Source organism: Callithrix jacchus, chromosome 4, assembly GCF_049354715.1.
Source record: "Callithrix jacchus isolate 240 chromosome 4, calJac240_pri, whole genome shotgun sequence".
NCBI classification, from domain to species: domain Eukaryota; kingdom Metazoa; phylum Chordata; class Mammalia; order Primates; family Cebidae; genus Callithrix; species Callithrix jacchus.
The window spans coordinates 28,603,220-28,674,895 of NC_133505.1; the positions used below are offsets into that span (position 1 = coordinate 28,603,220).

The window sequence follows — 71,676 nt, forward strand, 5'->3', positions numbered from 1 at the left end:
GCCCCTTTCCCTAACTAACAATTCTTTGTTTTTTCTTTCTTTTTTTCTTTTTTAATCTTCCCATTTAGAATGGGAAAAAACTGAGGTATCGAGGCATCAGAGGATTTGTCCAGTGGCTTACAGGCGGGTAATAAGGTGCTGTGGCAGTACACAAGCTCTTGGATTCCAGGGGAGAATGTGGGAGTCTGGAAGAAATCTTTGTTTTCTGCTCTCCATGCTGGGGTGGACAGAACTCTAAGCAGGTCATTTTGTCTCCATGACATTCTCTTCTCTGAGATAAGAATCAGTAACACCCTTCTAATCTGGAGATGGTAAAATATAGACAAAAAGATTTCATTGTCAAAGAAGGATTTTTCCAGGACAATGGCAGAGAGAGTTGACAATGGTACATATTGTTACCCCACGAAGAGGGTCTCTGAAACCCACTTGGGAACACGGGATAGAAATGGATGCAGAGCAAAGAAGCTGCAAGCCTGAGTTTGACTAAAAGCCTCAGTGCACAGGCCTGCATCCCAAATACGTTTTAATACAGGTAATTTCTTTCTTTCTTTCTTTTTTTCTAGAAAGAAAGAGAAAGAGAAGAGGGGGAGAGAGAACAGGAGTCTTGCTCTATTGCCCAGGCTGGAATGCAATCTAGAAATAGGTATTAAAAACCTCCTTTATGCTAATAATTGTGCTTAACAACGGAGACAGGAAGGAATAAGGAAAGAAAATAACAAACAGCCAACCATTATTTCATTTAAATCTGTGAAACGCTGTGCAAATGCTGAAAAGTGATTTGCTTCCATTTATGTGGTCACTTTCAAAATAGGTGTAATGTCATACTGAGAAAAATGTATGTTCTGTGGACCTGGGGTGAAGAATTCTATAAATATTCATTGAGTTTACTTGTTCCAGATCTGAGTTCAAATCATAAATGTCCCTGTTAATTTTCTATCTCGTTGATCTGTCGAATATTAATAATGTGGTGTCAAAGTCTCCCGCTATTATTGTGTGGGAGTCCAGGTCTCTTTATAAGTCATTGAAAACTTGTCTTATGTATCTGGGTGCCCCCATATTGGGTGCATATATATTTATGATCATTGACTCCTATTGTTGCATTGATCCTTTTATCATTATGTAATGGCCTTCTTTGTTTCTTTTAGTCTTTGTTATTACTGTAGTCTATTTTGTCAGAGACAACAGTTACAACTCCTGTTGTTTCTGTTTTGTTTTGTTTTTTCCTCCATTTGATTGGTGAGTCTTCCTCCAACCTTTTGTTTTGAGTCTTTGTGTGTCCTTGCTTATGAGATGGATCTGGATACAGAGTGCTGATGTGTTTTGACTTTTTATTCAGCTTGCGTGTCTATGTCTTTGATTGGGGCATTTAATCCATTTAAATTTAGGATTAATATTGATATTTGTGAGTTTAATATTGCCGTTTAATGCTAGCTGACTATTTTGCCCACTAGTTGATATAGATTCTTCATTATGGAGATACTCTTTACCTTTTGGTCAGTTTTTGGGATGATTGATACTGGTTGTTCCTTTCTGTGTGTAGTGCTTCTTTCAGAAGCTCTTGTAAAGCAGGCCTGGTGGTGATGAAATCTCTGACTGCTTGCTTGTTCGCAAAAAATTTTATTTTTCCTTCATTTATAAAGCTTAGTTTGGCTGGATATCAGATTCTGGGATGAAAATTCTTTTCTTTGAGGATATTCAATATTGACCCCCACTCTCTTCTAGTTTGTAGGGTTTCTGCTGAGAGATCTGCTGTGAGTCTGCTAGGCTTCCCTTTATGGGTAACCTGACCTTTCTCTCTAGCTGCCCTTAGAATTTTCTCCTTTTTTTCAACCCTGGTGAATCTAACAATTATGTGTCTTGGGGTTGCTCTACTTGAGGAATATCTTTGTGGTGTTCTCTATATTGCCTGGAGTTGAATATTGTCCCGCCTTACTAGGTTAGAAAAGTTTTCCTGAATAATATCCTGAAGAATATTTTCCAGCTTGGATTCATTCTCTTCATGACATTCAGGTACACCTAACAAATGTAAATTGGGTCTTTTTACATAGTCCCATATTTCTTGGAGACGTTGCTCATTCCTTTTTACTTTTTCTTCTCTAATCTTGTCTTCTCGTTTTATTTCATTAAGTTGGTCTTCGACCTCTGATATCCTTTCTTCTGCTTGATCAATTTGAGTCTTAAAACCTGTGCATACTTCGCGGAGTTCTCATATTTTTCAGTTCCATTAATTCATTTATATTCCTCTCTAAATTGTCTATTCTCATTAGGATTTTGTCAAACCTTTTTTCAAAGTTCTTAGTTTCTTTATATTGGGCTAGAACATGTTCTTTTAACTCGCAGAAGTTTCTTATTATCCACCTTCTGAAGCCTAATTCTGTTAATGGAATGCACTCATTCTCCATCAGGCCTTGTTCCCTTGTTGATGAGGAACTGTGATCCTCTGTAGAGGGAGAGGCATTCTGATTTTGAGTATTCTCAGCCTTTTTACACTGGTTTCTTCCCATTGTTGTAAACTTATCCACCTGTCGTCTTTGTAATTACCAACTTTCAAATTAGGTCTCTGAGTGGACATCCAACTTGTTAATTCCCAGCGCTGAAATCTGAGCAACCCACTGTGTTGGCTAAAACAGCGGTGTCAAGATTCTTTGTGCTTTTCTGTCTGGGAGTCTCTGGTCTGGCTTCCATCCTGAATCCCTTCTTCAGTCAGCTCCAAACATTGACCAAAAGGGGACCCAGTCCTATTTATTCTGCACCGAGAACGGCTGTGCGGGGGAACCGGCAAAACCGCCGCACTGGCTGCAAGAGTCACGCTGGTGACCCTTGGGGCTCCTCTGCTGGGAATCTTCTGGTCCTTGAGCAACAAAAAATCGTCTGAAAGTGTGGCGTCCTCTCATTCTCTGCGCTTTCACTGGGAGCTACAAGCCAGAGCTGCTAGTGATCGTCCATCTTGGATCTCTCTCCTTTTTTTTCTTTTTTAAAGACGGGGTTTCACCATGTTGGTCAGGCTGATCTTGAACTCCCGACCTCAGGTGATCCGCCTGCCTTGGCCTCCAAAGTGCTTGGATTACAGGTGTGAGCCACCATGCCCGGCCAACAATTCTTTATATTAATTCTCTTCTGTTCACATAACTGATGTGGCTCTGTCTCCTGAGTAGACGCTGACAGGTGTAACTCTAGTGGGAGCTCACAGGACAAAGTAAAGGCCTAACAAACCCCCTCCTGTAGCTGTTACTAACAATACTTCATTGAAAATGAAAAGCCTGTGACAAAGGTTAACCCAGGCAGGACACCAAGGCAACAGGTATAACTGAGACTGTCCCAGACAAACCAAGTTGTATGGTCATCCTACTGATATGCCGTATTTCAAAAGGAGATGAGGATTGCATTTCCTGTTTAATTTTCCTGTCTCATTGCATCCAGTCAAATCACCCGAAAAAAAAATGGATACATTTAGAAGACAAACAGGGCTCCCTTACTGCTACCCAACCCCTTGTCATTTAATACTTTCAGGTAACACCCCTGGAATTAATGGGGTTTCTCATTTTATCAACAAGGCACTAAGGAGGCACTAGAGGCAGCTTCCAGGTGGGATCCTCAGAGACACTTGTTTCTCTCACAAGTCCTTTCAAACAGAAAAATCGGACTAATTAATGTGACACTTTTCAAATTGAGATTCACTGGGTTCTGCACATTTCTCTTTAATAGCCTGCTGTCATTTGCTAATGATCTTTAAAAAGAGGGTTGGTCAGGCTGGGCACAGTGGCTCAAGCCAGTAATCCCAGCATTTTGGGAGGCCCAGGATGGCGGATTATCTGAGGTCAGGAGTTCAGGACCAGCCTGGCCAACATGGTGAAACCCCATCGCTACTAAAAATACAAAAAATTAGCTGACTGTGGTAGCACGTGCCTGTAATCCCAGCTACTCAGGAGACTGAGGCAGGAGAATCTCTTGAGCCCAGGAGGCAGAGGTTGCAATGAGCCAAAATCGCGCCATTGCATTCCAGCCTGGGCAACAAGAGCAAAACTGCGTCTAAAAAAAAAAAAAAAAGAAAGAAAAAGAAAGAAAGAAATTTGGTTAATTTAATATTTACATTTTTTCTCTTTTTGCATAGCAAGAGTTTCAAACTTAATGACTTGTTCTTAATACATGGTTGTTAGTAGAATACCTAGCAAATATTTTTGAAAAAGTATAATCAATTGACCTTGTAAGTAAAGATGCATCTTATCATGAATAAAAAAGAGTGTCGAGTGATCATTTTAAAACACCCATTTGGAAGTTTCTCTTTCCCTTGTTAAATGATGTTATTGATACAAAATTATGTTAAAACTCATATACTCATTTTTAACACTTGGAAATGTAGTTTTATAACGTTTAAAAAAACTCTTCCAAAAAGAAGAGGTTTGGTTGGTTTCATATAATTAAAAATATAAACACATAATGTCTTAAATATTACAATTAGCATGTAGATTGACAATCAAACATTAAGGCTTGGTAAGTTTTTTCAATGATTTTATCTTATTTAAAGCAACCTACATAATTCCAGTACTGTGGGAGGCTGAGGTGGGAGGATTGCCTGGGTCCAGAAGTTTGAGCTCGAAGGGAGCTATTGGTAGGGAATCAGGAGCCCAGGAGAGCCAGAGTAACGCCGTTTTAAGTTCAACTTCATCTTGAGACTAACAAGGCACATTCTGTTTTAGTCACCACTGATAATCATAAGATATTTACATGATATTTACACTTAAGAAACAGCTTAAAGATACCTGCAGGAACACAGTGTTACAACAGAAAGTCAAGATGTCCCAATGCCCATAGCAATATATGCTTTCAAGATGATTATATCTATGCTTTAATGTAGGCACACACTAAAAAAAAAAAAAAAAAAAACAAGGATAGTTTCTTTTAATCAGCAGAATAATTAATTCTGTCATGCTGTCAGCCTACCCACACATAGACACGGCTTAGCTTATCTTTTACATAGACAAGACCTGCTATATAAGAAAAACGTAAAAGATGAGTTTCTCCTCTTACTTTCTGAGGACGCTGTACTCTGTATCTGAGTAGCTTTCAATAAACAATGTCTTCTCACTGCACTCTGAGACTTGCCTTGAATTCTTCCTGCGTGAGGTCCAGGAACCCTCTCCTGGGACCTGAATCAGGACCTATGATCGTGCCACACTGTACTCCAGACTGGACCACAGATCCTACTCTTGGGGGTTTGTGTGTAATTGCGTGTTGTGTATGTGTCCAAGCAAGTGGCTTTCTTTCTTCTTCTTCTTCTTTTTTGAGATGGAGTCTCACTTTGTGGCCCAGGCTGGAGTGCAGTGGTGCCATCTTGGCTCACTGCAACCTCCACCTCTCAGGTTCAAGCAATTCTCCTGCCTCAGCCTCCCGAGTAGCTGGGACTACAGGTATGTACCACATGTAGTGGTGTATTTTTCTGTATTTTTAGTAGAGACAGGGTTTTGCCATGTTGGCTAGGCTGGTCTTGAATTCCTGACCTTAAGTGATCCACCTGCCTCGGCCTCCCAAAGTGCTGAGATTACAGGCATGAGCCATCGTGCCCAGCCAACTGAATGTCTTTTGTGGGTACCAGACAGTGGGACTGGCTCCTCTCAAGTGAGAAATTCCAAAGGAATTTTTGTTTGCAGATTGATCAGGCCCAACCCATGGAGACAGGAAGCGCCTCACTGCCTCAGTTTGGACACTTGGGCTTGCTTCCTGCTGCACCAGTTAGATTGTGTTTTGGTGATCGTTTGTGTGTGTGTCGATACAGTCATGGGAAGTTTGAATTTGATAAACTGATATTCTTTTGTAATACTGTCTGGCCCCAGTATTCTTTGGAATCTGAAGTTTGCTGTTGAATGAGAAAGTGGGATGGAGTTCCCTTGTATCCAGGCTTTTACATTGCTCTTCAAAGCAGGGTTGGGCCTGGTTAGTAGGTTTCAGGCGATACTCTTCTGTGGTGCTGTTTGGCCTCTAGCGTTCTTTGAAGTCTAAGGAGGTTTTGGCCTTTAAAAAAATCAAAGTGTCAGGCCAGGCGCAGTGGCTCACGCCTATAATCCCAGCACTTTGGGAGGCCGAGGTGGGCAAATCACGAGGTCAAGAGATGGAGACCATCTTGGTCAACATGGTGAAGCCCCGTCTCTACTAAAAATACAAAAATTAGCTGGGCGTGGTGGTGCGTGCCTGTAGTCCCAGCTACTCGGGAGGCTGAGGCAGGAGAATCACTTGAACCCAGGTGGCGGAGGTTGCAGTGAGCCGAGATGGTACCACTGCATACCAGCCTGGTGACAGCATGAGACTCTCTCTCTCAAAAAAAAAAAGAAAAGAAAAATCAAACTGTCATGAAAATTGCTTTACTCAAAATTTTGGTCCAGAGTCTTTATTGGATCCAGGAAAAAAAAGTGTCGCCATGGAAACCAGTGAGTTTGTGTTGTTATCTCTTGACTAGTGTTCTGAGGTAAAAGCTATTGGATTTTTGTTTATGTGTGTGAATACATGTCTAGATGTGTTTATGTATGTCCATTTATTATGTTATACATTGTGTCTACCAAATTGGCTTACAAATAAAAGAGCGCTCATAAATTAAATAAATCCAAAGTATTTTTCAAGTTTATGTGACTTAAAAACTTACTTTCTAAACAAGCCGGCTTTAAAATGTCTTCAGAATTGTCAGCATACATTTCTGCCTGGGTTTTATATTTGTCTCTGCTAGATATTTGGAGGTGTCACAGTTTGACATAGAAGGTGATTAAACCATAAACTCAGCCAAAATGAACTGATCTTGGTTTGTGTGCCTTTTTAGACAAATATGACTAATTTAATGTTGATAGCTAAATCTTCTGACTTATTGGCAAAATTGTTTAGAAATTTAACTGTAAGTTTCTTCTGTGAGCACCTGATACCCACTGGCTATTTAAAAAAATTCTTTACAAGGAAATAACAAACTTTAAATGATGAGTAGCTGTGTCTAATATCTCTGTTTTCAAAAGGAATCTAGATAAACTCTTTAAAATGAAAGAACTGAGTACAGGTATACAGGATAAATGTTGTAAGGGACTTTTTATTGAATTTGAAATATCAAAATTATTTTTTATCCTCATTGCATGTCTGGGACATTTTCAATTAAGAAAATGTTATGGGGAAACATGTTTCTAAAAATAGTGAAATATAAAATGCTAATATCTGATAGGTAGCTAGGAATTTCTTGCTCCTAGGTTTTCACTAAAATGAAAGGTTGCTGAGGATAAGAATTATAGTTAATTTATAATTCTGTGTATAAAATGTGCCAAAGAAGATGTGTTGTTGGTGAGATAAAGAATAATTTTGTTTAATTTAGAAGTTATCTAAAGGTTAATTCTAATTATGGTCTGGAAAAGGAACCAGTAGGTAGGGCAGAGAGATGGGAAGAAAGTTCTGTATATGAACATGTATTTTTGTTTCTGTTAACTCTGAAGATTGTGCCATTGGATTAGAGAGAACATTTCCAGGGTACTAATTCAAAGGCTTGGCCGGGTGTGGTGGCTCACGCCTGTAATCCAAGCACTTTGGAGGCCAATGTGGGTGGATCACCTGAGGTCGAGAGTTCAAGACCAGCCTGACCAACATGGTGAAACCCTGTCTTAAAAAAAAAAAAAAATAGGCTGGGCGTGGTGGCTCAAGCCTGTAATCCCAGCACTTTGGGAGGCCGAGGCGGGTGGATCATGCGGTCAAGAGATCGAAACCATTCTGGTCAACATGGTGAAACCCCGTCTCTACTAAAAATACAAAAAATTAGCTGGGTACGGTGGCGTGTGCCTGTAATCCTAGCTACTCAGGAGGCTGAGGCAGGAGAATTGCCTGAACCCAGGAGGCGGAGGTTGCAGTGAGCCGAGATCGCGCCATTGCACTCCAGCCTGGCCAACAAAAGCGAAACTCCGTCTCAAAAAAGAAAAAAAAAAATAGAAAGGGTGATGTGCTCATAAAGATTGTTAACCCAATATGAAGCAGAGCAGGAGTTGATTGCATGGACTGAACTAATGGAGGACTGAAACAATTTCTTATGGTCTGGAGAATATTTTTCCTTTTGAGCTATTTATAGCCTTTAACAATTGAGTAGATGATACTTCTGTAAACAGAAATTAAGGCGTATTTTGCTCTCTGCCCAGTTTCTCCAGAATTTGTAGTTCATTGATGAATATTCTTAATTCATGAGAATGTGTTTGTTTGCACAACTTCAATATGAATCTGTTTTCTTGTATACTGGGACATAGTGGAGGAACTGGCTCTTTTCCCAGGCTTTGACTGAAATGGCCTTGTGAGAGGTTCCCGCCAGCCCAATCTAGGCGAACCTGTGTGGATAAGGATTCCTGCTGCACTTTGTGTGGGTAACGAGGCTACCCATGTGGGTCTGAAGGGTCTTTTGCAGGTAGGTTGGTCCTGCTGTTACTTGTCTTTGGTGGAAGTGAGGCCTGGAGAGAGAAAAATTGTGTTTTGGAAGAAAACTCTGCATTAAAGTAACCTTTGATTCCTGGCTGGTCATGTGGTCACCCCTGGTATGTAGCTGCCCATGATGCCTCTCCTCAGCGTGAAGGAGCCAGAAAGATTGACAACCAAATTCCCCAGGATTGAGGAATTAATAAATAGAAAAATGGGCCAGGCACGGTGGCTCACGCCTGTAATCCTAGCACTTTCGGAGGCTGAGGTGGGTGGATCACCTGAGGAGAGGAGTTCAAGACCAGCCTGGCCATCACGGTGAAACCCCAACCAAAAAAAAAGAATAGAAAAATGGGACTGAAACCAAGTTCCCGTTTTGCATACATAATATATTTTTCCCTCCTATATAAACCCTTAATTTTAGTCGAGGAGATGGATTTGAGATGGATCTCCTTGGCTCCAGGAGTTGATTAAAGTTTTATTTCTTATCAATACTTGTCTCAGTTACTGGCTTTCTGTGCAGCGAACAGCAGGAGCTAGACCCAACCCCTGGTGTTTCAGTAGCAGTAGTGATGGTACTGGTGGTGGCAGGAACCTCCCAAGTGCTGGAGTCTTGAAAGTGTGGGCCCCATGGATGAGCTAGGACTCTAAGTGAGCTTTGGGAAAGCAATGGGACTAAGGCCTGAGGCAGGCACAGGGGAGGGGACGGAGAGCTGCAAGTGGCAGGGTCACAGGGAGAAACTGCCAGAGGGGAGGAGCTGTGGGTAGGGAGGAGCCTTGGGTGGGAGGAGCCACTAGTGTGGAGTTGCTGTGGGTGTGGCGGCTGGAGAGTGGCCATAGCAGTGGGGACAGCACCCTGCAGGGTTCGCCAGCTGGAAAGTGGGTGGAGAGGATGGGGCCATTGCTCAGACTTGACATGCAGGTCCCAGGTAGCAGGGGCAGTGGGTCTTGTTTCTCTGGGCTGGTGCGGGCCAAGGAGTCACCAGATAGGAAAAGGGAAAGTGTTGATGTGCTCACTGCCTGCAGTCTGCAGCAGCTATCGTGTTTGTAGATTAAAAGCACAATTCTAAGCTTCCCAACCATCTGAATGGCAAGGACATTCCAAAGTTTACCTGAAAAACTAGTTTGGGCCATGATGAGAAGGGAGAGGAGGATGTGCCTCATTATACCCTCCTCTCTTTTGGAATTACTGATAGAACAGATTCTTTAAATCTGATAAGAAACATTTACTTGGCCAGACATGATGGCTCACACCTGTAATCCCAGTACTTTGGGAGGCCAACATACATGGATCATTTGAGGTCAGGAGCTCAAGACCAGCCTGGCCAACATGGTGAAACCCCATCTCTACTTAAGAAACAAAAATACAAAAAGTCGCTGGGCATGGAGGCAGGTGCCTGTAATCTCTGTTACTTAGGAGGATGAGGCAGGAGAATCGCTTGAACCCAGGAGATGGAGCTTGCAGTGACAAGATCGTATCACGGCATTCCAGCCTGGGCAACAAAGCGAAACTCCATCTCAAAAACAAACAAAAATAGGTAAATAGGATAAAAAATATTTACAGTCTATTCTTTCTGAAGCCCACTACCTGGAGGCTTCACCTAGATGATAAAACCTTGGTCTCCACAAGCCCTTATCATAACCCAGACACTCCTTTCTATTGATTCAGAAAGCCTCTGGATCTGCTTATGACCTGAAAGCCTCCACTTTGAATCATCCCACCTTTCTGAACCAAATTAGTATACATTTTACATGTATTGATTGATGTCTTATATCTCCCTAAAATGTATAAAATCAAGCTGTGCCTTGACCACCGTGGGCACATGTTCTCAGGATCTCCTGAGGGCTGTGTCGCGGGCCATGGTCACTCATATCAGAATAAATCTCTTCAAATATTTTACAGAGGTTGACTCTTTTTGCTGACATATTGCTACTGCTTTTTTTTCTTTTCTTTTTTTTTTTAAACGGAGTCTCGCTCTGTTGCCTAGGTTGGAGTGCAATGGCACGATCTCAGCTCACTGCAATCTCTGCCTCCGGGTTCAAGCCATTCTTCCTCAGTCACCTGAGTAGCTGGGATTACAGGCCTGCGCCACCAAGCCCGGCTACTTTTTGTATTTTTAGTAGAGACGGGGTTTCACCATGTTGGCCAGACTTGTCTCAAACTCCCGACCTCAGGCGATCTGCCCACCTTGGTCTCCCAAAGTGCTGGGATTACAGGCATGAGCCACTGCACTTGGCCTGGTACTGCTTTTTCCGTTGTTTTTTAAAAAACATCTCCCATCATCCTTCATTGACAGCTCCCCTCAGCTGGAAACACGCCTTCTTCCCTGCTGCCCTCACATGGCAGCCAGAAAGCCCTTCCAACCATATCTCTCTTCGCCAGGGACTTTCCTGCCCTCCCCCAGCCTTCCCTCTGGGGCTCCCACACACTCTCTCAGGAACCCAGTCAACTTCAAATGTTAAACATTCCCTTGAATTGGGTGAATTTTTTCTCATGGGGCTCCACTATAATCTCCAACTAATTTCCTCCTCTTACATAGAACTTCCTGGCACAGGGATGCAGATGGCATCCAAGGTCTCTCTCTAGAACTGCCACTCATCCTGAGACCCTACTGTTCCGGGAAAGGGATCCTGACTCAAACTCTAACAGAAGGTTCTTGGATCTTGTACAAGTAACAACTCAGGGTGAGTCCGTAAAGTGAAAGCATGTTTATTAAGAAAGTAAAGGAATAAAGAATGGTTACTCCATAGACAGAGCAGCTGCCAGGGTTGCTGGTTGGCTATTTTTATGATTATTTCTTGATCATATACTAAACAAGGGGTGGATTATTCATAGGTTTCTGGGAAAGGGGCAGGGATTTCCTGGAACTGAGGGTTCCTCTTCCTTTTAGACCACATAGGGTAACTTCCTGACATGGGTAAGTTCTTGCCACAGCATTGGTGTGCCATGGCATGGGTGGGAGTGTCTTTTATCATGCAAATGTATTATAATTCGCATATGAGGAGCAGTGAGGAGGACCAGAAATCATGTTGTCACCATCTTGGATTTGGTGGGTTTTGGCCAGCTTCTTTATTGCATCCTGTTTTTATTTTATGTATTTATTTTTGAAACAGGGTCTCACTCTGTTGCTCAGGCTAGGGTGCAGTGGCACAATCATGGCTTATTGCAGCTTCAACCTTCTGGGCTCAAGTGATCTTCCCACCTTGGCCTCATGAGTGGCTGGGACTATAGGCATGTGCCACCACGCCTGGTTAACTTTTTAATTTTGTTTTTTTGTATAGACGGGGTTTTGCTATGTTGCTCAGGCTGGTCTCGAACTCCTGGGCTCGAGGGATCCACCCACCTTGGTGTCCCAAAGTGCTGGGATTACAGGTGTGAGCCATTGCACTGGGCCCTGCATCCTGTTTAATCAGTGGGTCTTGGTGACCTGTATCCTATGCTGGCCTTCTGAGAAGGCCTGAATTCCTGGAAATGTAGCCCAGTAGGTCTCAGCCTCATTTTATCCAGCACTTGGAGCAAATCAGATGGAGTTGCTCTGGTCCCAACTCCTCTGACACCACCTATATTTCTATTTGAATATCCTGGGCTGCCTTTGCTTACAGGTGCAGTTGAGATGTCCTATGTGCCTCCAGTGGAACGCCCCCACTCCCACTGGGCCGCCCTCAGTGTAAATGTAGCTGGAGCCTCAGAGCAGTCCTTGCCTCCACCCTTCCCCTGCTAGTCATGGCCACAGCTCATGTCCTAAATCTCCAGTTGCATCGCGGCAGCTGCAGATCTATGGCTGTGACCTGCTCACAGGCTCCCTAGCTGCTTTCCACACCAGACCGTCGTCCACATGATTTTCCTAAAACTCCAAAGTAATTGCATCCAACATTTGATTAAAAGCACTCATGACTTTCCAGATGGCAGATGGTGTTCAGATGCCCTAAACTGCCTGCCATGCCAGGAGGGTTCCTGGGCAGTTTGGGGCTTCCTGTGGGTCTCACCACGGCCCCTCCGACAGGAAACAGCAGACCTTGCCTCCCCAAAGCTGGCTTTTCCTGCTGTTGGTGAACATGTGGCTGGCCTGCCACAGCAAATTCCTGTATGCCCCCTCCTGTCCGGTGTGAGTTTCAGATCATTTTCTTCCCCGAAAAAACATGTAAGGGCAGGTCTGCATCAATGGTGTTGGAGTAAACCCATCAGCAAGAGTGTGTGTGGGGAGAGGGGAGTGCAGCCACCTTGTTTGCTTATGTGTAAAATGGAAACTGTTTGATTCTAATGCATGTATGTATTTATTTTTTAGAGAAGGGGGTCACGTTATACTGCTCAGACTGGCCTTGAACTCCTGGTCTCAAGTGCTCTTCCTGTCTCAGCCTCCAGAGTAGCCGAGACTACAGGCTTGCCCTACTGCACCCAGGGAATTCATTTCAGTGGCTGGAAATGAACCCTTTTCCTATTGCAATGTATTGATGGTGCTATAGTGTCATGGCGTAGGCACCCCCCAGTATTGTTGTGTATGCTATTGGAATGAATGCCTTCTAGATTTGTTAGGAGAGGTCCGTACATGTCCAAAGTTCCAACTCTCTTACAATCTTTCATCTGCAAATGGGAGTGGAGTACCAAGAAGAACCTGAGTGGGGCAGAGAGTCATCCTGTTGTCTCTTCCAGTGTCAGCCTAACCATCAGTGTGAGCTGGGACACACCCCCAAGGCACACTTGTGTGTGAATGTGTGCATGTGTATGTCATTGCTATGGGCTAGATAATGACCAGTACCTACAGGCTGGAAAGGAAGGAGGTAGAGAAGTGAGAGGAAGGGAGAGGGAAGACAGGAGAGGCCATAAGTACATCATTGTAAGGAATTAAGAGCAGTTTAAATGCAAAGTCAACATTGATGGGTACTCCAGTTCATTCCTTTGCCTGTTCAGACAGGTTGATTACACACACACACACACACACACACACACACCAGCCTAAGTTTATGCCTGCCTCACCTGGATGAGTCAAATTCAAAGATCCACTTGCAGGTAGAGTCAAATTCAATTGTTATTTGGGTCTCTGTCATCTCTGCTTTATCTACTTCTCTTCCTCATTGAGTCTCTTTTGCTAACACCATCCCTGGTGGGCTAGTGCCTCCGGTGTGAGTGTCCCTTCCTGGCTTCCTAGTGTTTTACTTACTTCAGCTATAAGGCAAAGCAGCCTGGACCAGACCCTGCTGTGCTGGGGACATGACTGATCCCAACCTTCTAGCAGCTGCTGCCCTGGATGTCTCCCAAGAGGCTCCATGACTTAAGGACAATGGATACACTTTAACATTTTGTTCTAGAATCAGTGACCTATTATGTGTCAGGTTTTGTTGTGCAAATATCAGTACCACGGCATTTTCTTAGTTGATATTTTCACTCAATGAAACGTAAAAGAATTCACACAGATTGGGCTGTTGTTCTATATTTAGACAGTGTCCTTCACACTGGTTTGAAGTGAGAGGCACTCCGTTTTAAAAAAGAATTTTAGCAGGAAGTGAAAACAAACATCTAACAGTGGAGGTGCACTCTTTGAAACAATCATTCCCTGTCTTCCAACCCAGCCCACTCAGCTCCTTTTTCCTTCCACTGTGCCCCTGAGAGAAGACGCAGAAGACCCCTGCTAAGGCTTAAGGGAGTACAGCTTCACAGATGCAGTTCGAGGCACTGTGCAGTCCACTGGGAATCTGGAAGAAGAAAGATCAGGGATGATACACGTGTTTATAAAAGTCAGCACATGCATGACGATTCCTATCTCTGCCTGGAGTTTTCAGTAATTCCTTCTTCACATATTTTCTAATTTTCCAAATGGAAACATGTATTTCTTACATTGCTTAAAAAATGTGAGCAACAGTGTCACGGAAAGTCATAATATAGTTGAGAAAATATTTTTTTTAAATGTGAGCAAAGGCCAGGCGCTGTGGCTCATGCCTGTCATCCCAGCACTTTGGGAGGCTGAGGCAGGTGGATCATGAGGTCAAGAGATTGAGGCCATCCTGGCCAACATGGTGAAACCCCATCTCTACTGAAAATACAAAAATTAGGTGAGCATGGTGGTGCATGCATGTAATCTCAGCTTCTTGGGAGTCTGATGCAGGAGAATTGCTTGAACTGGGAGGTGGAGGTTGCAGTGAGCCGAGATCATGCCATTGTACCTCAGCCTGGTGACAGAGTGAGACTCTGTCTCAAAAAAAAAAGAGAAAAGAAAAAAGAAAAAAAAAATGTGAGTGAAATAGGCCAGGCATGGTGGCTCACGGCTGTAATCCCAACACTTTGGGAGGCTGCGGTGGGCAGATCATGAGGTCAAGATATTGAGACCATCCTGGCCAAAATGGTGAAATCTGGTCTCTACTAAAAATATAAAAATTAATCGGGCATGGTGGCATATGTCTGTAGTTCCAGCTACTCAGGAGGCTATGGCAGGAGAATTGCCTGAACCTGGGAGGCAGCAGTTGCAGTGAGCCGAGATTGTGCCACTAAACTCCAGCCTGGTGACAGAGCAAGACTCCGTCTCAAAAACAAAATGTGGGGGGAACAAAATATACATGCATATGAATAAAAGAGGGGATAACATAATAGAGAAAAATTGCTTGCAGGGTTATTGAATTATGGATAATTAGCCTCTTCATTTCCTAAAATGCCCTCAATAATAACAGCCAAGAGACTTTGAGAAATGAGGTATATGACTGATTTTTAATATTTTGAGTAGTGGCCCAGCCAAAGAGAATCCTATTCTACTATTATTAGGTAAGGCTTAATAGAAAGAAATAATTAGGCCAGGTCCGGTGGCTCATGCCTAAAATCCCAGCACTTTGGGAGGCCAAGGCAGGTGGGTTACCTGAGGTCAGGAGTTCAAAACTAGCATGGACAACATGTTGAAACCCTGTCTCTACTAAAAATACAAAAATTAGCCGGGCCTGATGGTGCATGCCTGTAATCCCAGCTACTTGAGAGGCCGAGGCAGGAGAATCACTTGAACCTGGAAGGCTGAGGTTGTAGTAAGCTGAAATCACACCACTGTACTCCAGCCTGGGTGACAGAGTAAGACTGCCTCCAAAAATAAAAAAAAAAAAAGAAAGAAAAGAAAGAAAAGAAACGTAGTTTTTATTTACAGAGAATTACTTTTTTTATTCACAGAACAGTGCTTATAAATTATATTAATGACACCAAATTGAAAAGGAGCTAGCAGCAATCAGGGGATTTTATGGAATGACCAAGGCTGTAGGCTCTGGAATAAAACCACAGGTTCCAACCCTGACTACATTGACAGCAGCCACCTAGGAGATCTGGAACTCAGTCTCCTCATCTCGGTGGGTACTTACTACAGGGTCACAGTGTGTGGTGGTGAGGGTTAGCTGAGATGCATGTGAAGAACTTAGGGCAGTGCCTGGTTGCACTGGGGGTAAGTGCAGCCAGCAGGTCTCTGAGGGTGTCTGTGAGCCCTGCAGTGGTCCAGTTGCTGAGGCCCAGTATTGGCTATCATGTGACTAAACCAGTGTATTCGTTTCTTATTGCTGCAGTCACAAATTACCTGCAACCTCAAATGGCTGAAAACTACCCAACTTTACACCTTACAGCTCTGGAGGTCAGAACTCCAAAATGGGCCAACCAGGTTGGATCCCCCTCCGCCCCACCCAGGATCCAGGGGAGAATCCACTTACTTGACTTTTCCAGCTCCTAGAGGCCACCTGTGTTCCGTGGCTTATGGCTCCACATTGCTCTGACCTCGGCCTCTGTCCTCACGTCTCCTCTGGCCGTGACCCTCCTCCCTCTCTGATGAGGATCTGTGATCACACTGAGCCCACCAAGATGATATATAATAATGATTTGTGATCCTAATGTCTAAAAATGGAGTCACTTGTGTTAAGTGTGTTAAATAAAAATAAAGTTCTAAGCCCTTGGTCATCTGAATGAACCCCTCCTCTTGGAAAAGACATTCCAAAGCTAACCTGAAAAATGAGTTCAGGCCATGATGGGAAGGGGAGCCAAACATGTCTCATTATATGATCTTCCCTTTTGGAATTACTAATAGAGTAATTAGACTTATCTTTAAGTCTGATAAACATTTACAGTTTATTACCTCTGACACCTGCTGCCTGGAGGCTTCACTTGCATGATAAAACCTTGGGGTCCACAACTCCTTGTTGTAATCCAGACATTCCTTTCTATTAATACAGAAAATCTCTGGATTTGCCTATGACCTGGAAGCCATTGCTTCCAGTTGTCCTGACTTTCCAAACCAAAGCAATGTAAATCTTACACATAGTGATTGATGTCTCATGTCCCCCTAAAATGTATAAATCAAGCTGTGTCCTTACCTTGGGTACCTGTTGTCAGGATCTCCTGAGGTTGTGTCATTTTTCCTTTAGCCTTGGCAAAATAAACTCCTAAATTGATTGAGACTTGCGTCAGATACTTTTTGGTTTTCAAGAGGCATGAAGCCCATAGTGAAGTTGTTTATTCCTTAAAGTGATAAGAATATGTGTACTAGACTGAGCACTGAGCTCATAGTAAAGTTGTCTTTCTTTAAAGCGATAAACATATGTATAACAGATGATATAACATTTGCTGTGGCATGTACCACCTGAGACCCAAAAGGAACTGATAGAAAATGGAGTCAAAAGGTGGCTGAGATGATGATGATGGACACACCCTGGGAAAACCATAAAAACAGCAAGGAACTGACACTGTCAGAGAAACCTTGAGAATTTCTGCCCATAGGAAGGTAGATGTCTCCTCCCAATGAGACAGCAGCTGCCCAGAGGCTCTGAGTGAGCTGACATCTGCTGTGCTGTTCTTCTGAGCCACTGTAGGAGTTTCCATTCCCCTCATTACTGCCTTTAGTAGATGTATTGTGTTGTTCCTGTCACTCACAAGAAAAGAAAAAATGAAAAACAAAATTGTATTGTGAATGTTTGCTTGATTGATTGGGTATGTGTGAATCTCTGGCAAAAAATCATATTTAAGCATTGCAAATTGGCTACTGGGCCACTGTGAAACATTCTGGCTTTGGTCTAAGTTAGCACACAGGCCACAAGAACCTGATTACAATAACAATTGAACATCATGCCAGATAACAAGCACATCTCCCATCTCAAGATTCTTAAGTAGAAGGATTACATCGGCAAAATCCCTTTTGCCATGTAAGACAGTCACTGATTTTGGGGGTTAGGACGTAAGACATCTTTGGCAGGGTGAATTATTCTGCTGGCCACACCCCAGTGTTCACTGACCAGGCACTGATGACTAGGTGGCCATCAAGGGCTTGGTTGATGTGCTCCAGATCCAGAACTTCCCTAATGGATGAATTCAGGTGCAGATGACTGAATTCTTTTCTTTTTTTTTCTTAGATAGATTCTTACCCTGTCATCCAGGCTGCAGTGTAATGGCACTGAAAGGGGAGACCCTCTTGCCTCCTTCAATTTCACCTCCTCCCTCCCCCACTTCCAAATGGGAAGGAGAGTGAAAAAGCAAAGAAAATGCAATAAAATACCAAAGAGCTGGGAAAATGACTCCCTTTTTAGTTCCTAGCATCTCTGCTATCTGTTAACCTCGAAAGAGCTGCAAATGAGTGTTGTCCCTGCCTGCTGTAGCTCAGCACTGGTTCACGCCCCCATGTCTCCACGAACCAGGCTCCTTCCTGGAAACACCTCTGCCAACAAACAGCTTGTTGCTTTTGTCTTGTCTCTATAAGCCCTGTTGGTCCCTGCTTATGCTGCGTACGAATTAGCAAATCAATGAAGCTGAAAGATTCTTCATCCAGCAAATGGACAATGACATAGTTCTGCCTCAGTTTCCCCTTTAGCGTTGTAAGTCTATAAAAGGGAAGAGAAGCTGCAGGTTGGGGAGCTCAGTGAATGAGGCTGTAGCCCCCCACAGCTCCTGGCTGAATAAAAAGCCACTTCCTTCCTCAGTTTGGTGTTTAAGAGGTTTGTTCCCCACTGCTCCTGCTTCAGTGTGATCTCAGCTCACTGCAACCTCCACCTCCTGGATTCAAGTGATTTTCCTGCCTCAGCCACCCAAGTACCTGGGATTACAGGTGTGAGCCACTATGTCCATCTAAATTTTTGTATTTTTAGTAGAGACGGGGTTTCACCATGTTGGTCAGGCTGGTCTCGAACTCCTGACCTCAAGTGATCCAACTGCCTTGGCCGCCCAAAGTGTTGGGATTACAGGCATGAGCCATCATGCCTGGCCCAGATAGCACTTTTGCCATCAGTTTATTAAGGAGGAAGGTGATGAGAGCAACTCATGAAATGTGTTTTTTGTGCCCCTGAACATCTCCTCCGCCATGGCCATGGTTCTCATGGAGACAGATGGAAATATACCTATCACACGTGGAGAACGATGGCATGTTTTTTTCCAGTGCTTCAACAGAAGGGCCTTTTCTTTCTTTTTTTGTTTTTTAAAGATGGGGTTTCACCATGTTGGTCAGGCTGGTCTTGAACTCCCGACCTCAGGTGATCCGCCCACCTTGGCCTCCAAAGTGCTTGGATTACAGGTGTGAGCCACCACGCCCGGCCAAGAGAGGCCTTTTTGTACCTTCACATCAGCCGATGAAAGCCGGGGTGGCCTGTAGGTAGCAGGAGGAACCTCATGATAGCAGAGGGCAGACATAGATAGAAAGGTGAACTGTGCAGATGGGAAATCTCCTGCAGTGTTTGTGGGACAGAACAAGTGGTGAAGTTATTTTCTCTAGACAAAAGCATCCATAAATCACAGCAAATTGCATCTTTGATAAGTAAGGTAAAGCTATAACTCTATTCCACAAAAAGGCAAAGAATTTCAATCTTATGTTTTAAACTTTTGCAAAAAATATGTTTAAAATAGAATTAGGACTCTAAATGAACATTCTATAAAATGAGTTATTTTTAGTAGATGATAATGAATAAGTGAAAAAAGAAAAACACAAATGTGAATGTAGATCTTCTGGAGGTTAGAGGGCAAATATATTCTGATATCTCAAAATGGATGATTGTGCAAATGAGGTAGTGGCTACGGCTTTAGGGAAGTAGTCCTTAACTCCCTGAGTTGTAGGTTTCTTTGGTAATCTGGGGAATTTTCTCAATGTGTTCCCACCTGTGCAATGAGTGCAAGTCACATTAGTGGTGTCTGGCTGACCTCTCAAAGTGCATGCACAGACCCCAGCTTAAGATCCCCCTGAGGTTTCCTCTGGCAGAAGCGCCTTTGGGCTGGGGGTGAGAAAGAGATCCAGGAGCAACCTTAATTCTCACTGTGGCTTGACCTTTAAATCATAGTGTAATCTGGAGAACTTTTGTAAAATTACTGGTGAAACATTTTCAGTTTCATGTCCGCCCTTCTTGTGTTCCCTGGGGCCATGTTAGATTTCAACCCAAAGACTCACTTTTTCCTATTCTGTCTTCCTCCTGTTATCAAGGCTTCCTGGCATGAAGAAATCTGCCAGACCCATGGTTCTCACCTAGTGGGCAACCATGCCCTGACTTGGTGGATGTTTGGCAATGTCTGGAGACAATTTTGGTTGCCATCATTGAGGGGTAGGTGCTTCTGGTATGGAGGGGGTGGAGGCCAGGGATGCTGCTGAATGTCCTATTCTGCACAGGACAGCCCCCAGAGCAAAGGATAATCTTGCTCCACATGCCAGAACCCCTGCACTAGACAACTAAATCAAACTCCTTTTCATTATAGGAACCTACTTAATTTCTGTGTAGAGATTTGTTTGGAGGTCCCTCTTTGGCAGAATTAAGAGGGCAATGTTTAAACTTGGTGTTGCTGTTTAATATTACCAAGCATTTTGTTTAAACAAAGATAAAGATGTTCACCAAGACTTCCAGTCACTTCCCACTGAAATGAACATACCTTAGAATTGCTGACAGACTTTGGAGAAAAAAAAAACATGTTTTAGTAAGTATTACTCACAATCAATGCAAAGGAGAATAAAAGAGAAACTACAGAAGAGTAGAGAATACGCATAACTCTGCTGCCATAAAATGTACGTAGAATTACACTTGTGTAAGTGTAATTTCTTTTCTTTCTTTCTTTTTTGAGACAGAGTCCCACTCTGTTGCCCAGGCTGAAGTGCAGTGGCATAATCTTGGCTTACTGCAACTTCCACCTCCTGGGTTCAAGTGATTCTCCTGCTTCAGCCACCTGAGTAGCTGGGATTATGGATGCATGACACCATGCCTGGCTAATTCTTATATTTTTAGTAGAGATGGGGTTTCACCATATTGGCCAGGCTGGTCTTGACCTCCTGACCTCAAGTGATTTACCTGCCTTGGCTTTCCAAAGAGTTAGGATTACAGGCAAAAGCCACTCTGCCTGGCCTAATTTTGATTTTTTTTTATGGTTTAATAACAAAGTTTAATAGAGTTAACATATTTCTTTTCTTTCTTTCTTTTTTTTTAGAATGAGAAAAGGGAGAGAGAGAATAGGAGTCTTACTCTATTGCCCAGGCTGGAATGCAGTCTAAATATACGTATTAAAAACCTCTTTTATGCCGATAATTGCGCTTAACAGCAGAGACAGGAAGGAATAAGGAAAGAAAATAACAAACAAACAGCCAACCAATATTTCATTTAAGTCTGTGAAATGCTGTGCAAATGCTGAAGAGTGATTTGCTTCCATTTATGTGGTCACTTTCAAAATAGGTGTAATGTGATACTAAAAAAATGTATGTTCTGTGGACCTGGGGTGTAGAATTCTATAAATATTCACTGAGTTTACTTATTTCAGGTCTGAGTTCAAATCATAGATGTCCCTGATAATTTTCTATCTCATTGATCCATCGAATATTAACAATGTGATGTCAAAGTCTCCCACTATTATTGTGCGGGAGTCCAAGTCTCTTTATAAGTCACTGAAAACCTGTCTTATGTATCTGGGTGCTCCTATATTGGGTGCATATATATTTATGATCATTGACTCCTATTGTTGCATTGATCCATTTATCATCATGTAATGTCCTTCTTTGTTTCCTTTTGTCTCTGTTAAAACTCCTGTTCTGTTTTGTTTTTTTCTCTCTCCCTTTGACTGGTGAGTCTTCCTCCAACCTTTTGAGTCTTTGTGTGTCCTTGCTTATGAGATGGATCTGGATACAGAATGCCAATGTGTTTTGACTTTTTATTCAGTTTGTATGTCTATGTCTTTAATTGGGGCATTTAATCCATTTAAATTTAGGATTAATATTGATATTTGTGAGTTTAATATTGCCGTTTAATGCTAGCTGACTATTTTGCCCACTAGTTGATATAGATTCTTCATTATGGAGATACTCTTTACCTTTTGGTCAGTTTTTGGGATGATTGATACTGGTTGTTCCTTTCTGTGTGTAGTGCTTCTTTCAGAAGCTCTTGTAAAGCAGGCCTGGTGGTGATGAAATCTCTGAGTGCTTGCTTGTTCGCAAAAAATTTTATTTTTCCTTCATTTATAAAGCTTAGTTTGGCTGGATATCAGATTCTGGGTTGAAAATTCTTTTCTTTGAGGATATTGAATATTGACCCCCACTCTCTTCTAGTTTGTAGGGTTTCTGCTGAGAGATCTGCTGTGAGTCTGCTAGGCTTCCCTTTATGGGTAACCTGACCTTTCTCTCTAGCTGCCCTTAGAATTTTCTCCTTTTTTTCAACCCTGGTGAATCTAACAATTATGTGTCTTGGGGTTGCTCTACTTGAGGAATATCTTTGTGGTGTTCTCTATATTGCCTGGAGTTGAATATTGCCCTGCCTTACTAGGTTAGGAAAGTTTTCCTGAATAATATCCTGAAGAATATTTTCCAGCTTGGATTCATTCTCTTCATGACATTCAGGTGCACCTATCAAACGTAAATTAGGTCTTTTCACACAGTCCCATATTTCTTGGAGACTTTGCTCATTCCTTTTTACTTTTTCTTCTCTAATCTTGTCTTCTCGTTTCATTTCATTAAGTTGGTCTTCGACTTCTGATATCCTTTATTCTGCTTGATTGATTCGAGTCTTAAAACCTGTGCATATTTCTCGGAGTTCTCGTATAGTATTCTTCAGTTCCATTAATTCACTTATATTCCTCTCTAAATTGTCTATTCTCGTTAGGATTTTGTCAAACCTTTTTTCAAAGTTCTTAGTTTCTTGACACTGGGCTAGAACATGTTCTTTTAACTCACAGGAAGTTTCTTATTATCCACCTTCTGAAGCCTAATTCTGTTAATGGAATGCACTTGTTCTCCATCAGGCCTTGTTCCCTTGTTGATGAGGAACTGAGATCCTCTGTAGAGGGAGAGACATTCTGATTTTGAGTATTCTCAGCCTTTTTACACTGGTTTCTTCCCATCGTTGTAAACTTATCCACCTGTCGTCTTTGTAATTACCAACTTTCAAATTAGGTCTCTGAGTGGACGTCCAATTTATTAATTCCCAGCGCCAAATCTGAGCAACCCACTGTGCCGGCCAAAACAGTAGTGTTAAGACTGATGGTGCTCTTCTGCCCAGGAATCTCTGGTCTGGCTTCCTTCTTGAGTTGGTAATAGGCGACTCTGCCTTCCCCGAGCTCCAAACTTCGGTCAGAAGGGGAACCAGTCCCGTTTACTCTGCACCAAGAGCCACCGCGCCGAGGCGCCAGCAAAACGGCTGCACCGGCCATAAGAGTCGCACTGGCGACCCGTGGGGCATCTCCACTGAGAATCTTCTGGTCCGTGAGCGACAAAAATTCGTCTGAAAGTGTGGCGTCCTCTCGTTCTCTGCGCTTTCACTGGGAGCTACAATCCCGAGCTTTTAGCGATCAGCCATCTTGTATCTCTCTCCTAATTTTGATTTTTTAATATTGCTTCTAAATTACGTCTCTCTTCTTTATTTTTGATAACTCTCTCCCTGATGTCAGTTTTGTTATGTCCCTCCTCCTGCACCCAAACCTGTTTCTCTTCCTTAAATCCCATCTTCCAGTGTGCCGTACAAGGTTCAGCCATTGGGGCCTCCTCCCCAGTCTCACCTCTGCTGGGCTGGTTTCCTCTCAAGGCCTCTTACATTGGCCCCCTTTCTGAGTCATCCCTGCTACTGCCTGGGTTCACAATCCCCCTTTAGCTCCTGCACTACCCATCTTAGCTGTTAACCACTCTCTCCACACCCAGCCTGAGCTCTCCCTTTATCTCGTAAACCCCTATTACTGACAGAATAGTTTTTGTAAATAAAAAAATCTGTTCATTAAACTGAGGTTTTAAATTTGAGTAGCTTTTATTTCCTTAAACAGGTACTTACAGTCCAGAAAAACTCCTTCCATAATGCACAAATGAGGCCTAAACAAATTCTACCAGGTAGCATGCAGGAGGATGTTATTTGAGATCAGTGAGCTGCGTGGGGTGATCCTGGCCACCTGATTGGCTAGATTCCAAGGGGTCTTCTGTAAGGTTCAAATACATCCCTGTCATCGCTGCTGCTGGGGACTCCCCTGTGGAGGTTGCCTGCTGTGGGCTTAAATCCCACTGGGGCAGATTCTGGGTCCTTTGGCTGAATAAGCACCAGTGATCCCAGAGATTGTTTTTGAACATCGGCCTGATCTTTGACTATTGTGATTGGATAATACTGGGAACACAAGGGGCCACCTCCTTCTCCCCACTACCTCTTCTGTAGAAGCAAGATTGTTTGAGAACACGAAGATGGACAGAGGATGGGAGCCTAGTGCCAAGCCCATCACAGCTGAAACTGGGTGATCACGGAAGGGCCCCATATCTGGGCTTCAAAGTAATGCATACAGACCTTTCTGATATGACCTCAACATGCTTTTCAAGGCTCATCTCCTGCTGCTATGCTTGCCTTATCCCCCTCCAGACACACATACTTAAACGCACACACACACACATACACATGCACTCACACACTCCAGACCCTTCCCAGTCCATCCTTAGGGACCTTCCTTTGTCCCTGTTCTCTCAAGCCTCCCCATGATCTGGATCTAAAATGCCATTTCCCTGTTTGCCCACTTGTAGATTTCTAGTTCTTGATTATCTAATCCCACTACGAAGCCTTTCAAACATTCAACAAATATGTTTCAACAAATACAGTTGTCTCTTGGTATCCGATTGATTCCAGGATCCCAGCAAACACGGAGCTCTGCAGATGCTCAAGTCTCTAATATAGCATGGTGTAGTGTTTGCAAATAACCTATGCCAACTTAGCCTGTGTAACATCCTCTTATATGCTTTAAATCATCTCTAGATTATGTATAATGCCTAATACAGTGTAAATGCTGTATAAGTAGCTGTCATACTGTATTGTTTTAAAATGTGTATTTTTTTATTAATGTGTTTTTTTATGTTTTTCTGACTATTTTCCATTTGCAGTTAGTTGAATCTGTGGATGCAGTACAAGGGGCCAAATGTACCATGCTGCTAATGTAAAAATTAGTAGGCCAGGCGCAGTGGCTCACATAGGTAATCCCAGCATTTTGGGAGGCCAAGGAGGGTGGATCATGAGGTCAGGAGTTCAAGACCAGCCTGGCCAAGGTGGTGAAACCCTATCTCTACTAAAAATACAAAAATTAGCTGGGCATGGTGGTGTGTGCCTACAATCCCAGCTGCTCAGGAGGCTGAGGTAGAGAATTACTTGAGATGGAGGTTGCAGTGAGCTGAGATAACATTGCACTCCAGCCTGGCAACTCCATCTCAAAAAATATATATATTAGTAAAGGAGGGTTAGGCTGTCCTGAGGCTCACAGTCCAGTTGAGAGACAAAAGATTTAGCAGAAAGTCCCTATGGAGCTTAAGTGTTGGGCTGGGGCATTCTGGGGATGTTCGGGGTACCTTGGAAGAATATTGCTGTGCTTGCCTTCTCTCCCTCAGACTGTGGCCCTCTCGGGTGGGATATTGTGTCTTCAACTTTGTACCAAGTACCCAGCAAGTGCCAAATCAGGCGCATGACAGGTGGCCAGTTATCTTTTGTTAACTGAATGCATAAGTCTTAAAATGGGGCCTAACTGTGTCAGCATGTATGGTAGGAACATGTTGTGGGGAGGGGGTGGATGTGGAATGTTTTTGAAATTGTGAAAAGCGTTGCAGAATGAATAGGGCCACACTTCATGTTTTGCCCTTTGCAGGCCTTTAAGGAAGCGTGCCAGACACCCACAGGCAGAGCTAGAAAATGTGGCCTTTGCTCAAGATACAGAGTCCAGAGACGCACAATGGCTGGGTCATTGGTGTCACTTTATTTGCAGTGAGCTTGGAGTGAGGAAGGAAGGAGGGCTGGGTGGGTCCTCCTTGTGTCTCACTGAGGCTCAGTGACCAAGGTTTGCCTATGTGTTTGCCAGGTTTTCAGGCCAGCAACAGGATTCTGTTATTTCTCTTGGGGTTGTCTGATCACGAAGTAGTGATTTTTGAAAAACCCTTGGACCTGGTGTGAGAATCGCAGACTCCCTTCCTCTGGACAGTGCTGGAAAATCCTGGAAAAATGCTTCCTCTGGGGCCATGCATATCTTCAATCTGGGAAAACTGTTAAAAGCAATCAAATAAAGATATATTTTTGTGATATGTTGTGACTTTCTTAAAGTAATAAAGTGGGAGATATTTTAAATGGAAAATATACATAATTGCAAAATCTCTTGATTCTTAGCTATTTTTGAACAGATTTCATCCCCCACCCCCACCCCCGTATAACTTTTAGTCGGGGGAGAAAGAGAAGGGAGAGGAAAAACTGAAATAACTATTGTTTTCATAGTTCTGTTTTTTTATCCTTTGCCAAACCCATTTTCCATAGTTGGTCATATGATCTGGATTGAAGGGACGTGGAGCACAGGTCGGCATATTTGAGCTATGCCATATGCTATCATGGTCCGCGTTTTTTGTTTTTTTTTGTGTGTGTATATCTATATCTAATATATATATATATATATATATATATATATATATTTTTTTTTTTTTGGTAGAGACGAGGATTCACCATGTTGGCCAGGCTGGTCTCGAACTACTGACCTCTATCAGCCTGCCTCGGCCTCCCAAAGTGCTGGGATTACAGGCATAATTACTCACCCAGTGACTCAGCCAGTTTCTTGCAATGGCACTGACAGTGATGCCCCATTTGTTGCCTTAAAATTCATGGTTATGGCCAGGCGTAGTGGCTCATGCCTATAATTCCAACACTTTGGGAGGTCAAGGCAGGCGGATCACCTGAGGTTGGGAGTTCGTGACCAGTCTGGCCAACGTGATGAAACCCCTTCTCTCCTAAAAATACCAAAATTAGCCCGGTGTGGTGGTGCACACCTGTTGTCCCTGCTACTTGGGAGGCTGAGGCAGGAGAATAATTTGAACCAGGGAGGTGGAGATTGCAGTGAGCTGAGATCATGCCACTGCACTCCAGCCTGGGTGACAGAATGAGATTCCATCTAAAAAAAAGAAAATTCATGTCTATACAACTCTGAACACAAGAAAAAGTGAGTTACCAGGTGTTAACGCTTACTTTGAACACTTTTTTTTTTAAGAGACGGGATCTCAGTTTGTTGCCCAGCCTGGCCTCAAACTCCCGGCCTCAGGTGGTGCTTGCACCTGGCCTCCCAAAGTGCGGAGATTACAGGCGTGAGCCGCCGCACCCGGCATCTAAACACTTTTGTATACTCCTTTTGAATGTGATAATGGCATTGGATTTGGCCATCACAGCTTGGATTTGGTCTCCATCAACTTAAAAGTAGCAGATTGCTCAAAGGTATAAAAGTATAACATATGTTTGATGCAAGCTTTAAAAATGGCTCACACTACACATTTTGTCCAGTTCTCCTCTGTAAGAAAAATAAAGCCATAAAACCGATTATGTGACTGGGCATCTGCTTAGGATAAAAGTGTCACTCCCTCTGGCTTATAATATCTTTTCTAACCACGACCTTCATCTCAAAGACCTCAATATGTGCTCGCTTCAGAAGCACATATACTAAAATTGGAACGATACAGAGAAGATTAGCATGGCCCCTGCGCAAGGATGACACACAAATTCATGGAAGTGTTCCATATTTTTGAGCATCACACACTGGGGTCTGTGGGGAGGATCTAGGGGAGGGACAGTGGGGGTGGGGAGTTGGGGGAGGGATAACACAGGGAGAAATTCTAGATATAGGTGATGGGGAGGAAGGTAGCAAACCACATTGCCATGTGTGTATCTATGCAACAATCTTGCATGTTCTTCACATGTACCCCAAAACCTAAAACACAATTAAAAAAATATATATATATATATAAAGACCTCAAGATTAGTTGATGCTGCTCCTCTTAACCTAGATAAATAATTTTTTAATTATAAGGTCCCTAGGAGTGCTTCTCTAAGCAGCTTCTCAAAAGAGAAAAAAAAAAACAGAATTTCTTACAAAACTAATATAGAAGTTAATATATAATCAATATAGAAATATTTGCTAGCCCATTACCTCTTACTGGTAATGTTTAATCTACTGGAACAATAGTACTTTGCACTCAATACTAAATGCACTAATGAAGATTTTACATGTATCAGCATAAAGAGACAGAAATACAAACTTTACTATCTGTATGTTGGAGTTTCTTGGAGTTAAAGATATCTTCTTTTTTTAAGTAAACGGTACCATTTTTCAATAATCTGGTGTTACTTTTATGTTTTCATTTGGAGCAAAAGACAGTTCAGATGATGTTTAAGCAAGCGACATTTCAATTAGGGAATGGAGACAGATGCACAGCCAGGTGCTGGGGCTGCCCTGTGCCCGGGAGAGGCTGAGCATAGTCATTCTATGTCTCCATGACAACACCCGTCTCACCTGCTGAGCCCTGGGCAGAGAGTCTGAGTGTGGATTCCAGCTTGAGCTCATTTCTCTAAGTTCACCTGCCAGCCAGCATCTGAGGAATTTCCAGTTTAGAATTATTAAAACTAGGGCTGAATGAACACCACTGTGAGTCTTTGGTGAGCGTGTGTATGCATTTCTGTTAAGGAGGAAGGGAATTGCTGGTGAGGACAAATTTTAAGGAGACTAACAAGAGAGAGTACTAAAAATATAAGAACATAATTCTGCATTCTGAAGGAAGGGTTAAGTAAAGGCCCAATAATTACTGGTTATGATTCTTGGATGAGAAGGTTGATCAAGTCAATATTTCTAAACAATGTGCATATGAATTGCTATGGGCTGAACTGTGTTCCCCCCAAATTTCTATGTTGAAGTCCTAAGTCCCATGTGAGAATGTGACTGTGGTTGGAGATAGGGTATTTCCAGTCAGTATGACTGGTGTCTTTATAAGAAGAGGGAATCTGGACACAGACAGATACAGAGGGAAAGCCATGCAAAGACACAGCAAGAAGGTGGCCATCCACAAGCCAGAGAGGGAGGCCTGACACAGATTCTTCCACACAGCCCTCCGAAGAAATCAACCCTGCTGACACCTCCAACTTGGACATCCAGACTCTGGAACTGTGAGAAGGTAAATTACTGTTGTTTGAGCCACACAGCTTGTGGCCACTTTGATCTTGCAACCCCAGAAAACTAATACACAAATCTCCTGGGATATTGTTAAAATGCAGATTCTGATTCTGTGGGTCTGGGGTGTGCCCTCAGATTTCTGATTGCTAACAAGATTCTGCATAATTCAGGTGCTGCCAGTCCATGGACCGTACTTTGGGTAGCAGGAGTCTGGAGTTGAGGTGAGAAATGAGCCTTAGACTTGCCTTTTTGACTCAGACTGAGCAGCAGCTGCTCCTGGCTCTGTTTTGGAGTCACAGTTCATCCCCTGTTACATGAGCCATTTGTAACACGGCTCTTTTATAAAATATACCTCGCTAGACTGGGTTCTCTGTTAGATCATGCTCACCCCCACCAACAGACCCCTCCTGCTGTGTGTGATGCTCCCCTCCCTGTGTCCATGTGTTCTCATTGTTCAACATCGGCCTATGAGTGAGAACATGTGGTGTTTGATTTTCTGTTCTTGTGTCAGTTTAAGAAACTGCCAAATTGTCTTTCAAAATGATTGTACACTGAACATTCTCAGGAGCATAAGAATGTTCTAGTCACCAAAACTTGACAGATTTTGTCATTTTTATCAGTGTTGTTGTCATTTTTACTAATGATAATCAATGTGTAGTGGTTTCTCATGGAGGTTTTAGTTTCCATTTCCGTGATTAGTGACGTTCCGCATTTTAAAATGTGTTCATTTGCCATCTATGTATGTTTCTGATGAAATGTCTTTTTAAATTTCTCACTCACATTTTATTTTATTTTGGTTTTGTTTGATTATTGCATTTGAGAGTTCTCATAAATACTAAGTCCTTTATCAGATATCCTTTTTGTAAATATTTTTGCCCAGTTTGCAACTTGAATTTTCATTTTGATAACAGTGCTTTTCAAAGAGCAGGAATTCTTAATTTTCGTGAAGTTCAAGTTATCAGATCTTTTTGTTTATACATCATGCATTTGTTGTCAAATATAACAACTTTTTGCCTAACCCAAGGTCACAACAATTGTCTCCAATGTTTCTTCTAGAAATGTTATAGCATTAGAATTTACATCTATGCCTAGGATCCATTTTAAGTTCATGTTTTTGCATATGTTGAAAAGTGTTAAAAACACATTTCTTGAATGAAGAGATCACCCCCAAACAGGTTTGTGTGAGCAATGTGGCTCTTTATTCACCTGGGGGTGGGGGGGAAGTGGGCTAAGGCCAAAAAGGGCATTAGCAAAGGGCAGTGGGATAGGGGTTGGTTTTATAGGTTTGGGGTGGGCAGTGGAAAGTTACAGAGTAAGATCAGTTACAGTAGTGGGGGTAGAGGCGAGGAGTACACATTACCATAAGTTCAGTTAAAATGGTGGGAGGGATAAGAGTAGTTAAGATGGTAGGGTGGGGTGAGGAGTATTCACATTATCTTAATAACAGTTAAGATGGTAGGGTGAGGTGAGGGGAAGCTTATGTACGAGGGAAGCTCCACTAGGCGATCAAGAATAATGGTGACCTCAGACAGGGTCGGGGATGGGGAGTGATCAGCCGAGGCAGTCAGGACTTTAGACTTCCTGGGTCCAGACTTGCACATGGAGGCCTGACAAAAAGACCATCATTTCTCCACTGAATTACATTGGCAGCATTGCAGAAAATCAATTGATCATAGGTGTATGGGCCTATTTCTGAACTCTAGATAATTCCATTGATGTATTTGTCTATTAAAATCCCAGTACCACACCGTTCTGATTACTGTAACTTAATAAGAAGACAAGACTGTTTAAGATACCTATTTCTTCTTGAGTGAGTTTTGGTAGGTTTTGTCTTTCAAGATATTTGTCCACTTTATCTAATTTGTCAAATTTATTGGCATGAGGTTGTTCATTATAGCCATATCTTTCTTTCTAATATATATAAAATCTGCAGTGACACCATCTCTTTTATTCCTGATACTGATCATTTGTGTCTTCTCTCTCTCCCTTTCTCTCTCTCACTCTCTTTCTCTTTTTTTGTCCTGCCTGATCAGTCTAGCTAGAATTTTTTTATTGATTTTTTTTTTTTAAATAGATTTTTGGTCAGGCGTGGTGGCTCAGGCTGTAATCCCAGCAGTTTGAGTGAGTCACCCGTTGTCTGGAGTTGGAGACCAGCCTGGTCAACGGGGTGAAATTCCATCTACTAAAAATATGAAAATTAGCCGGGCATGGTGGTGCATCCTTGTAGTTTCAGCTACTCCAGAGTCCTAGGCAGGAGTATGGCTGGAACCAGGAGGTGGAGGTTGCAGTGAGCTGAGATCGTGCCACTGTACTCCAGCCGGGCGCCTAGTCAAGCGAGACTCCACCAAAAACAACAAAACAGAGCTACTGAATTGCATGCTTTAAAGGATGAATATTATGGTAGTCAATTGTCTTTTAGTAAAGGTGCTTTCGGTGTGGTGGCTCATGCCTGTAATCCCAGCACTTTGGGAGGCCAAGGCGGACGGATCATGAGGTCTGGAATTCAAGACCACCCTGGCCAACATGGTGAAACACCAACCACGTCTCTACTAAAAATACAAAAATTAGCCAGTCATGGTGGACCACGCCTGCAGTCCCAGCTACTTGGGAGGCTGAGGCAGAAGAATCGGTTGAACCAGGGAGAGGAGGTTGCAGTGAGCCAAGATCATGCCCCTGCACTTCAGCCTGGTTGACAAAGCAAGACTTCCTCAAACAAACAAACAAACAAAAAACATAAAAAAAAGCAAACTAGGCACCTATAGTGTAAAATTGGAGGAGGTTCTGATTCTCCGGGCGAGAAAATGCAGGGTTGGCCCCCACGAGTGCTGCCTTCCCGAAATTTTGTGCCTTAGGCACCTGGCTTGCCTCTCCCTAATTCAGGCCCTCAGGAGAAAGCTCTACTTCTGGTCAATTTGAAATGGGAGGGCACGGCTTCTGGGAGCCTCTCCCTGGGAGCCATTTGGTCTGTTCTCTTCCTCTGATTGTCACCGTGTCAACACAAAATGCTTCAAATTGCGTCCAGCCTAGGATGGAGGCGGTGGGGGGGATATCTGATGACATCACAAACTGCTGCCTCAACTCCTCCAAGTCTCTGCCTCTGGACCCCTGATAGAGGATACAGGAGTGTCCTGAGCCCGTCTCACTCAGTGTCTCTTCCCATCACTTTGCCGGAATGGTGGGGCTGCTTAAACCAACGGCAGTCCAAGCAGCTGTGGCTGGAGAAGGGTTCCGGTACTAGCAGTGAGGACGCCTGCTTCTCTATCTGGACTAGTACCAGTTAGTACTAGTACCCAAGAGTACTACTAGTTAGTGGCAGAATCTGGAACAAATGCTTTGGTTAACTGAATCCCTCATATTTCTAAGACAAGAGGCGTGGAACACAGACCCATGGGGCCTTCCAACTGGAACATCCAGCTTGGCTGTCACCCGACTTTCGCTTTCTGGAAGTAGAAAAGTTCAGGGTTTCAGGCTCTGTCTCCTTCCCGCAGACCCCTTGTTTCTTGGCGCGGAGGCTCTGGGCACCGCAGACTACCAGCCTACTTCTGTGGGCTGTCAGTTTCAGAACCCGGTTTTGAAGCGGTTGTGGCGCTGGGGTGGGTCAGGCCAGGAGAGCGCCTTGGTCACCTGGCTGGCCTCAGGCGGGGGGAAGAGGGTGGGGGCGGTCCTGCGCGGACATCGCCCTGGGCGGGGCGGACAGAGCGAACCTGGCCGGCCCTGGCCCCTAGCCCTGCTCTCGGCCACCAAGCCCTGCGGCCCTGCTGGTCCCGGCAGGCGGAGCCCCAGTCAAGCAGCAAGTGTGGGAGGCGCCCGACATGTGGTAATAAAAGGCGGTGCAGGCTGAGGCTGGGAGTGAATGGGGACCCTCTGAGCTCAGCAGCAGGGCCTGGTCCTGCGCCTTGGGAATCGGCGACCAGGCTCGGAGCCCGGCACGGAGAGGGCGCAGCGCTGGACGAGGTGGCAGGTGAGGGCGTCCCCGCGCAGGGCCCGGGTGGGGGACGGGAGTGGCGAGCTTCAGGTCCCCTGGCTGCCACCCCGAGATGGGACCTGAGGACAGAAGCGGTCTCTCAGCCAAGAGCCCCGGGGAGGCGGAGCGGTCTCTGGGGAGACAGCAACGGTCTCTGCGGGTCCCTTGCAGCTCGCAGCCGGTCTCTGCCTCGGCGCTCCCCAGCCAGCGCGGACGCCGCCTTCCCTGCAGCCTCCTCCCCACCTGACAGCCCTGTTTTCTCACTGCTCTTTTCTGCTCTGGGATCCGCAGGATGACGCCTGTCCTGCTGCTTCTCTGTCCTTTAAAGTTACCAGTCTCGGCCGGGCGCGGTGGCTCACGCCTGTAATCCTAGCACTTTGGGAGGCCAAGGCAGTGTGATCCTGTGATGTCAGGAGTTCGGGACCAGCCTGACAAATGTGGTGAAACTCGGTCTCTACTAAAAATAAAAAAATTAGCCGGGCGTGGTGGCGCACTCCTGTAATAATGTAAGCTACAGGCTGAGGAAGGAGAATAGCTCGAACTCGGGAGGCGGAGGTTGCAGTGAGCTGAGATTGCGGCCACTGCACTCCAGGCTGGGAGACAGAGCAAGACCTCGTCTCAAAACAAAACAAAAATCAAAAAACACACACAAGAATCCGGAGAGCCAGGCACAGCCCTTTGCCTGCAGGTCTGTGGAGACCGCCAGCAGGTAGATGAGGAATCACTTTTGGGAGAAAGGGTGGTGCTGGGGAGGTCCGCGCCAGCGGAGTCAAGAGAGCCTTCTGTAGGATGGGAATCAGAGCCTCGGGCGGGGGGGCCCAGATGTTTGAGGGTGAGTGGAATTAATCCGTGATTGTCATGGCACCTCCTTAAGGGGGACCAACAGTGTTTGCCAAGAGGTGACTTTGGGAGAGGTTCAGGATGGCCAAAGGTGGAGGCTGTGACCTGAGTGAGGCTGGATCTGGGGAGGGGCAGGTGGAGAAGAAACCATTTCAACAAGGCGCCTTTGAGCAGACCCTAAGGCCCCGGGAGATTTAGGAGGAAGGACGAGAGGATGGAGACACCGCTTTCCTCTCAGGATGCTGTGTGGCTGTGGCTGAGGGTGGCTGCCGGCAGCAGGTTGTATTCATTATCCAAGGCTCTCCAGTGGTCTGGCTGGCGTTTTGGGAAGCACAGGTGAGGTGTCCGGACAGTGGGGAGCAGCTCTGGAAAGACCAGAGGGTCAGGGAGGGGGCCTGGTCACTAGGCCAGGCACAGGATCTGAAGTGGAGAGAAATGTGGGTGAGGAGCACAGGACTTGGGGATGAGGGTGGGGGAGGAGGGAGAGAGGGGAAGGAGTCAGGGAGGTCTCCCAGCCTCAGCTGGATGGGTGAGGCTCATTTCCAAGGGCATTGGGAACTGCAGCCTGGGGGTGGGCTTTCCTTTGGTTTCAGATCTGTGGCCAAGAGACCCACCCACCCACATTCACACTTTGCCTCCCCTGGCTTCACAGGCACCACCACCTCCTGGTTCTCACTGGTTTCACGATCGACCCTCCTGGCTTTTGCTGGGAGTAATGAGGAAAGCTCCCACATGGATGTTTCTGAGTTAGCAAGAACATTAAAAAGAAAATGAAAGGAAGCAAAAGCAACACACAATTCTCTAAGTCTCACTTTCAATGTTAAACGGTCACATGATGTCCAGAGGCTAGTGACTGGGCAGGAGCCCTGAATGCATTCCTGGGATGTCAGAGTGGGCCTGGGCCAGTCTGGCTGGCTGTGAGCAGACTGGCTCCACCCCAGCCATCCAGGACCCACTCACTTGCCTCCGTGGACACTCCATGGACAGCAACTCCTTGCCTCACAGCTGTCTGTCTCTGGATCAGATTCAGCATGTCAGTGTCTGTTGTGTATCAACTAAATGACAGGGAGGCCACGGGCTGGTGCCTAGTTGAAAATCTCACAAGGACTCTGTAAGTGCCTGCAAGAATAAGAACAGCATTTTCCTCCTCCCTGGCCCCATTGTCCTCCTCAGATGGGGCCAGGGAGGACGATCTGGTCCTTATGGAAAGAATTGGAGTTCCCTGCTCCCAGCTGTGTGTGTGTGTGTGTGTGTGTGTGTGTGTGTGTGTGTGTGAGAGAGAGAGAGAGAGCACGCGCTCTTGCAGGCGAGCCAGTTCTGTTGCTGTGGGTGGTTTGCGCTGCTGCCATCACCACTCTTAGCTAATTACCTTAATATTTGCACTTAGTTTTTGGTCAGAGACTAGCAGAAAATAGATTTTTCTCCAACTTAAAATACCAACTTTGAGATGAAAACAAAAGGTACGATTCCAAAATCGCCGCGTAGTAAGTAGGTCAGTAACATTTAGGGAATGTCGAAACCGCATTTCTCTTTATTCTTGGTTTCCAGGCCCTGCATCATGGAAACTTTTTCTAATGCAAGTGGCACCTTTGCCATAAGCCTGTTAAAGCTACTATGTGAAGATAACCCTTCAGGCAATGTGTTCTGTTCTCCCATGAGCATCTCCTCTGCCCTGGCCATGGTTCTCCTGGGGGCAAAGGGAAACACTGCCACCCAGATGGCCCAGGTAAGCTTGCCCGTTCCCCAGGAGTGGGAACTGGTCTGGGTTGCGTGTTCTGTCACCAATTTCACACTCACACTCCAAAGCCACTGATGATGGAGGACAGGACTGGGGCCCGAGTATGCACGGGCCATTTCAGGGAGGTGGGAGTCCACTGGGGAGGAAGAGGGACAGGGCACGGAGGCAGGAACTCTGCTCCACCAAGATTTATTTGGGGGGAGAGTGTCATCAGTTAATCTTTTGGAAAAGACCCTCCAAGCTATCTGGTCCTAGCATGGAATCTTTGTTTAGAAAATGATACTGAAATTATTTGAAACACGAGTTGCAAAGATCTACCTCTTTTTGGAGCAAGAGACTTTGTAACTATAAACTTCTATCGGTAAGGAGGGTTAATACCTGTTTCGAGTTGGTTCTGTAACAAGGGCTCAGGGAGAGCAGAAACAGAAATTTGCAAGGATTCCAAGGCGTGTGCTTAGTTACAGCTGCACACTGTGCAGGTACTCCTCAGCTCAGTCTCAGCAACACTCAGAGAACTTCTGGAAATGATTCGAGCTCTGTGCTTGTCCCCAGAGGTTTGTGGAGAGGGGAGGAGACACGTACTTGAGTTGAAACCAAAAGCTTGTGTCATCCCTGAGTACAGGCCCTGGACACGCCTTCATTGTAGGAGTGTTTCCCACTGCCCTTTGCTCAAGATGACTCTTTTCTTCTTTGATGACATTTTTCAGTGGTGAATTACTCATCTTAATCATTTCCCAGCTCCTTGTGTGAAGGAAAGAAGGTTTATGTGTAGAGGGTACCAACCTCAATAATAAGCACAGAGAGGCTCTCTAAAAGATATTTATTTGCACATAGAGTGTTGCAGTGAAAATGCACATGGCATAGCAAGCTATGTGCATATTCAGGGTGGTAAACGAAGACTACGGTTTTTAAATTAAAAAGTAAAGAAGATTACATAACTCCTTTGAAATACTTATTTCTGGCAAAAAAGATCAACAAGGAAGGTGACACCAGTGTGAGGTTGGATGGGGAGTTCCTGGGTAGATGTCCTTGCACAAGTGTTTTTCGTGTAAGGCTGTGATGGCCTTTGTGCAAGGGTGTGGTTATTAGAGTCCTCTGTGATAGTTTTGTTACCAGGCATTCAAGCGTGAGAACCCTCCCTTTGCGGCTTTCGCTGGCTCTGTCAAGGTTATTTGTGTGTGTGTGTGTGTTTTGCTTCTTTTTTCTTTTTTTGAGACGTAGTCTTCTCCTGTCTCCCAGGCTGCAGTGCAGTGGCACAGTCTTGGCTTACTGCAACCTCCGCCTCGCGGGTTCAAGCGATTCTCCTTGCCTCAGCCTCCTGAATAGTGGGATTACAGGCGCCTGCCACCACACCTGGCTAATTTTTTTTGGATTTTTAGTAGAAACGGGGTTTCACCATGTTGGCCAGGCTAGTCTCGAACTCCTGATCTTGTGATCCACCCGCTTTGGGCTCCCAAGGTGCTGGCATTACAGGCATGAGCCACTGTGCCTGGCAAGTTGTTTTTTTTTCTTTTTCCTTTTTTTTTTTAACATTAGTGACTTCATTTTGACTCTCAAGTTGCTTATGATTAAATTTTTATGATCTTTTTCTATGTTTTAGGCTCACTGATAAACCCTTATTGAAAGTTTATCTTTGAGAGCACCAAAATTGTCTGGTTACCTTCTGCGGCGTGACGCCGGGAACTCTCCAGGGCTCCAGTGTGCAACTGGAGACTCCTGAGGCACCAAACATGCCGAGTGCACATTGCTACCTGTAACATGAAGGGAAGCGTTAATGTCATTAGAAATGTTTTAAATAATTTTTATTTTTTTCTTCATTATTTAAGTAGTAAAAATCCACTACAAAACTCTTTAAAAAAGGAAAGTAGAGGTGGGCATGGTGGCTCACGCCTGTAATCCTAGCACTTTCGGAGGCTAAGGTGGGTAGATCACTTGAGGACAGGAATTCAAGACAAGTCTGGCCATCCATCATGGTGAAACCCCATCTTATTATTTAAAAACAAACAAACAAAAAAAAAAAAAACAGAAACAAAAACAAAAAGGAAAGTAGAAGGGAGGAAAAAAAAATCCCTATGAAATCATCACACGCAGACAACCACCCTTGATAACATCTTCCTCCAGTCTTATTTTCCCATTTTCACTTGACATGTTGAACTTTGGTGATTATACAGTATCTTTACTCTTATAAACGTTTTTTCAGTTAATTGAGGAGTCCAGGAGAGTCTATGTAAAGCAAGTGCTCAGCATGTGTTGGCTATGGCTAGTCATAGCGGTATCACAGATGTAGGTGAAACTGGTCTTAGCTTTTGGTTTTGTTCTATTTTTGACAGGGTTTCTTATCAGCAGTCTATGAGCTGTCTAGAATAAATTGAGTAGCTTCCTCTTTTTTCTCTGTTCTAGAAGAGTGTGCATTACACGGGAAGTAGAAATTGTTTGAATATTAGAAAAAATCCCTCAAAAGATCATCTAAGCCTTTTTAGAAGTACTTCTCTCTCTCTCTCTCTCTCTCTCTCTCTCTCTCTCTCTCTCGGTTTATTCATTGTCAGTGATAATAGATTCCTTTTTTTTTTTTATGAGACAGAGTCTCTCTCTGCCATTCCAGCTGGAGTGCAGTGGCGCTATCTCAGCTCACTGCAACCTCCGCCTCCTGAGTTCAAGTGATTCTCTTGCCTCAGCCTCCTGAGGAGCTGGGATTACAGGTGCATGCCACCATTGCTTGGCTAATATTCATATTTCTGACTGGCATTTGGTAACATAATCAATACTTCACTGAAAAGAATTAGACACGGTTTTTATTGTTTTAACATTCCCTTTGTATACATTGCTGTAACCTCTTTTTTATATATAACCTTCCTTTGGGTACTTTTTCTCATTTTTCTCACATGTGCTGTGAGGTTGTCTGTTTTGTCTGTGAGTATGTGTGTTTTCTTTTAAAACCAGCCCTTGGATTCATTGACCATTTTGTGTTGGTCCCAAAATTCCTTAGGAGTTTTTCTGTATCTTTTCTAACATAATGATTTAAAGTTTTAGCATTTCATTATTTTCTTAGTAATATTAAAAACAATGCTATGTTTAAATTTATCTTTGGCCAGACTCTTTGGTCTAATATATATCACCCATATTTTGATTATTTTCTAAATCATGTGTCATATACTTATTTAGAAAAATATTTTTTGTTTCTTTGTTTTTTGAGGAGTCTTGCTCTGTCGCCCAGGCTGGAGTGCAGTACTGTGATCTCAGCTTACTGCAACCTCCACCTCCCAGGTTCAAGTGATTTTCCTGCCTCAGCCTCCCGGGTAGCTGGGATTACAGGCACACATCACCACACCAGGCTAATTTTCGTATTTTTAGTAGAGATAGGGTTTTACCATGTTGGCTAGGATGATCTTGAACTCCTGACCTCAAGTGATCTGCCCACTTCAGCCTCGGAAAGTGCTGGGATTACAGATGTGAGCTGCCGTGCCTGGCCTAGAAGAATATTTTAAGTATTTGTTTAGAAGAGGCCTTTTTATTTTTTGAGACATGGTCTGGCTCAAGACTGGAGTGCAGCAGCTTGATCAGAGCTCACTGCTGCCTCAAAGCCCTGGGCTCCAGCAGTCCTCCCACCTCAGCCTTCCAAGTAGCTGGGACCGCAGGCACACACCATCGTGCCCCGCTAATTGGAGATGGGATCTTGCAGTGTTGCACAGACTAGTTTCAAACTCCTGGATTCAAGCAATCCTCCTGCCTTGGCCTTCCAAAGTGCTGGGATTACAGGCATAAGCCACCATGCCTGTCCCAGAAGAGGATTTTAATGGTTTCTTTGAAGAGTTATTTAGTTAGAAAAGTGTTTTTAGTAACATTTTGTAGGGCCATTTTCATGTTATTGGTATTTTATTTATAATATTGATTTCTTATTACTATATTGAGGTTAGAGAATGTAACCTATACAATTTCCGTGTTTCAGAATGTATTGAGACTTTGAGACTTTTCTTATGGCCCAATATGTGTTATGTTTTTTGAATTATTTAAGTAATACACACATGTATACTCTCTATAGTGTCTTATTAATCACATTGTTCATTTAATATCCTTATTTCCTTTTGAGGATTCTGATGACTGTATTTCTATTTTTCTTTGCATTTTTTCTGCTTTTAACTTTTTAACTGCATCTTTTTTTTTTTTTTACTATAAATTTTAGAGATAACTATCCCACCACTTAGGGTGCATTTATGTTTTTCTTTGGATACAAGATTTTATCACAACCTCTTTTCTGAACCTTTCTCTCCAATGTCTTTTTTTTTCTGTTACTCATCTTTAAGGGAGCGAGGTCCATTCAGACAGGAGAGCTGCATCTTTCACTTCCTGTTTTCTATCCCCGCTTTCCTCTCCCCATCCACCAAAGGGCTAAATTGTTAATTTTTAAAATTGTTTTTCACAACAGGCACTTTCTTTAAACACAGAGGAGGACATTCATCAGGGTTTCCAGTTGCTTCTCACTGAAGTGAACAAGGCTGGCACAGAGTACCTGCTGAGAACGGCCAACGGGCTCTTTGGAGAGAAAACTTGTAAATTCCTCTCAGTAAGTTGAATCAATAGAACAATAAAAGTTGTATTCAACATATCTGGTGATAAAGAGTCTGAGAGAAAGACTCTAGAGAAACTGAGAAACTTATGTTAATCAATTTTTTAAAAATTTTAGTAATTTTTTTCCAAGATGGGGTCTTACTATGTTGCCCAGGCTGGTCTCGAACTCCTGGTCTCAAGTGATCCTCCTGCCTGTTGGGATTACAGATGTGAGCCACCGTGCCCAGCCTGAACTTCTTTTTTTTTTTTGTAAAGACTACAATTCTATAATTATACCTTGTTTTATTAAAAACTTGACTATTCTCAAGTTCATTTCTGGTTACTCAGGGTTCAATACATACCTGTTTACAAATTCTGATATTATAACATATGTTAATATGATCACTTTTAAAGAGTTATGCATATTCTTTTTATTTAAAAAAGATAAAACATTTAGAATTTTTGAAAGTTTGCTGACATTTGTATTTAGCAATGCAGCCTCACTGAACTCTTTCTCTCCGAAGACGTTTAAGGAATGCTGTCTTCAATTCTACCATGCTGAGCTGAAGCAGCTTTCTTTTATCAAAGCTGCAGAAGAGTCCAGGAAACACATCAACACTTGGGTCTCAGAAAAGACTGAAGGTCAGAATGACAAGTTATTCCACACTCCTCCCAACCCCTCCTCCTCCTGCTGCTCTCCTAGTCCTCCTTCTACCCTCCTTTATCCTCCCTCCTCCTCCTCTCCCTCATTCTCTCTCTGCTCACCCACCTCCACCTCTCTACTCCAGCCCCTCTAATTTCATGGGTGTTTCAGATGGTCAGAGCCATGTTGACTGGCAAGGCCTCCTGGCATACTGAACCTTAGTGGACTCACAAAGGTTCTGATCAGACACTCAGGTTTTCAGCAACAGAGATTTATTTTGTGTATTCTCCCAGGACCAGAGTAGCTGTTAGAATGTCAAAAGAGGGCCGGGCATGGTGGCTCTCACCTGTCATCCTAGCACTTTAGGAGGCCAAGGTGAGCATATCACTTGAGATCAGGAGTTTGAGAACAGCCTGGCCAACATGGTAAAACCCCATCTCTACAAAAAATACAAAAACTAGCCGGGTATGGTGGCCCATGCCTGTAATCCCAGCTACTCGGGAGACTGAGACACGGGAATCGCCTGAACCTGGGAGGCAGAGGTTGTAGTGAGCTGAGACCACGCCACTGCACTCCAGCCTGTCTGGAAAACAAAAAACAAACAAAAAAACCAAATGTCAAAAGAAACTCAGGCCAGGTTTCCAGTTTAATAACCTACATTAAAATATACTCTCCCTAGCCTGTAACATTCACGTCAGGTGACTCCGTTGTCGCTGTAAGGAGACTGATGGACACATCTTGCCTGAGTTGTCACTTGGGCTGCGTCTTCCTAGGTTCTGTGGGGCATCCATCACTATCACTGCTACCCGCTAAGGCCACTTCTAACTTTTCATGTCTTCCACTTAAGCTCATTTAAGTTGACTTGATAAGCCTACATTTGATTGGTTAACTGCAGACCCTATCTCAGGGCTGATGAGTTCCACAGACTGATAATACCCTCCATTTGGGGTTGAACCTTCTTCTTCATTTCAGAGAGGGACATGTTCCAGTCTTGGCCTCCAAGACCAATGACGGTCTGATGAACCATTCAGACTCCTCTGCACTAATGCTTAGTATCACTAGGAACATTTCCATTCCTGTGAATAAATGAGATGGTAAAGAATGGGAGATGTTCTTCACGTAAAGTCTCAGCAATTGTTTCCCCCATTCCTGCTTGGAATATTTACCACAGATGCCCTTTTGAGGCTGTGAATCAGCAGGAATGCTCTCAGTTCATTGAAAAAGTACCATTTGGTCTTCATGGAAAGAAGGGGTGATATTTGCTTGTTTACATTCTCTTTTCCAGGGATGCCTGGTGCTTTGTTTAGCAGATTCAGCAGTAATATCTCTTCAAAAGCTTCCAGAAACCTCCCCATGTGCCCAGTGCCAGCTCTTCCCCCTTTGAGCCATCCATTCTGGCTGCTTCTGACATGTCCACGTGTAGTCATAGAATGTTAGAATCAGGTGTGACCATGAAGGGTTGGATCAAACATTCCTTTTAACGAAGTGAGACAAACACCCCTGCCCCCTTTCACATTCCTTGCTGGTCTTGTTCTTCAACCTGGTGTAATCTTTCTACTTTCTGCCAACCTGTTTTTCTTGAGTGACTTACAAGTCTTTCACTATCCTCAACTTGGTGGGTGCTCTCAAGGTGTCAGTAATCATGAATACCACTCATAGGTGCTGTTGTAATGTCTCTACGTAACAACCTAAACTCAGCAAATTTGAAAACAGAAGTTTGGTTCTCAACTAATAATTCAGGATCACTGAATACATCAGGTTCTTATAAAAAGCAACTTTCAGCCCAGAATTTCATATCCAGCCAAACTAAACTTCACAAGTGAAGGAAAAATAAAATCTTTTATGAACAAGCAAGAACTCAGAGATTTTATTACCACCAGGCCTGCTTTACAAGAGCTTCTGAAAGAAGCATTACACACAGAAAGAAACAACCAGTATTAGCCTTTCTAAAAATATACCAAAAAGTAAAGAATACCAACATAAAGAAGAATTTACACCAACGAATGGATCAAACAGCCAGTTAACATCAAATGGCAGTAACCCTAAATTTAAATCGACTAAATCCCCCAATCAAAAGACACAGCCAAAACCCAATGGCATGTTACATCCAGACCTGTTTCACATGCAAGGATACACAAAGACTCAAAACAAAGGGATAGAGAAAGATTTACCAACCAAATGGAGAGCAAAAATAAATAATAAATTAAAAAGCAAGAGTTGCAAATCTCGTATCGGATAAAATAGATTTTAAAGCAACAAAGATACAGTGGTAAAAGTATCAATGCAGCAACAAGAGCTAACGATCCTAACACCCAGATACATAGAGACTTAGATTTAATGAGACAGAAAATTAATAAGGATATCAAGGACTCGAACTCAGATCCGGAACAAGTAAACTTAATAAATATTTATAGAGCTCCCCACTTTAAATAAATAAAATATACATTCTTATCAATATCACATCACACCTACTCATAAGTTTAAATGAAACATTGATTGGCCATTATTAATACCCAAGTTTTTTCAGAATAAAGCAATATTTCCGTTTACTCTCCCTCTTTCTCTTCCTCTTTCTTTCTCTACTTATTTTTTTATTATTTTTTTTTTTCTTTCCTTCTCTCAAAAAAAGAAATCAACTTGTAAACCTCTAGATCCAGGTCGGCAATGTCTCTCTCATTGCTTGATTTCCTTCCTTCCCTTCCCTCCCTCCCTCCCTCCGCGCTTCTTCCCCTCCTTCCTTCCTTCCTTCCTTCATCCCTTCCTTTCTCCCTTCCTGCCTTCCTCCAAAAAAAAAAAAAAAAAGCAACTGAACACAGGTCTCTGCTTTCCTTGAAAGGTAAAATTGAAGAGTTGTTGCCGGTTAGCTCAATTGATGCAGAGACCAGGCTGGTTCTTGTCAACGCTATCTACTTCAAAGGAAAGTGGAATGAATGGTTTGACGAAACATACACGAGGGAAATGCCTTTTAAAATAAACCAGGTAGGGGGAGGCTTTTCAAAATCTTGCTAGTTTGTTGAAGTTGAAGGGAAAGATTTAACTTTGTAAAAGTGTAAGTAACATAAGCATAAGCCAAAGAGAATTTGAAACTTAAAATATTTCTGAATGAATTCTTAACTCAGTAGAAAAAATGGAAGGAGTGAAAGATTTGCTGCATATAGATAGATAGATTTAACATACATGTAGTGTTTATCACTGCTCTTATGACCTTTGATAAATCCTCATAAACCATTGCTGCCACCTAGTTTTGGAAACTAAAGATCTTCCTTTAAGCCCAATTTCCTTAGTTAGAAAGAAAAAACAAAAAAAAAAAGGTGTTAATGTTAAAGTAGTGTGATATATGGGGAGTGAGGAGATTAGGGCAGGATGGAGGGAGAGAATGTGAAAAGACATTGATTAGTTATTTTTAAAATTAAAGTAAGTTTTATTTGAATTGTTAATTATTATTAATTCAGTATTTACAGCTTTCCAATATTAGAACTCGGTGACAAAGCCCTTAGTTGTGACATCGAAGTAAAAATTAAGGCAGGGGTTAGAATAATTTGTCAAATCCTCCAGCTCCTAAAAATATACCATTGTAATGCAATTAGAAAATGAAAGTGGGTAGCCCTCTTGCATTTTTTGTAAGTTGTACTTTAAATAACTTAAAAAAAATTAGTTGTGTAGTTGCAAAGGGTGGGAGGAGGAGAATTCTAACCTTGGTTTTAGAACTATTTTAATTTTTATAATAGATGATCTGTATCAATTTTTAAAGTAAATTTAATAACTGTAATACTTTGCTGAACTTCTGTGTGCCTATATCTTCTTGGTATTTAAAAAAAATATTTCCTTAGAGTATCAGAATTGAAAAGATTTGGTTAAAATGCATTACCATATATGTAGGTTGTCACTCTTTCGGAAAGAGTGTATTCATTTACACTCCCTGTCATACTGTTTTGAAACTTTAAGTTTCACTCCACTTTATGACATTTTTTTCTTATATGTTGGGTTGGATAAATATGAGAAACAATATACTTTTTTCTAATTAAATAGAAATAGATGTATTTAATTTCATTTGATTATATTGTTTTCTTATATCTATTTGCTGAACATAATTTAAACGAGCAAAATCTGACTTTCTCCTCTGGAAAATGCAGAGTATCACATTTTATTTTACAAAGCAAAACCTTTCCCAGGGTAGTACTGTGTCTGCTTGAAATGATGATAAGAAGGAAATGGTTGACTTTGTTTTTTTGTGTGTGTTAACTGGGGAATGAATATGGCGGTTTCCATCACAGGTGCTGAAAACTGTGATGCCTCCCTGAGGCAACTGCAGCTCTTTTGAAACGGTTAATTGCTTCTTTCAATAATCCTTCCTGCAGGAGGAGCAAAGGCCAGTGCAGATGATGTATCAGGAGGCCTTCTTTATGCTCGCCCACGTGGGCGAGGTGGGCGCGCAGCTGCTGGAGCTGCCCTATGCTGGGGAGGAGCTGAGCCTGCTCGTCTTGCTGCCTGACGACGGCGTGGAGCTCAGCACGGTGAGATCACGGCTGCAGGAGGAACCCGGGCTGCAGGAGGGACACCTTTGCTGGCAAAACTCCAGCACCACTTCCACCTCTTGTTTTTACCTTCCGGGTTGGCGATGCGGCGGAGGCAGCCTGCGGAGCGCACTGTGGCTGCACTTGGCTTTGGGATCAAATTTTTGTTCAAGGCTGACTTTCCCCAGTATTGTCCTCGTGATCTGCCAAATTACACATCCCAGTACTTTATTTTTTCATCGCTAGAAGGGGTCCGGGGGCGGTTAAAATGCCTTTTAAAATAAACCAGGTAGGGGAAGCTTATAAAAATCCTGCTAGTTTGATGAAGGACACCATACTTTTTTTTTTTTGAGATGGAGTTTCGCTCTTGTTACCCAGGTTGGAGTGCAATGGCGCGAACTCGGCTTACCGCAACCTCCGCCTCCTGGGTTCAGGCAATTCCACTGTCTCAGCCTCCTGAGTAGCTGGGATTACAGGCACGTGCCACCATGCCCAGCTAATTTTTGTATTTTTAGTAGCGACGGGGTTTCACCATGTTGACCAGGATGGTCTCGATCTCTTGACCTCGTGATCCACCCGCCTCAGCCTCCCAAAGTGCTGGGATTACAGGCGTGAGCCACCACGCCCAGCTGACACCATACTTTTAATTCTGTAAAAGCACTGCTTGGGGTTACTGCCTGGTAGGCTTATGATGAGGATAAAATGTGGGTAATTCAGGTAGCAAGCTTACCGCATTGCCTGGCAAATAGTAAACTCTATGCAAATGTGATCCTTTATTATAATTATTATTCTTAGCATCATGCTTTTAAAGGCTAGAATCTGAAATAGAGAATGAAGAAGTCTTTCACCTAACAAGGCTGGGAGCAGGGGGATCGTGGCATCCAGGGAGGTGTAAAGTCTAGCGTTTGGGGGGTGGAGGGGGCGGGGGCAGAGACGTACAGGCACCTGGCTTCCCTTCAGCATGGATCCCTGGGGTGACAGAGTCAACCATGGCAATGGCAGGCAGTGGAACCCCATGACTTAAGAGGCCTGTGTGTGAGGCAGCCATTGGCTCTCCCTCTGCCCGCCTCCCTGACCTTAACCTCTGCTCCAGAAACTATGCAGAATCTCACCTGGGGCAGATTCCCCTACTGGGGTGGCTCACACTGAGAGCCCTTTCATTTCCAATCCTTTCCTTTACTAGCAATGGTTTGTTGTTTTTAAAAATAAGCATGGATTGGAAAAAAAAACATAGTCGCCTGGGCATTGACACTTGTCACAATACAATTAGTCTTGGGAGCTGTTGGGTAAGGAAAGGACAACCACAGCCTTCCTGCCTCCGGCTGCTTGGTGTCTCTCCCCCTTGTTGAGGAAGAGGTACATGGGATGGCGCATGAGACACAGGACAAGTAACAGCGCTCACAATCTTCTGGCAGATCAAGGGGCCGCTGGTCCTATGCCAATAAACAATACCCAAGCAAAAGGAGGAAGGGGACTGTGAGTGCCTGAAGTCGAAATCTTAAAAGTCTCATTCTGGTCTTTCAGGTGGAAAAAAATCTTACTTTTGAGAAACTCACAGCCTGGACCAAGCCAGACTGTATGAAGAGCACTGAGGTTGAAGTTCACCTTCCAAAATTTAAACTGCAGGAGGATTATGACATGGCATCTGTGCTTCCACGTTTGGGAATGGTTGATGCTTTCCAACGGGGCAAGGCTGACTTGTCGGCAATGTCGGCCGAGAGAGACCTGTGTCTGTCCAAGTTCGTGCACAAGACTTTTGTGGAGGTGAATGAAGAAGGCACGGAGGCGGTAGCAGCCTCGGACATGTTGGTGGAGGCAGAGTGCGGCAAGGAATCTGGCCTGAGATTCTGTGCTGACCACCCTTTCCTTTTCTTCATCAGGCACAACAGAGCCAATAACCTTCTGTTCTGCGGCAGGTTCTCATCTCCATAAAGCGTGCATTTACAGTGTCCTCAGCCATTTCCCTCTTGCTGTGTCCCCAGATCCCCCCCTCCGCTACAGCTCCAAGAGGATGGGGGCCTAGAAAGCCAAGTGCAAAGGTGAGGGCAGATTCCTTACCTGTCGGCCGGCCCTCAGGATTTGCTCCACACTCCACTCTTCTATACTGACCACTCATTTATGCTACACTTATTCAGCATCTTGGGAAAATCGACCATACTGATTCCCTGTTGCATTAAAATTGTGGTCCAAATCCCATAGGATGGCATGCAGAGTTTCCTAGAATTCCACATGCAGTTCACCCTGGCTACCCTGTGCTTTCCTGAGACCTCAAATACGTGACCTTAACACGCTGCTTCCGTGGTAATAAATGCTGCTAGATATTGCTATTTTATAGATTTTTCTGGTGCTTAGCTTTTTGAAAAGTTTTTAATATGCACATTTATATTTTATGTTTATTTTATTTTTGATGTTTACCAATTGTCAAACATGTACTTGGGGACTGCATTTGGCACTGGGGATGCAAAGGGGACAGAGCCATTCTCTGTCGACACTTGGTCTTCAATTCTGTGCCCAATTTATAAGCTTTGACAACAACTGGGTTGGACTTTCCCTACTAGAAAAAGAAATGTCTTTCAACTTATCAGATAATCCTCTAGTAGGGAATCACACCTTTTATGATATTGTTTCTCTACCTCTAACAGTAAAAATTCCAGTCAACCCTTAAAGCTCATTTCAAATGTCTTATTTCAGAAATGTTTTCTTTCTCCACAAGCAGATGTACATATGTGAACTCTCTGCACTTGAAGGGCACCTCCTTTGTGGTAGTTCTTTTATTTTATTAATCTCTGTATCCTTAGATAGTCCTCCAACAAGACCTGAGGTTCACCAAGGGTTGGAACTCTATCTTACATATCTGGGTGCAATAATGAGTAAGTTGATTATATACGAGCTGTGAAACTTATTTTTTTAGTGGTTGGATATTACTGGCTTTATTTTTTTGTTTTAAAGAATTTTTGTATTGAGGTGAAATTCACATAACATAAAATTACCTGTTTTAAAGTGAGAAGTTCAGTGTCACTTGGTATTGTTAACAATGTTGTATAACCATTATATATACTGCAGTAATAAGTAAGTTGATTATATACAAGCTGTGAAACTTATTTTTTTAGTGGTTGGATATTACTGGCTTTATTTTTTAAAAAAATTTTTTTATTGAGGTGAAATTCACATAACATAAAATTACCTGTTTTAAAGTGAGAAGTTCAGTGTCACTTGGTATTGTTAACAATGTTGTATAACCATTATATATACTGCAGTAATAAGTAACTTGATTATATACAAGCTGTGAAACTTATTTTTTTAGTGGTTGGATATTACTGGCTTTATTTTTAAAAAAAATTTTTTTATTGAGGTGAAATTCACATCACATAAAATTAACTATTTTAAAGTAAGAAGTTCACTGCCACTTGGTATTGTCAACGATGTTGTATAACCACCGCCTTTGTTTAAAGTTCCAGAAAAAATGTTCTGCTGTAAAAGGAAACCCCATCCCATTAAGCAGATACCCCCCATTCCCTCCTCCCTCCAGCCCCCAGCAACCACCAATCAGCTTTCTGTCTCTACGGAGTTATGTATTCTTGATATTTCATATAAGTTGAATTGTATGAAACCTTTTGTGTCTGGCTGTTTTCATTTAGTATAAGTTTTTGAGATCCATTTACATAGTAGCATGTATCAAAACTTCATTTTTATGGCTACATAATATTGTATTATGTGTTTATAGCACAATTTATCCACTCATTCATTGATGGACATTGGGTCGTTTCTGCCTTTTAGCTATGGTGAATAGTGGAGATGTTTGTGTACCTGTTATTTGTTTGAATATCTATTTTGCATCCTTTTGGGTATATATCTAGGAGTGGAACTGCTGGGTCGTATGGTAATTCTATGTTTACCTTTTTTGAGGAACAGAAAAACTGTTTTCCACAGTGGTTGAACCATTCTACATTCCCACCAGCAATGTTAAGTCATGGCCATCTTAGTGGGTATGAAGTGGTATCTCACTGTGTTTCTATGCATTTCCTATGTTATGAACTAGAAACTAAAGTACAAACGAGATGGGACTCTAGTTCCCTGGGGATTTCCATAATCAAATATAGGAAAGCAGTTGGCTTTTCACATCTCAGTTCTTCGGAATGCCCAATAAACTCTATGAATAGGAGTGAGCAATTTTCTCTCATTCTTTTATTGCCTTTTAAATTTTGTTATGATGTTTCATTAATAAACAGGGTTTTGTTTTCCTCTATAATCAAATCTAGATTTTCCCTTTGTGATTTCTGACACCACTTCCATTCTTAGAAGTACTTTTCCATTGATGAACTAGTTAAATAAAATAGCTATTATTTTATTCTAAACTTTTATTTATATAATGATTTAACTAATCCACATGGAATTTGATTATTATTGACATTCGGGGGAAAACATAATTTTATTTATGTATTTATAGCCAATTTCTGGATATTATTTGTAAATCTATTTTTCCCTACTGTTCATTTCTAATTTTCCATCTTTATTCTTCTAGGTGAATGTTAGAATAGAATAACTGTTTAATACCCAAAGTAATTTTTTTAACTTTGAGACTTTGGAGTGGGAAGGATTAGCATGACATTAGCATACAAATTTCTTGGATAAATTGATGTATTTACAATGTTTAGTCATCTCATTAAGGAAAATGAGAAGATTCTCCATTTATTCAAGCCCTTTCTATACTATTTTATTAAAACCCTTTTTTGAGTTATGGTTATTTCTAAATTTTAGTAACAATTTAAACAAGAGCATTTCCCCTGACCTGATCATGGATGGCATATAAGTGAACCACTGAAGTCTATACATTTATCTTGTGCATGACCAAGTTGGTATACTCTTTTGGTAATTTAAAAGTTTTCAGTAAATTATCCTGGAGTTTCTGCTATATGATTACACAATAGGCAAATGATCTTTACTACATATGTAATGGTATGTACAAATAAGAAAGAGGAGAGAGTTCCAAGATGGCTGATTACTAGCAGCTCAAGATTGTAGCTCCCAGTTAAAGCACAGAGAACGAGAGGATGCCACACTTTCAGATGAATTTTTGTTGCTCGTGTACCAGGAGATTCCCAGCGGAGGAGCCCCACGGGTTGCCGGCGTGACTCTTGTGGCCAGCGCAGCGGTTTTGCCGGCACCTCAGCTCGGCGGTTCTTGGTGCAGAGTAAATGGGACTGGGTCCCCTTTTGGTCAACATTTGGAGCTCCAGGAAGGCAGAGTCGCCTATTCAGCTGATTGAAGGACAGACTCAAGAAGGAAGCCAGACTGGAGATTCCCAGGCAGAAAAGCACCACCAATCTTAATGCCGCTGTTTTAGCCAGCGCAGTGGGTTGCTCAGATTCTGGTGCTGGGAATCAACAAGTTGGACGTCCGCTCAGAGACCTAATTAGAAAGTCGGTAATTACAAAGACGACAGGTGGAAAAATTTATAATGATGGGAAGAAACCTCTCAGCCTAAAAAGACTGAGAATACCCAAAATCAGAATGCCTCTCCCTCTACAGGGGACCACAGTTCCTCATCACCAATGGAACGAGGACTGATGGAGAATGAGTGCATTCCATTAATGGAAGTAGGCTTCAGAAGGTGAATGATAAGAAGCTTCTGTGAGTTAAAATAACATGTTCTAGCCCAATGCAAAGAAACTAAGAACTTTGAAAAAAGGTTTGACGAAATCCTAACGAGAATAGACAATTTAGAGAGGAATATAAATGAATTAATGGAACTGAAGAATACAATGCGAGAACTCCTTGAAGTATGCTCAGGTTTTAACAGTCGAATTGGTCAAGCAGAAGAAAGGATATCAGAGGTTAAAGACCAACTTAATGAAATGAAACGAGCAGACAAGATTGGAGAAGAAAGAGTAAAAAGGAATGAGCTAAGTCTCCAAGAAATATGGGACTATGTTGTGAAAAAACCAAATTTACGTTTGATAGGTGTACCTGAATGTTATGAAGAGAATGAATCCAAGCTGGAAAATATTCTTCAGGATACTATTCAGGAAAACTTTCCTAACCTAGTAAGGCAGGACAATATTCAACTCCAGGCAATATAGAGAACACCACAAAGATTCCTCAAGTAGAGCAACTCCAAAACACATAATCGTTAGATTCACTAGGGTTGAAATTAAGGAGAAAAATTCTAAGGGAAGCTAGAGAGAAGGGTCAGGTTACCTATAAAGGGAAGCCTATCAGATTCACAGCAGATCTCTCAGCAGAAACCCTACAAACTAGAAGAGAGTGGGGGTCAATATTCAATATCCTCAAAGAAAATAATTTTCAACCCAGAATCTCATATCCAGCCAAACTGAGCTTTATAAATGAAGGAAAAATAAAAATTTTCACTAACAAGCAAGCACTCAGAGATTTCACCACCACCAGGCCTGCTTTACAAGAGCTTCTGAAAGAAGCGCTATACACAGAACAGAACAACCAGTATCGGTCATCCCAAAAACTTACCAAAAGATAAAGAGTATCTCCATAATGAAGAATCAACTAATGGGCTAAGTAGCCAGCTAACATTAAACAACAATATTAAACTCACAAATATCAATATTAAACCTAAATTTAAATGGATTAAATGCCCCAATCAAAGACACAGAAAGGAAAATGGAATAAAAAGTCAAAACCCATTGGTACACTGTATTCAGATCCATCTCATAAGCAAGGACACACAAAGACTCAAAACAAAGCTTTGGTGGAAGACTTACCAATCAAATGGAGAGCAACAAAACAAAACAGGAGCTGTAACTTTCATCTCTGACAAAATAGACTTTAATAGTAACAAAGACTAAAACAAACAAAGAAGGACATTACATAATGGTAAAAGGATCAATGCAACAACAGGAGTCGATGATCATAAATATATATGCACCCAATATAGGAACACCCAGATATGTAAGACAAGTTCTTAATGACTTATAAAGAGACTTGGACTCCCACACAATAATAGCGGGAGACTTTGACACAACATTGTTAATATTCGACAGATCAGTGAGATAGAAAATTAACAGGGACATTTATGATTTGATCTCAGACCTACCACAAGTAAATTCAGTGAATATCTGTAGAATTCTTCACCCCAGGTCCACAGAACATACATTTTTCTCAGTATCACATTACACCTATTTTGAAAGTGACCACATAATTGGAAGTAAATCACTCTTCAGCATTTGCATAGCATTTCACAGACTTAAATGAAATATTGGTTGGCTGTTCGTTTGTTATTTTCTTCCCTTACTCCTCCCTGTATCCACTGATAAGTACAATTATTGGCATAAAAGAGGTTTTTAATATCTATTTTTGGATTGCATTCCGGCCTGGGCAACAGAGCAACATTCCTGTTCTCTCTCCCCCTTCCTCTTTCTCTTTTTTCCTTTAAAAAAAAAAAAAAGAAAAAAACACACAGTGAGATACCATCTCACACCAATCAGAATAGCTATTATTAAAAACTCAAAAAGTAACAGGTGTTGGTTAAGTTGTAGAGAAAAAGGAATGCTTATAATGCACTGTTGGTGGGAGTGTAAATTAGTTCAGCCATTGCGGAAAACAGTGTGGCAATTCCTCAAATATCTAAAAACAGGACTACCATTCGATGCAGCAATCCCACTTCTGGGTATATACCCAAAGAAATGTAATCTTCTATCATAAAGACACAAGAACACATAGTTGATTGCAACACTATTAACAATAGCAAAGACATGGAGTCAACCTAAATGCCCATGAATAGCAGACTGGATTAAAAAAATATAGTATGCACTGTGGCATACTATGCAAAAAAAAAAAACGAAAAAGAAAAAGGAAGAGGAGATTCTTCTAATTGATAGGTCTGCAGCGTCTGTTTTCTGTTTATTGTTTTGTCTTTGTCTTTTTTTGCATTTCCCAGGCATTAGGAGACAACATGCTATGGTTTGGATATTTGTCCCCCCACATTTCATGTCAAAACTTGATCCCCAGTGTTGGAGGTGGGGTCTAATGGGTGCCATCCTTGACGTAATGAGTGAGTTTTGGCTTTATTCGTTCCCTTGAGAATTGGTTGTTAAAAAGAGCCTGACACCTGCCCTCTGTCTCTTGCTTTTTATCTATTGCCTTGTGATCTCTGCACATGTCAGTTCCCCTTCAACTTTTGCCATCAGTGGAAGCAGCCTGAGGCCTCACCAGAAGCAGATGCTGGTGCCATGCTTTTTGTACAACCTGAAGAACTGTGAGCCAAATAAACCTTCTCTTTGTGACTTACCCAGCCTCAGGTTTTGGTTTTTTTTTAATAGCAACACAAATGAATCAAGACACAGAGTGCACAATCATGTGCACAGAAATTATTGTGCTGATCTCTGTTTTAATTTAGAAGTTGATAATATCCAGTATTGGTGAGCATATGGGAAAACAGGCATTCTTACCTTGTGTGTGGGGATGTGGATTAAGGCTCTTTGGAAGAAAGTGGGTGGTCTTTCCATTTTAAATGGACATTCTTTTTGGGCCAGCATTTCGTTTTTAGATGTTTGATCTACAGAAATATTTGCATACATGCTTAGATATGTTGAGGTTTTCTCTGTAATATTTTTAAAGGCATTTTTGCAGGGTTATTTAAAAAAATGTGGTAAAGAAAAACAAAATTTACCATATTAACCATTTCTAAGTGTAGAGTTAACATTATTTTTGAATGGCAAAAAAGAAAAGAAGGAAAGAAGGCAGAGAGGGAGGGAGGGAGAAAAGAAAATGAAGTGGAATTAATTTAATTTTAATTTTTCCTTCAATAGGAGAAGAATTTAATTTATACTATGAAATAGTTTGCAGAATTTTAAAAAATCACAATAGGTTCAAATGCACTTTTGTAAAAGATCATGAAAACAGGGGGAAAATGTAACTTGCAATGCAGTGTGTATAATATGATCTCATTTACGTGAATGAAATCCTGTATATGTCTATGTAAGCTTATGTATGCAAATCCATGGGGAAAAGGTTTTAAAAAGTGACACTTGTCACTGTTAACAGAGGTTATCTCTGAGATAGTTTTGGAGAAGGAAACGCGGGAAGAAACCTTTCATTTTTTGCCTTCTATATTTCTGTAATATTTAAAATTTTAACAAGAAAAATCTAATTCTACAGTCTGTGCATAATCTAAAGAAAGAAGAACTCCGTTATGTAACCACCTGTCTAATACTAAGTGACATGGTATTGAAATGGAAATAAAATGCATAAAAATGGTTTTTGAAAATATCTTTTTATCTTTGGTTTTTATAAGTTTTTAATGAAAATGGCGGTTGAATATTGACTTCCTCTTTTCATGAGTAAAGTCTATTTCTGCCTCTTCCTATGTTTAAGAGCCATTCTTATTTCCTGTTCTGTGAACTGACTTCATATACTTTGTCCATATTATCCTTTGGGGGCGTATATCTAGTATGCATGGATGAGTGGAAGCATTTTACATATTCAAGGAATTAAGCTGGGCTCAGTAAGACACACCTGTAGTCCCAGTTGCTTGGGAGGCTGGGGCAGAAGGGCTGCTTGAGCCCAGGAGCTGTAGCATGCTATGACTGTGCTTGTTAACAGCCACTGCACTCCAGCCTGGGCAACGCAGTGAGGCCCCCATCTCTTAAAAACAAAAAGGTAGGCCGGGCGTGGTGGCTCAAGCCTGTAATCCCAGCACTTTGGGAGGCCAAGGCGGGTGGATCACTAGGTCAAGAGATCGAGACCATCCTGGTCAACAAGGTGAAACCCTGTCTCTACTCAAAATACAAAAAATTAGCTGGGCATGGTGGTACGTGCCTATAATCCCAGCTACTCAGGAGGCTGAGGCAGGAGAATTGCCTGAACCCAGGAGGCGGAGGTTGCGGTGAGCCGAGATCACACCATTGCACTCTAGCCTGGGTAACAAGAGCGAAACTCCGTCTCAAAAAACAAAAACAAAAAGGTAAGAAAGAGATTAGCCTTTTGTTTATGAAATGAATTATAAATATATCCCTAGTTTGTTATTTGTACTTCATCTTGTTTATGGTGTTTACATTGTGAGAAATTAAAAAGAGGAATTTTTATGTAGTCAAATTTACGAATGTTTTAGCTTCCAGGTTTTGTGATTGTTTACGCCTTACTCAGCCAACTCCAATCTGGTTTGTGCTCCACCATTACACTAAATAAATGGTCATAAACACCCTCCTCATTCCTAAGTTCAATAAAAACCTGATTTTTTGGCAACATTTGACCCTTTTGGAGACTTCTTCCTCAAGGAACACTTTTCACTTTGAGTCCTGATACTCCTTCTACCTTCCTGGCCTCTCTTGCTTAGTTTCATTGTCCTGCCCTTTCTCTGGCTCATGCTTTAAATATTGCTATCCCTTGCAGGGCTGGCCTGAGTCTTCTTTCAGCCACTTTCTCCCAAGTTGGTCTGGCTCTCATCAATGGCCTGACTGCCAGCCCAGAGCTCAGATCCCTCTCCTGAGCTCCACACTCATCCCATCTTTCCATTTGGACACACAACAAGCACCTCTACCTCAATATATCCAAAGCTAAGATCATTACCCACATTCCCAACACAACTTCTTTAATTTTTCAGCTCTAGGACTGGATTCACCAGAGTGGGAATCAAGTTCACTTCATCAGCTCTGCATACTGGACACCTAGCTCAGTGTCTGGTGCTTCTTTTGAATTATCAGTTGCATTAAACTGAAAGGCAAGACATTCTGTGCAGTTAGTTACCCAAGCTGGACAATGGGACACCTTCTTTCCTCTTTCACTCTCTCATGCAAATTTAAATAGCTCCTTTTGATACTGCCTACAGGTTACCTGTAGCATTCACTCAGTTGATTGCTGCACATGATTCTCACTCATCTTCCTTCCTCTTCTTGCCTCCTCCACCCCATTCTCCACATTCCTTGCCGAGAAGTCTTTCCTAAAAGCAAATCTGGGTAATGCTGGCTGCTACAGCATAAACCTGCAGTCTCAGTAGTGTCACACAGTAGAAATCTATTTCTTACATAAAATAAAAAATGATTGTTCCAGGTGGTGGTTCAGAGACCTAGGATCCAGAAGCATTCAGCATTGCCTTCTAAGGATGCTGCAGAAGAGGAAAGAGTGTGGCGGGCCATGCCTGGAGTTGGACCACATCATACCTATCTCCATGCCACCGGCGAGAACTCAGTTTCAGGTTCACAGGTGATTGCAAGGAGCCTAGAACATGTGGTCCTGCTGCCTGCCTAGGGAGAGAACCTGGGTCTTATGATCAGCCTTGGTAGTTTCCCATTGCTTTGAGGATAAAGATCAAACTCCTTTATAGGAGCTAACAAGGCACTTCCTGATTCAACTGGCTCTCCTCTCTCACCTTTGCCATTTCTTCACTGCAAACCTCAACTCCACTGCACAATTTGGAGTTTCCTGATTATTCCAAACTCCCTCTTAGCTCTGGGCTTTGTATTTTCCAACTTCTACCTGGAAACTGCTTCCTTTCCACCCTTCCCCCTCCACCAACCTCCTCCAGCCCCACACCCCATATCACTGACTCACCCTCACTAACCTTTGCTGGGGATACTTACTTTGTCTGTGGACTTAATTCTTTTGAAGCAGAAGCATTTTGTGCACTGAACTAACGTGACCTGTTCACCCATCTGTCTGCACATGATCGTGAACTTGAGGGCAATTTTCCCATAGCTGTACCCTCCACACCTAGCACCAAGATCAGTGGCATCACTTATGAGGCCCAAAATGCAAATGGCAGGCCTCTTGTTGGAATTTCAAGACACCAACAGCAGCGCATCAAATCCAGGGTAAGCCCTCCTGAGGGTGTGGCCTTTGGGGACTACACAGGTCACAGGCTTCTGAAGCCAGCTCTGCCTACAGAAGGCTAATCACACAAGCCAAATATCCACTGTGGATTTTGTCATTGACCTAAGGTTTGAGATAACATCCAACTTTCTAATCCTTGGCTGGAAAGAGAAAGAGAGGCCACATTATTTTTCTGAACAGTGTTGTAACAGGATTTTGTTTGTTTATTTATTTTTATTTATTTAATTTATTTTTCCATAAGTTATTATGCTACAGGTGGTATTTGGCTCCATGTATAATCCATGTATAAGTTCTTTAGTGGTGATTTGTGAGATTTTGGTGCACCTGTCATGCCAAACAGTATACGCTGCACTATATTTGTAGCCTTTTTTTTTTTTGTGAGACAGAGTCTTGCCCATTCACCAGGCTGGATGGAGTATAGTGGCACAATCTCAGTTCACTGCAACCTCTGCCTCCCAGGTTCAAGTGATTCTCCTGCCTCAGCCTCCCAAGTAGCTGGAACTAGAGGCACACAACACCATGCTCAGCTAATTTCTGTATTTTTAGTAGAGATGGGTTTTCACCATGTTGGCCAGGATGGTCTCGATCTCTTGACCTCGTGATCCACATGCCTTGGCCTTCCAAAGTGCTTTGATTACAGGCTTGAGCCACTGCACCCAACCGATATTTGTAGTCTTCTATCCCTCTTCTCAGTCCCACTCTTCCCTTCAAGTCTCCAACATCCATTGTATCACTCTTATGCTTTTGCATCCTCATAGCTTAGCTCCGACATATCAATGAGAACATAGGATGTTTGGTTTTCCATTCCTGAGTTACTTCATTTAGATTAATAGTCTCCAATCTTATCTAGGTCACTGCAAATGCTTTTATTTCATTCCTTTTTATGGCTGAGTAGTATTCCATTTTGTGTGTCTGTGTCTGTGTCTCTGTGTGTGTGTGTGTGTGTACATATGTATACATATTCTCTCTCTCTCTCTCTCGCAGAGTTTCTTCATTCGTTGAATGATGAGTATTTGGGTTGCTTCAATTATTTTGCAATTGTGAATTGTGCTGCTATAAACATGCCTGTGCAAGCATCTTTTTCAAATAATGACTTCTTTTCCTGTGGGTAGATACCCAACAGCTGGTGGATCAAATAGTAGTTCTACCTTTAGTTCTTTAACGAATCTCCACACTGTCTTCCATAGCGGCTGTACTAATTTACATTCCCATCAGCAGTGTAGAATTGTACACTGATCACCGCATCCATGCCAACATCTACTGTGTTTTGATTTGGGAGTAAGGTGGTATCACCTTGTGGTTTAGATTTGCATTTCCCTGATAATTAGTGATGTTGAGCCTTTTTTCCTATGTTTGCTGGCCATTTGTATATCTTCTTTTGTGAATTGTCTATTCATGCCAGACCCATTTTTGATGAGACTATTTCTTTTTTCCTTGGTAATTTGTTTGAATTTCTTGTAGATTCTTGATATTAGTCCTTTGTCTGATATATAGATTATGAAGATTTTCTCCCATTCTGTGGGTTGTCTGTTTACTCTGATGACTGTTCCTTTTGCCATGCAAAAACTCTTTAGTTTAATTTGGTCTCAGCTATTTATGTTTGTTTATTGCATTTGCTTAAAAGGATTTTCTTGGTCACGAAAAATCCTTGCTTAAGCCAATGTCTAGAAGGATTTTTCCAATGTCATCTTCTAGAATTTTATAGTTTCAGGTCTTAGGTTTAAGTCTTTAATCCACCTTGAGTTGATTTTTGCATAAGGTGAGAGACGAGGTTCCAGTTTCATTCTCCTACATGTGGCTAGCCAATTATCCCAGCACCATTTGTTGAGAAGAGTGTCCTTTCCCCTACTTTATGTTTTTGTTTGCTTTGTTGACTATCAGTTGGCTGTAAGTATTTGGGTTTATTTCTGGGTTCTCTATTCTGTTCTATTGGTCTATGTGCCTATTTTTATACTAGTACCACACTTTTTTTGTGAGTATGGCCTTATAGTATAGTTTGAAATCAGGTAATATGATGCCTCCAGATTTGTTGTTTTTGCTTAGTCTTGCTTTGGCTATGCAGGCTCTTTTTTGGTTCCATATGAATTTTTAAATTGTTTTTTCTTACTCTAAGAATGATAGTGGTGTTTTGATGGGAATTGCATTGAATTTGTAGATTGCTTTTGGTATTTTCACAATATTGGTTCTACCCATCCATGAGCATGGGATGTGTTTCCATTTGTTTGTGTCGTCTGTGATTTCTTTCAGCAGGTTTTTTTAGTTTTCCTTGTAGAGGTCTTTCAACTCCTAAGGTTTTTCTTTGTTTTTTGCAGCTATTGTAAAACAGGTTGTGTTCTTGATTTGATTCTCTGCTTGGTCACTATTGGTGTTTAGAAGAGCTATTGATTTGTGTACATTAATCTCATATCTGGAGAAATTACTGAATTATTTTATCAGTTCTAGGAGTTTTCTGGAGGAGTCCTTAGGGTTTTCAAGGTAAACGATCATACTGTCAGCAAACAGTGACTGTTTGACTTCCTCTTTACTAACTTGGATGTGCTTATTTCTTTGTCTTGTCTGATTGCTCTGGCTAAGAGTACCAGTGCTATCTTGAAGAGGAGTGGTGAGAGTGGGCATCCTTGTCTTGTTCCTGGTCTCAGAGGGAATGCTTTCAACTTTTCCCCATTTAGTATTATGTTGGCTGTGGCTTTGCCATAGGTGGCTTTTGTTACATTAAGGTATGTCCCTTGTATGTTGATATTGCTGAGCATTTTAATCACAAAGGGATGCTGGATTTTGTCAAATGCTTTTTCTGTATCTATTGAGCTGATTATGTGATTTTTGTCTGTTTATGTGGTGTATCACATTTATTGACTTCTGTATGTTAAACCATCCCTGCATCCCTGGTATGAAACCCACTTGCTCATGGTGGATTATCTTTTTGATATATTGTTGGGTTCGGTTAGTTTTGTTAAGGATTTTAGCATCTATGTTCATCGAGGATATCGGTCTGTAGTTTTCTTTTTAGGTCCTTTCCGGGTTTTGGTATTAAGGTGATGCTGGTTTCATAGAATGAATTAGAAAGGATTCCTTCTTTCTCTATCTGTGGAATAGTGCCAAAAGGATTGGTACTAATTCTTTTTTGAATGTCTGATAGAATTCTGCTGTGAATCTGTCTGGTCCTGGACTTTTTCCATTGGTAATTTTTAAATTATCATTTCAATCTTGCTGCTTGTTGTTGGTCTGTTCAGGGTATCTAATTCTTCCTGATTTAAGCCAGGAGGGTTGTATTTTTCCAGAATTTATCCATCTTTTCTAGGTTTTCTAGTTTATATGTGTAAAGATGTTCATAGTAGTATTGAATGATCCTTTGTATTTCAGTGGTAACAGTTGTAATATCTCCTGTTTCATTTCTTAGTGAAGTTATTTGGATTTTCTCTCTTCTTTTCTTGGTTTATCTTGTTAATGGTCTATCAATTTTATTTATCTTTCCAAAGAACTAGCTTTTTGTTTCATTTATCTTTTGTATTTCTTTTGTTTCAATTTCATTTAGTTCTGCTCTGATCTTGGTTATTTCCTTTCTTCTGCTTGATTTGGGTTTGGTTTGTTCTTGTTTCTTTAGTTCCTTGAAGTGTGACCTTAGATCATCTCTTTGTGTTCTTTCAGACTTTTTGATGTAGGCACTTAGGGCCATGCACTTTTTCCTTAGCACTGCCTTAGCTGTATCCCAGAGGTTTTGAAAGGTTGTGTTCTTATTATCAACTTAGTTTGAAGAACTTTTTAATTTCCATCTTGATTTCATTTTTGACACAATGTTCATTGAGGAGCAAGCTATTTAACTTCCAAGTATTTGTGTGGTTTTGAAAGTTCCTTTTGGAATTGATTTCCAGTTTTATTCCACTGTGGTCTGAGAGAGTGCTTGATATAACTTCAACTTTCTTAAATTTATTGAGGCTCATTTTGTGGCCTATCATATGGTCCACCTTGGAGAAAGTTCCATGCGCTGTTGAATAGAATGTGTATTCTGTTGTTGTTGAATGAAATGTTCTGTATACATCTGTTAAGTCCATTTGTTCCCAGGCATAGTTTAAATCCGTATTTTTGTTGTTGACTCTGTCCTGATGACCTGTCTAGAGCTGTCAGTGGAGTATTGAAGTCTCCCACTATTATTGTGTTGCTGTCTATCTCATTGCTTGGGTCTATTAGTAATTGTCTTATAAATGTCAGAGCTCCAGTGTTAGGTACATGCATGTTTAGGATTGTGATATTTTCCTGTTAGACAAGGCCTTTTACCATTGTATACTGGCCCACTTTGTCTCTTTTAACCACTGTTGCTTAGCGTTTGCTTTGTCTGATATAGGAATAGCTATCCCTGTTCACGTTTGGTGTCCATTTGCATGAAATGCCTATTTCCACCCCTTTGCTTTATGTGAGTCATTATGTATTAGATGAGTCTCCTGAAGGTAACAGATAGTTGGTTGGTGAGTTCTTATCCATCCTGGTTGGTGAGCTCTTATCCATTATGCGGTTCTGTATGTTTTAAGTGGAGCGTTTAGACCATTTACATTCAATGATAGTATTGAAATGTAAGGTACCGTTGCATTCATCATACTCCTTGTTGCTTGTATACTTTGTTTTTTGTTGTTGTTTTTTATTTTTGCTTTTTAACTTGTATTTTTGTTTTATGGGTCCTGTGTGATTTATGCTTTAAAGAGGTTCTGTTCTGATGTGTCTCCAGGACTTGTTTGAAGATTTAGAACTCCTTTTAGCAGTTCTTATAGTGGTGGCTTGGTAATGGCAAATTCTCTCTGCATTTCTTTGTCTGAAAATGACTCTCTTTCCTTTATATCTAATGCTTAGTTTTTGATGGATACGAAATTCTTGGCCGATAATTATTTTGCTTGAGGAGGTTGAAGATAGCTTCCCCAAACCCTTCTAGCTTGTAGGGTTTCTGCTGAATAATCTGCTGTTAATCTGATATGTTTTTCTCTATAGGTTACCTGGTGCTACTATCTCATAGCTCTAAAGATTCTTTCCTTGGTCTTAACTTTGCATAACCTAAGGACAACGTGCCGAGGCAAAGACCTTTTGGTGATGAATTTCCCAGGTGCTCTTTGTGCTTCTTGTATTTGCATGTCTAGATCTCTAGCAAGGCTGGGGAAGTTTTCCTTGATTATTCCCCTGAATATCTTTTCCAAGCTTTTAGAATTGTCTTCTCCCTCAGGAACATTGATTATTCTGGTCAGTGTTAAATTATGTGGTCATTTAACATAATCCCAGGCTTTTTGGAGGCTTTGCTCATATTTTCTTGTTCTTTTTTCTTTGTCTTTGTTGGATTGGGTTAATTTGAAGACCTTGTCTTTGAGCTCGGAATGTCTGTCTTCTACTTGTTCAGTTCTATTGCTGAGACTTTCCAGAGCATTTCACATTTCTAAAAATGTGTCCAAAGTTTCCTGAATTTTTGATTGTTTTTTCTTTAAGCTGTCTATTTCCTTGAATATTTCTCCCTTCACTTCTTGTATCATTTTTTGGATTTCCTTGCATTAGGCTTCACCTTTCTCTGTTCCCTCCCTGATTAGCTTAATAACTAACCTCCTAAATTCTTTTTCAGGTAAATCAGGGATTTCTTTTTTGGATCCATTGCTGGTGAACTAGTGTGATTTTGTGGGGGTGTTGATGAGCTTTGCTTTGTCATATGACTAGGATTGGTTTTCTGGTTCCTTCTCATTTGGGTAGGCTCTGTCAGAGGGAACATCTAGGGCTGTTGGCTATTGTTCATATTTTTTTGGTACCATTGGGTGTTCCCTTGATGAAGTACTCTCCGCCTTTTCCTGTGGATGTGGCTTTCTGTGAGCCAAACTGCAGTGATTGTTGTCTCTCTTCTGGGTCTAGCCATCCAGTGAGTCTAACTGGCTCTGGGTACTGGGAGTTGTCTGTACAGATTCCTGCGATGTGAACCATCTATGGTTCTCTCAGCTGTGGATACCAGCACCTGTTCTGGTGGAGGCGGCGGAGGGTGCAATGGACTCGATGAGGGTCCTTAGCTTTGGTGGTTTAATGCTCTATTTTTATGCTGGTTGGCCTCCTACCAGGAGGTAATGCTTTCCAAAAAGCATCAGCTGTAGAGGGACTGGCAGTGGGTGGGACCCTAGAACTCCCAAGATTATATGCCCTTTGTCTTTCACTATGAGGGTGGATAGGGAAGGACCATCAGGTGGGGGCGGGGCTAGGCATGTCTGAGCTCAGACTCTCCTTAGGCGAGTGTTGCTGAGGCTGCAGTGGGGATGCGGGTGAGATTCCCAGGTCACTGGAGTTATGTACCTAGGAGGATTCTGGCTCCCTCTGCTGAGTCATGCAGGGGTCAGGGAAGTGGGGGAAAGCCAGCAGTCACAGGCCTCACCCAGTTCCCAAGCAAACCAAAGAGCCAGACTCACTCCCACAATACCTCTGGCAACAGCCCTGAGTCTGTTTCCAAGCGAAGGGTGAAATGGGTTTGAAAACTTGCTGCAGGCTTTCCACCTCCCCACTGGGAAAGTAAAGGGCTTTAATTCTGCCTGTGAAGTCTGCAAGCCAGATTCCAGCCCTTTCCCAAGTTCTGGCCAGGAGGCTTTTTATGGGGTTCAAATTGTTACAAAGTTCAGCTAGAGAATTCCTTCTTCCTAAAAATAAAAAATAAAAAAATTTAAAAGGCCGGGCGCGGTGGCTCGAGCCTGTAATCCTAGCACTTTGGAAGGCCGAGGTGGGTGGATCACCTGAGGTCAGGAGTTCAAGACCAGCCTGGCCATGATGGTGAAACCCCATTTTAAAAATAAAAAAATAAAATAAAATAAAATAAAGAGAATTCCTTCTTCCTGTGGAGTTTTACGCCCTGCTCCTCTGGCCACCCTCCCAATGGATCCCTGTGGTGCCAGGCAGGAATGGGTTGCTTGGGGACCCAGTGGGCTCCCAGGGCCTTTCTGCTGCTTCCTCTACCCCTGTGTTGCGCTTGGCTCTCTAACTTGCCTCTGCTCCAGGTAAAGTCAGAAACATCTGCAAACAGACCTTCAGCTTCTCCCGTGGGGGTGTGCGTTCAGGAGAGGAGGGTCTCCCTTTCCCACTTGGGGCACTCACAGTATTTGGGGTGTCTCCTGGGTTCTGCAGGAACAGTCTGCTTCCTGCAGAGGGTCCGTGGGTCCTCTCAGCATTGCTTGTTTGTTCTTACAGTGGATCTGGAGCTAAAATTCACAATGCAAGCCTCTCCATGCTGCTTTGTACAGAGCTGCAATCTAGTTTTGCCTCCCATTTGCCATGATCCTGCAATCCTCGAAACAGGATGTTAGAGTGAGAATTTTTCTGTTTTGGTTTTGCCCCGAACACCCATACAATGGATGTGGAATCATAACAGAAAGAAGGACACAGTTAAGGCTATCGAGCTGCTAGTTCAGGGCACAGTCAGCAGTTCATTGAGAGGTGTGCTGAGATGCAGAGCCCTGAGCTTTGTAAAGGCTGGGAAAAGGGAACTTCCAGTGATGGGAAAAGGGACCTTCCGGTGATTGAATCAATAAAACATTGAACTCTGGTGCTCTTGTTGGAGCAGAACCAAGTTCACTGGTCAGCAGTGTGTCCAGTAGGACACTGTGGGCACCTGGCCTCTGAAGGTCACTCGAGGTTCACAGCCCAGCTTTGGCCCTCACCAGGCCATGGCCAGGAAGCTGGAGAGAGGGTTCTGACCAGGACTGTGGGAAGGAAAAAGGGCATGTCTTTCACAGGGAGGATGCAGCTGACTTCCCAGCCCTTGTGCAAATTGGAAAAGAATGGCCCAGATCCTTTGGACCCCTCGGATGAGCGATTCAGAGAGGAGCTTTTGAGAGTGCTGGCAAAGACATTTTTCCCAAGAGAGCTGTTGTGGTGCCCGCATCCATGGTGGGCATGGGTGAGAGACCAGGCTTTTCCACCAAGCCACCTGGAGTCCTCCTCACCTGCAGCCTAGACCGGCACCGGTGTCAGAGCTCAGAGTGAGTGTGTAGGGGTGGGGGGGTCCCCTGCAGCGCCTGCCACCCACAGTCCCCTGCCCACCTCTGCCGCACTGCTCCGCTGGGGAAACCAAACGCTGCAGGCATTTCCTCTGTGTCCTTTAAGCACGAATGAGTCCCAACTGCTCGGAGGCTTCCGTGGAGGTTGGCTGGGGGAGTGCGCCGGTAGCTGGGATCTCTGAAGCTGGAGGTCTCCTAGGAGGATGGATCCTGGGGTAAGAGTTCAGCCAGGTTTGGTTGGCGGTGACTTCTTCTTTTTTGTTTTTATCTTTTTCTTTTTTTGAGTTGCTCTTGTTGCCCAGGCTGCAGTGCAGTGGCACGATCTTGGCTCACTGCAACCTCTGCCTCCCCTGTTCAAGCGATTCTCCTGCATCAGCCTCCCGAGTAGCTGGGACTATAGGCGCCCGCCACCGCCCAGCTAATTTTTGGGTTTTTAGTGGAGACGGGGTTTCACCATGTTGGCCAGGTTGGTCTCGAACTCCTGACCTCAGGTGATTCGCCCGCCTTGGCTTCACAAAGTGCTGAGATTATAGGTGTGAGCCATTGCTCCTGGCCTGGATGTGACTTATTCCTGGACCTCCAGGAGGCAGAACAGGGGAGGGCAAGCAGCTTGGCGGTGAGGAGGAGCTCCCCCAGGGTCCTGCGCTGTGGTGGGCCGAACTGCGCCAGAGCTGGCTGCAGCGTCCATTCTGGGGGGAAGGGAAGCTGGAGGAGGGCCGGAGGACGCAGGACATGAGCTACTGCCCTGGGGCTGCCCCGCCACCTCCAGCCTGCCTCCTCCGAAGCCTCCTATCCTGAAGCCGCCTATCCCGTCTAGCGCACCGGCCTCGGGCCTGCCCTGACCCGTGGAAGAGCAGAACCTTTAGTTGGAAGGCTTAGGAGAGAGAGAGGAATGCCGGCGATTACTTTGGGTTTAGGTCACCTCTGCCACGTTTCTCCCCAGGGATCCCTGGGACCCTAAGTTCATTTTGCCTTTGCAGGATGGCAGGGAAAGACCAATGGGTCTAGGAACACGGTGTATTCCTAGGATTAGAAAATAAAGATAGAGAGTGTGTAACTGGATGTGTAACTGGGTGTATAAATGCAGGTGAACCACCTGGTGTCCATTGTCTTAGGGGCATGGCTCGATTCCTATTTTTTGAGCCCAGTCACCAGAGAGAACCCCAGAGGAGAAGCTGGGAGGGTTGGGGTGGGAAGGCCTTGAGAGTCTCATGTGATGTCTTGGCATGAGCAGTGACTGCCATTGAAGACATGGCACCTGGGGGGAAGACTGACTGATGGCCAGCCTTTCACAAATTTGCACCAGTATGGCCTCACTGGCTGTGGTATCACCGACATATCTATCTGGCCAGTGCCCAGGATGATTTTACTCTGGGGCTCCCCTTTGGGACCCCCTCCCACCTCCCAGGACACAAGCTGAAGATGACAGCCCAGGGTTGGATCCCCAGGGAAGAGCTCTGTGTGTCTTTCTGGTCAAAACTTGGGGAGTCAGAGCCCTCAGCCAGGCATCAGCTCATCGAAGCCATCCAGGAGGACCAGGATGGAGGCCAGGGCTGGGAGGAACATAGATCCTGGACAGACAAGGATGGTGAGAAATTCTGGGCTTACCTAGGGTAAAGAGAGGTAGGGCCTGGGCATGGAAGGAGGCCTGGTGGGTTTGCCAGAGACCTTGGTCTGAGAATGCTCTGCCAGGGGCTGAGCAAACCTCTGCTCTAGAATGTCCTCCCCCTCCACCCCCCGGCCAGTGGCCTGGAATTCCAGATCTGCTGGGAGTGTTTTGATGGTAGCTGTCATATAGCTAACGTCCGCATGGCTGAGAGGTGACATAGTAGTTGGGTGTGTGAGTTGTGTAGCCAGAAGGCTTGTGTTTGGCCCTCATTCTGCCACTTACCAATTAAACCTTCTTAGATAAATGACTGCGGCTCCCCACACCTGATTTCCTCAACTGGGAGGATACTCCAAAGGGGCTGTATTTAGAATTAGGGTTGGACATTCTGTACTCGGGCCACAGCACATGGACCATCGTAAGGACTCAACATAAATGTTAGTTTGTTATTATTATTTTTCAACTATTTTTTCTTTTCTTTTAATTTTTTAAAATTGAGACAGGGTCTTACTCTGTCACCCTGGGTGGAGTGCAGTGGCACATTCTTGGCTCACTACAGCCTCTGCCTCCCAGGCTCAAGTGATCGTCCCATCTCAGCCTCCTGAGTAGCTGGCACTTCAGGCATGTACCACCGCACCTGGCTACTTTTTTGTGTTTTTGGTGGAGACAGACTCCTGAGCTCAAGTGATCTGCCCACCTTGGCCTTCCAAAATGTTGGGATTACAGGGGTGAGCCACAGCTCCTGGCCTAGGTTGTTATCACTTTAAATAAGTTTAATCAGATTGCTGTCTTCCTAATGCACAATTAATGCTACAGAGAGTGGAGAATGAAATTTTATGGGAAGGTGGTGAAGAAAAGTAGGAGGAGGTAGACAAAAGTAGTTAATGAATTAGTTAATGCAGGTGTTTGGGCAGAGGTGACGGTTCTGGAGCACGTGATGAGGTGTCTTTGGACAGCATAGGCAAAGTAAGGGAAGGTCCTGAGTGCTGGGCAGGGCAGGGCAGAGAAGTGTGGCTGCAAGTGAGTGGGGAGAAAAAGGAGCAGTGACTTTGGCTCTAACTGGCCTTACTCTTCCTCCCTGATGTCAGATGGCCTCTGGAAGCTGCCAGTTGCATTGCTGTCCCCCTTGGCAAGCATAGCCTCCTGACTCCCAGCTACCAGCCTTGTCTGCTGGTCACTCTGCCCTGCCTGTGAGTGAAGAAGAGAGGATCTGCTTCTTAGCACCCCTTCCTCCCCCAAATTCCTTGGGCTGTACAACAGCCACAAGCTACTCCTCCTCCCCCGATCCCTCCCACATTCTACTGCTCCATCTGAGAAACTGCTTGTCCTTGTCCTCCTCGGATGACAAACTGCCAAACAACTTTTCTCTGTGTTCTGGTTCCAGACCCTCCACCATGAGAACGCTCTCTGAAGCAAAAGGCTCCAGCCATCATCTTTTAAAGGAACTATGTGGAGAAAACCCTTGATGCAATGTGCTTTTGTCCGCCCCAAGTGTCTCCTCTGCTCTGGCCATGCTCTTCCTGGGAGTGGAGGGAAACATGGCTACCCAAATGGCCCAAGCAAGGAGACCTCCACTGCATGAGGAGGAGGAATTGTTTGTAGCCAGAAATGTCCGGATTTCCTCCCTTTCCTCTCCAGCACATGGTAGGTGATAGGTCTGGGTCTGTGTCCCCACCCAAATCTCATCTTGAATTGTAATCCAAACTATAATCCCCACATATTACGGGAGGGATCTTGTGGGAGGTGATTGAACCATGGGGTGGTTCCGCCATGCTGTTCTCATGATAGTGAGTAAGTTCTCATGAGAGGTGATGGTTTTGTTGGGGGCTTTTTCTGTTTTTGCTCTGCATTTCTCTCATTCTGTCTGCTGCTGCCTTGTGAACTTCTTCAATGTGTTTGCTTACCCTTTCGTCATTATTGTAAGTTTCCTGAGACGTCCCCAGTCAGGCAAAACTATGAGTCAACTAAAAACCTCTTTTCTGGCTGGGCGCGGTGGCTCACGCCTATAATCCCAGCACTTTGGGAGGCCCAGGTGGGTGGATCACTAAGTCAAGAGATCGAGACCATCCTGGTCAACATGGTGAAATCCCGTCTCTACTAAAAATACAAAAATTAGCTGGGCATGGCGCATGCCTGTAATCCCAGCTACTCAGGAGGCTGAGGCAGGAGAATTGTTTGAACCCAGGAGGCGGAGGTTGCGGTGAGCCGAGATCGCGCCATTGCACTCCAGCCTTGGTAACAACAGTGAAACTCAGTCTCAAAAAAACAAAAACAAAAACAAAAAAACCTCTTTTTTTTATAAATTACCCCGCATGAGAACAGGTATGTCTTTTTTAGCAGAGTGAGAATGAACGAATAGAGTAGGATAGTTTTTTTTTTTTTTTTCGCTCCCTTTTGGGGCTGTATGACCCGTTCTGCCCAACAAGTTGTCTGTAGAAGTGACACACACTAAAGTATTTAATGGAAAGTGTGAGGTCCTCTAGAATTATTTTGTCCTTCTAGCATGATATCAGCAACATGCGAGGGGATAACTACTCTACTTGCTTGGGTCCCCAAGTGTCCCTCCCTATTCATAATGGACTTGTAGCCTGAAGCACAAATGATACCTTGTTATCTGCAACGACTGAGATTTGGGAGGTTCTTTGTAACCACAGAGTAACCCCTTCCACAGGTTATGGAGCTCCTCATGAGCACTCTTGCCAGTGCTGCTGGAACAGGAAAAGAAGTAAAAAATGTGCCGGGCGTGGTGGCTCACACCTGTAATCCTAGCTCTTTGGGAGGCCGAGATGGGTGGATCACCTGAGGTCAGGAGTTCAAGACCAGCCTGGCCATCATGGTGAAACCCCATCTTTAAAAAAAAAGAATAATAAGAAGAAGTAAAAAATGTGTTAGCACTTTGCAGACCTGTGATAATTTCTTCCATGGCTCACTTTTTATATAAACTCAAAGGTTTCATTGCCTTGTGGGAAGGCAGCAGACTTCCAGTGAGTTGATGAGCTTTAAAGTCCAGGTAGTGCCTCTGATTAACTGTGGAATCTTTTCTAAACCACATAACTTTTCAGAGCCTTATAAAAGAGAGAAGGTATCAGCTTGGCCTACCATACATGAGGTGTTTGTAATCCAGCAAAATGTGTATGTGAGAGCACTTTATAAACTGTAATATATTTGTCTAGTAGCCAGAAAATGTTGGGTATATCTCTGAAGAATTTTCTAGCTAAAAAAAAGTTTCTGTGATTGCGTAAGAGTATATTCAAGAAAACAAATCCAACTTTTACACTGGAAACTCATAGCATAGATGAGAAAGTGTTGCCTGACCTGAGAAATAAGTCTGACTATGGACAGAATCATACACTGCAGGTGACAGCTTCAAGAATGTGAGGACCTTCTGCCTAATTTGAAATTGATGCAGTTTTGAGAGTCCTCTCTTGGATGCCATCTCTGCTGGGATGCTCACGTGTCCCGTGCTTTGGAGTTGAAAACTCTACTTGACAAACTTCCTCGTCCCATCATCTTGCTTTCCTTCCCCCAGATGAGCAAATTCCCTGTCCTTCCTTTCCCTTTGCAAGTTCTCTCAGGTCTCCATATGCAAGCCTGGAGCCTGAAAGTCTGAAATCCTGCTTGTCTCAGCTGAAGTCTCCCACCCCCTGCTTGTGTTTGCCATTGTCCCTAATCGCCCAGCAGAACTTCCCACAAGCCCCTCACCCAACCCTGCCATCTTAAGTGTTTTTATGATAATGTAGATACCGCTCACCTAACCCTGCTATTGTAATTGAACTTATGGTCATGTATACTCCTTGCCCCTAACGTCCACCACTGTAACTGGACTTACTCTGCAACACCCCCGCCCTCCAAAACACTACCCAAACCTATAAAACCAACTCCTCTCCCACTGCCCTTTGCTAATGCCCTTTTTGGCCTTAGCCCACATGCACCCATGTGAATAAGCAGCCATGTTGCTTACACAAAGCCTGTTTGGAAGGTATCTTCATTCCAAGAGCACATTTTTTTCAACATTTGGTGCCAAAGTCCGGGATTCAGGAGCTCCTATGGGAGACCAAACCCCCGTCCCTGTTCTTGCGCTCCCTCCATGAAGAGATCTACCTACCGACCTAGGGTCATAGACCAGCCCACAGACGCACACTGCTGACTGTTTTGGTAAGCAGTCTCTCTTTTTGCTTTCCCATCTTTTTGTTTTTTCCTTTCCATTTCCTCCTCCTTTCAGTTTCGTCCTTTTTCCAACACAAAGACAAAGAAAATCAGGTAAACCAGGTTCTTCCATGAGGTTCATGACCAGAAAATCCTACGTAGGTCACGGATCCAGGAACTCAGTTTTCCCAGGGGTTTGACTATCTTGTAGACGTTCACCCTAGTCACTCGCCCACCAGGCTTATGGCCGATATTGGTGGCAGGTCAATGTAGAGGACGCTCTCTTTGACCACCCACCAATGACGAGGTTCTACCCAGGCTCAATTAGGGACGCCTTTTGAGCAGCTGGGTTGCGTGCCCATTTTCCTTGTCTTTGCTGCTTTTCCAGAACCATGGGCAATTGTCTGTCCTCTGTTCCTCCCTCCTTTCTGCTGGCCTGTGTTCTAAAAAACCTCAAGCCTATTCAACTGTCTCCTGATCTAAAACCCAAACGTCTCATCCATCTTCTTTAACACTGAATGGCCACGATACAAGTTAAACAAAGGCTCCAACTGGCCAAAAAATGGCACTTCCAACCTCTCCATTTTACAAAATGTAGACAATTTTTGTCACAAGACAGGCCAATGGTCTGAAATTCCCTACATCCAGGCATAGTTTTACACACCAATCCCTCCCTAATCTCCGCTCCCAGCTTTAGCACCGTGGCTACCTCCTCTGCCCCTCCCAACTATCCCCCCTTCCAGAGGTGGCTGGAGCCAAAGGCATAGTTAGAGTACACATTGCTTTTCCTTTATCCAACCTTTCCAAATTGGCCAAGAGTTAGGTTTCTTTTCATCAAATCCTCCAATACTTAACCCAGTCCTATAATCTCACCTGGAGTGACTTAAATGTCGTCCTTACTTCTACTCTCACCCCTAAAAAACGCTTAATATGCATTTTATCACCCAATCAACCTCAACATTACAAAAATGAACAGAAATTAAAATCTGGCCCTCAAACCCCACAACAGGAATGAAGCAACTTCACCTTCAAGGTGTTCCATAATAGCGAAAAATCTGCCCGGCAGCAGCACATCTCGGAACTACAGAGACTGCCCCTTCTGTAAGACAA

The 71,676-nt window shown here is 43.1% G+C and overlaps 1 protein-coding gene and 1 non-coding gene across 3 annotated transcripts; both read left to right on the forward strand.

The window, feature by feature from the left end:
* Window positions 1-27,252: 27,252 nt before the first annotated feature.
* Window positions 27,253-27,360, forward strand: LOC118153227 (U6 spliceosomal RNA). The gene has a single exon (XR_004742484.1). It is a non-coding gene; the product is annotated as a U6 spliceosomal RNA (small nuclear RNA).
* Window positions 27,361-28,623: 1,263 nt separating this feature from the next.
* Window positions 28,624-49,186, forward strand: SERPINB9 (serpin family B member 9). Of its 2 annotated transcripts, XM_035295142.3 has the most exons (7): window positions 32,630-32,741; window positions 35,133-35,310; window positions 39,746-39,883; window positions 40,392-40,509; window positions 43,347-43,489; window positions 44,869-45,024; window positions 46,549-49,186. In XM_035295142.3, exons 2-7 carry the CDS (start codon window positions 35,143-35,145, stop codon window positions 46,954-46,956), a joined length of 1,131 nt encoding a protein of 376 aa, XP_035151033.1. In that variant the 5' UTR covers window positions 32,630-32,741; window positions 35,133-35,142; the 3' UTR covers window positions 46,957-49,186. The 2 variants fall into 2 exon arrangements, with proteins under 2 accessions (XP_054109751.1, XP_035151033.1); XM_054253776.2 differs by lacking the exons at window positions 32,630-32,741; window positions 35,133-35,310 and adding an exon at window positions 28,624-28,781.
* Window positions 49,187-71,676: the final 22,490 nt, after the last annotated feature.

Bases quoted from the DNA above. Each gene is read 5' to 3' on its own strand.
- SERPINB9 (XM_035295142.3), top strand. From the start codon at position 35,143: ATGGAAACTTTTTCTAATGCAAGTGGCACCTTTGCCATAAGCCTGTTA. The intron at 40,510-43,346 runs GTCAGAATGACA...TTTCCTTGAAAG, and splicing joins GGTCTCAGAAAAGACTGAAG to GTAAAATTGAAGAGTTGTTG. The intron at 43,490-44,868 runs GTAGGGGGAGGC...TCCTTCCTGCAG, and splicing joins TGCCTTTTAAAATAAACCAG to GAGGAGCAAAGGCCAGTGCA.